Source organism: Sander vitreus, chromosome 12 (assembly GCF_031162955.1).
Source record: "Sander vitreus isolate 19-12246 chromosome 12, sanVit1, whole genome shotgun sequence".
NCBI lineage: Eukaryota > Metazoa > Chordata > Actinopteri > Perciformes > Percidae > Sander > Sander vitreus.
In genome coordinates this window covers 20,382,583-20,454,671 of record NC_135866.1, presented here as the reverse complement: position 1 = coordinate 20,454,671, position 72,089 = coordinate 20,382,583, and the positions used below count along the sequence as shown (strand labels likewise).

Here is a 72,089-nt window from a genome sequence, read left to right as displayed (position 1 = left end):
CTCCTCCCCGAGCAAGTCATTCACCAGTCAAACCATCATGTCAGACAAAAAACGCAAATCAACATCTTCAGCTGCTGCTGCTGGTAAAGGGCCCAGTGCTAAACAGCAGAAGTTGGCCCCCATGAAGGAGGAGAAGAAGGAGACAGCGGAGGGCTGGCTGCAGGACCTTGTGAAGCAACAGAGGACAGAGAAGAAGGAAATGAAATTCAACAAAAAGCGCCTCCGCTTTATGTCTGATACTGAGCAGGCAAAGCAGGGCTCAGAGGGTGTGCTGTACTGGATGTTAAGAGACCACAGAGTACAAGGTAAACAGATAGTAACCATTACCAGTAATGCATCAAAAGACCATTATTGGCTTGTATTTTCTCCATGTTCTCATGACATGTTTTGTGTTTTTCCCTCTGTGTTTTAGATAATTGGGCGCTGGTCCAGGCCCAGCGGCTTGCTTTGGAGGAGAACCTTCCTCTGCACATCTGTGTCTGCCTGGTTGTCCCAAAATCAGAACTGTCTACTCTGAGACATTACGGCTTTATGCTAAAAGGTCTGAAAGAAGTTGCAAAGGTATTGACTTTATGATTCTTTGAATGCACAACCATGAGGACAGCCATACATTCCAATAATGCATTAATCAGTTTGTCTATATTCAGAAAAAAATCATACGTTATATTGCATGTATTCTATTGGACCAGCAACCAGATCAAGCAATACAACACGTGCAGGCTCTACAAACATGCATTACTTTGTTTTTTAATTATAAAATAAACAGTTGGTTTGAATCAGGTAACTTCCAGAAAACTGACCTAGTAACTTGAGTTTGGCATTTTTGACATTCAATTTGTTAAATGTAGAGCTGAAATGATTAGTCGATTATTTGATTGACAGCAAATTAATCACAATCTTCATGTATTAATCACTAAAGTGAAAACACAAGAAAAATTCCAACCTTCTCTGGTGTACTCCTCAAATGTGAGAATTTGCTGCTTTACATTTCACTATATCAAACAGGTGGTTGGCCAAAACGAGCAATCTGGAGATATACGCTCTGGGTAATTGAGACAGGTATTTTGGACTATTGCATAAGGTTTTAAAGACCAAAATGATAATGGTTAAATAACAAAAAAAATCATAGAATCATCAATGAGTCCCTCACTCCCTCACATTTTTCCTTATTCAGTATAGCTGTAGTTACAGATAACATTAGATGTGTAATGGGTGAAGGTTGGGGGGTGGGTGGTGGTGGTGCATTGGGTGAAGACACAAGTCAAATAAATTGTACACATCCAGTTTCTTAAAACTTTTTTCAGGATTTGTGATTCAGGTACTTGAACCCACAACCAAGTCTTTGAGGCTTAACTTTGTTTTTCTGCTTCCACCAAACAGGAATGCAAAACCTTAGACATCCAGTTCCACTTGCTGCATGGTTCGGCGGGGGACGTTCTCCCTGGCTTTGTGTCTGACCGCGGCCTGGGGGCAGTGGTGACAGACTTCTCCCCCCTCAGAGAGCCACTGCAGTGGTTGGAGGATGTTAAAAAGACACTTCCAAAGGACATTCCCCTCATACAGGTAAAAACTTGCACTTTGAGAGGGAGAGAGTGTTAAAGCGTAACTTTCGCCAAAATGCAACCTAGGGTCTTTTTGTGAATGTACCCGAGTCAAACTTTCGTTTAAAAGCATATTTAGGACGGAAGCGCCACTTTTAAGATGGACCGTATTTTAGATTTTTCGGTCAAATGGCCTTTTGAATGGGAGTAATAGGGGCACTTTTATGCTAGCCTCAAAATAGCTGTTTTTAAAACACTGAGAAGGCTCGACGCAACATTAAACTTTGCTTGAAGTATCACGGGGGGGCTCTACACCTTAACGAAAGCATTGACAACATTGTTTGTGTACCCAGAGTTTACTAAAAAAGGTTTTGAACAACTCACCGTAGCTCTTGTTGTTTGCGGCCGCTACCACCTCGGCAGTCAAAACGAGTCTATATCAAAACAAGTAACCACAGATTTAGTATATCCCTTGTGCAGCGGTGTAGTTAAGGTGTAGAGCCCCCCGTGATACGTTGAGCAAAGTTTCATATTGTGTCGAGCCTTCTCAGTGTTTTAAAAACAGCTATTTTGAGGCTAGCATAAAAGTGCCCCTATTACTCCCATTCAAAAGGCCATTTGACCGAAAAACTAAAATACGGTACATCTTAAAAGTGGCGCTTCCGTCCTAAATATGCTTTTAAACGAAAGTTTGACTCGGGTACATTACAAAAAGACCCTAGGTTGCATTTTGGCGAGAGTTACGCTTTAATAGATGCTCTGCATTCTGGTTATTTGCCGTTACGTATTTTAGTTTGATTTGAACAATGTAATTGATCTCCCTCTCATTTTATGTGTATTGCTTTCTATTTGTGCCCATGTGTGCTGTCGGTATTCATTTAGTATCTGTTATGTGAGTGAAAGACCTCATTTTCCTTTTTATAGGTTGATGCCCACAATATTGTTCCGTGCTGGGTAGCATCACCTAAACTTGAGTATGCCGCCAGGACGATCAGAGGAAAAATCACTAAGCTTTTGCCAGAGTTCCTCACAGAGTTTCCTCTGGTAGAGAAACACCCATACACCGCTACTAGAACAGCCAAAGTAAGTGCTGCAGTAACGGTGAAGGGCACATTCATATTGTTGTGAATAAAAGTTAATATGCTTTTGTAAAGGGGGAAAAAAAAGAAGTCATGCATTTATGTTTTTGTCACATTGAAGAACATTTTGGCTCGGTTAAGACGACACAAACATAATTTGTCTTTTCGTAAAAATATGTGTTGCTTTTGGAAGTGTTTTCATATATCTGTACGAGGAAAAGTAAGTTGTCGGTGAGCTCATTGATGGGGAGTTTGGAAGTCAGATTGCTGCAATAAAGCATGTTCTTTCAACCTTCAGAGGCTCCACACATTATTTATTGACGACGAGTGATGTAAAAAGTAGCCAAAAGTATAAATTTCCTTCCCAGCACTAGATATTAAAGCTGCAGGGGGGTGTGCTTTCACTGCAGTGCTGCGATTGATATGCCATTCACTAGTTTGAGCCTCCTGATAACATTAGCAAGGTGAAAGGCTCACAACTTCACCTCCTTTTGAAGTTTGCAGTTCTCTGCAAAACCAGAGTGTATATTTTAGCTCATCACTGTCAGCGCTGACCTCGGTTGATGGTTTTTGTTTTCTTCTCTTTTCTCCCACCTTCACATTACAGCCAGTAGACTGGGACAAAATCCTGGCCTCCCTGCAGATTGACCGAGCAGTTGGAGAGCCGGAGTGGGCAAAGCCAGGCACCAATGGAGGGATGGCCATGTTGGAGTCCTTCATTGATGTACGCCTTAAACTGTTTGACACCCAACGCAATGACCCAAACGCTGCTGCCCTCAGCCAGTTGTCCCCCTGGATCCGCTTTGGTCAGTAGTACATAAAAAAAACAAAATAAACAATGGGTGTGAATTAAAGGGAAAAGATGGCTTGTAAAAAATCTGCCGCAACTTTATATTAGCTCTAATTTACTGTTTTATCACCTTTTCTCATATTTCCTTCCACGCTTGTGACCTATCAAGCTTTAGGCCTGGTCATAGTACAATAACTACTTCAACTTTCTTTTGTTGTTGTCAATAGCTTAAAATCAGGTCCCCAAATGATTGATAAGTGCCCCACAAGGATCAATATTCAGAAATCTGTTATCAATTTAAAGCTTGCTCTTAACTCCAAATGGACTAAATCTACACATTATGCGACAGCTTTGATGTTCCTACTCCGATCTGTACTCCTAACAGATATACAACAGATACAGTACAGGCAGCCTATTTAATTGGTGGGCCACATCCAACCCAGAAGCAACCTCTGAGTGGCCCAGCATAATCAGATAATTTATATCCTATATAATATAGGCTATCCTTTATTGTTTATAATAGATTACCATTGTGTTGTCTTGCCAGATTTGCTCGTGGCACGCAGAGAAAACAAAACCAGCCATTTGATTAATTACTTAAGAACGCTATCAAACTCACCACTATGAGTTGTATGAAAAGTTGGATGGTTATCACTGACATACAGAAGGCATCAGCACATTTATAAGTGCTTGCTATTTAAGCTGCCGAGATGTTTAACGTCCTTAGTTGAGTTCAAAGTGAACGGCCATGACACCAGATCACAGAATAGATTGGCTTTAAAAGTTACTCACACCAACTCTGACCATTTTACCATTGCCTCCTCATTCTGTCCATCTTTATCGGTCTCTTATCCTCTTTGACCATTTCTGCATCCTCCCATCAGGCCACCTGTCAGCCCAGCGTGTGGCACTGCAGGTTCAGCACAGTGGGAAGTCTGCAGGTCATTCTGTCTCCTCCTTCATTGAGGAGCTGGTGGTGCGCAGGGAGCTGACCGACAACTTCTGCTTCTACAACAAGAAATACGACCGCGTGGAGGGTCAGTTTAGATCTCATTATATCACATCCTGTTCACTCTGTTGTGATGAGGGTCCTATTAGTGACAGTAAATGGAATTGTCTAAATTGATAGCCTTTAGAGCATGTTTGAAATGATTCAGCTCCTGAAGTTATCTTCTTTTTTTTTGTTTTTTTTAAAATGTTTTATTATATATATGTGTGTGTGTGTGTGTGTGTTACTCAGGTGCGTATGAGTGGGCTCAGAAGACCTTGAAAGATCATGCCAAAGACAAGAGGCCGTATCTCTACACGCGTGAACAGCTGGAGAAAGCAAAGACGCATGACAAGCTCTGGAACGGTGCTCAGGTACCTTCTTATTCAAATGTTTTTGATGTAACATTTACTCGTCAGTCTGTGTTGTTCTTTACTGCTGTTTATTTCATGTTATCTCCATTAGTACCAGATGGTCACTGAGGGGAAGATGCATGGTTTCTTGAGGATGTACTGGGCCAAAAAGATTCTGGAGTGGACTTCTTCACCTGAGGAGGCGCTCTCAATCGCTCTATACCTAAATGATCGCTATGAGCTGGATGGCCAGGACCCCAATGGCTTTGTTGGTGAGTACATAGATTAACCTTATGCCCCCTATCGCTCGGGAAAAAAACTGCTAAAATAACAGACCCAAAATTAACCAGGGAAACTCCTCAATCATAAGACCTATATGCATACAACTGGTCTCATTTGAAGTAGAAGTAGGTAAGAATTTAAGGAATATGAATGTATTGTAACTAAACCTATTTCTATTACCATTCCAGAGTAAATGGAGATGCGATGAAGAAAAAAATTTAAAAAAAATGTATCCACCCCTAGTATAAAATCTAGTGTCATTTTAAACCACGTTTTAAATTTCTAGTTTCTAGCAATACCAAGCATGTCGTATGAGACTGACAAGAAACTAATCCCGGATCTTTTGATCACAACTTTCTCTTATAATTACGAAGTTTATATTTGTACAACTTTATTGTTAAAACAGTTCGAAAACATTAGATCTTCAGCTTTCAGAATCTGTAACCCACCTGCATGTTGTCCAAATAGTATAGCATTTATATCGTATATAAATAGACCATTATTAAAAAGCTATTTTTCTTGATTCTTTGGTTCAAGAGGCGATTTACTGAATTTCCCTTTCTCACATATTCATGTCCTCCCCACTGTGTCCCTCATGTAGGTTGTATGTGGTCTATTTGTGGCATCCATGATCAGGGCTGGGGAGAGAGAGCCGTTTTCGGGAAGATCCGCTACATGAACTACAAAGGCTGCCTGCGGAAGTTTGACGTAGCCCGGTTTGAGAGAAAGTACTGTCCCAAAAACCTTTGAAGCATAACATATTTTGAAGGATGGGAATAAAATGCCTGGCAGCTTATATCTCCTACATCTTCACCTCAGGGGGCATTTATAAGCCTTTCTTGCAGAGGATGTTGCACGGACTGTTTTTTTTTTTCCAAAACACTGGGCCGTTTCTTTAACTGAATATTCAGACATTCATAATTTAACATTAGATTACCACAGTGCCTACTTAGTAAGCATAAACATTTTTATGCTACTTTTTTATTAGTTTTTTTGGGGGGTTGTTTTTTTAATGTTAATTAAATTGTATTTTCCACAAAAGATGCCTTGTTTATCATAAATGTTTCAACAACTGATTCCACAACATCTGCTGTTCTTTTAGAGGAACTCTGAGGACTTCTTTCTAAAAAGCACTTCTTTTCATACCAAACCGTTTTCTGTTCTGTTACTTGTATCAGTTTCTTTACCCATTTACAGTTCCTCCAGCTGTAATTTTATCTGTAACACCTGAATACCACATATGTTGCCTAAACAGACATGTTTGATTATTCTTTACTCAAAAGTAAACCTCCGCTCACAATCCCTCGCTTTAATGATCGCATTCAAATGTAATTCATAATTAAGTATAGCCACACTTTGAACTATTATTTACTGTCCCAGCTACTGTGATAGATCAGTGACTAAATAGAAAATAATGTAATCAAATCTGCACATGAATGAGCTGTCAACATATTGATGACAAGAAAATCATTTGATTAAAGAAACTTAACTTGCTCTTCAAACCAAAATGGGAAACAAAAAAGACATATGTACAGTTTTACATGCTTATATTTGCAGGGACTGGGATAAATCACAGTTGCAAATGTGGTTTTACTGAGCACTGATGTAGTTTAAGCATTGAAACAAACACTTCTACCCAACCTAATTAACTGCACCCTCACTAGTGGATAAAAACAACCCCTTCAGGTAACAACGCACATAACACCATTTCACAAATTACAATATAAAACCTCTATGCTATGGGCCCTTTTGTTGTGTTAGTTCATTACAAGGGAAAGATGTATATGTCTCCCAAGGTTTTGCTTTTATTGTTCTAATTAGTTAAAACCAACTGGTTTAAGGTCCTTGGCACTTAGAACAATTTTAAGTTCCTATCATATTGGCTATTTGTCAACATGCTGTTGAAGATGAAGAGTAAAACTGTTAACACTTATAAGATTGATGGGAAAAAAACGAGAAATGTATTTTGCATTTTTGCACTGTTTTACTCTTCATCTTCAACAGCATGTGAAGGCAGAACAGTTCTTATAAGACTGAGGGGGGGGGGAAAACGAGAAACGCAACCTTTCTTAACATAAACTGATCTTATAGTGATGTGTGGTTATATTGAATTCTATTGTTGACATATATGCATCTTACTCCATGTGCATGAGCCAGAGATTGGGACTCTGACTCGAGTCGCACTTAAGTCGCACAAACAGACAAACATGTTTTCATGCAATTATTGATTTTTAAATCTAAATTTATTCATGTATTTTTATTTTCTTTTATTGGCGCATCTACGTTGGCGAAACGTATGACTAGCCTCATGTCCTCTGCCCTTTGCCATAATGTGCAACGTAACGCATGCGTTATGGCTTATGTGCTCGCACTCGCATAAAAAAATAAAACTAAATATAAACTCATGTGATGCGTAATTGATGATTGATGATTTGTAGGCTATTAAGTGAACAAGGTGTACCCGGTCCACCAAACACTGGGCCGTCTTTACTGTCTTAATTCTGCACATAATTCTGTTGCTGTAGTGACTACGTGGATAAAATAATGAAATAGTAGATAGGACTACAGTATAGTAAAAGTTATAAAGTTATTAAGTTATGAATCAGAAGTGACGTTTGGCGTGATATGACCTATATGCTCGACCTCAGAAGGGGTAAAAGGGCCCAAACTGGTCTAAGTTGAGTATAGCACCCCCTAATGGCCAATCTTTACCAAATTTGGTACAGAGCCTCAGAGCGGCATGCCGAACAAGCATCACAAGTTTCGTGTTGATAGCATTTACTCTGGCAGAGATATTGCAATTGCAAATTTCCCATTTAAATCATAGTTATTGGCCAAAACAAATAAACGTTGATTATAGCGCCCCCTAATGGCTGATCTTTGGCAGATTTGGTACCGAACATTGTAGTGGGAACAATGATCTCAAGTTCTTTGCTGATAACCTTTAATTTGGCCGAGATATGATATGTGTGTGGTAGCTAGCTAGGAAAATTTGTTTGGTCGTCAAATGCGCATACTTTAATGTAGCAATAATCTTTTGATAACTTTAGGTCAGGTCCATCTGGACATGCTATTTACCAGGTTTCGTGCAGATCGGTCGCATGGCCTAGGACCAGTTCGAAAAAGTTGGTTTTGCCCATTGCGCGATGTTGCGAAAAAACTTAGCGGAAATGGCAAACAAGAATATTAAGTTTTGCGTTGATAGCATTTATTTTGGTCGAGATATGGCAAAGTTGGTGTTTTGCTACACAAATTTTTATCCTATAAAAATTCTTTGGATAACTTTTTGTCAGGTCGGTCTGGAGATGCTACCTGCCAAGTTTCGTGCAGATCGGTCGCACGGTCTAGAAGGAGTTCGGCAAAGTAGGTTTTCGATAAATTGCGATTTTTCATGCATAAAAGTCCAGGCAGAAATGGGCGTGGCCTATATCAGGAGATTCAGCTGGATCCAGGGAACGCGAAGATATATGGTTTTTGAATGTGCGCTGTACGGTTTGGGAGTTATAGGGCCAAACGCAGTTTTTCTGCAATAGCGCCACCTAGTAGTGGATATGAGTAATTTTTTTGAATCTTTGCAATTTTCACCAGTTGTGACATTGTGTGCAAATTTTTGTGAGTTTTCGTGTATTCTAACCCCCTCAAAAATGCGAAGAAGGACTCGGAAAAATAATAATCTGACCAAAAACAATAGGGTCCTTGCAGTTTCACTGCTCGGGCCCGCCCACAACGGGTTCCGAAAGTAAAAATACAATGCAATTTCTTCATTGACAAATTGGAGTATAAGCCATAAAATCGTAACCGTCGATGGTAGACTTAAAACCAGCATGCCGACATGACTCAGCGATTGTATATGCTCATATAGACACCACAAATCATGGGGCACTACCCTTGTTTTGAGATAAATGTCTTTTATTCACGATGTCTTGGATAAGTACTTCATTACCCACAATCCTGAACAATCCCACAATCCCACAGTGATGCCTCTGATTGGTGGAACTCATGCTGGTGAGGAGGGGGGGTGTCAGTACCTGATCTGTGCTGCCTGCACGATCTGTCACGAGGATTTACGACACTGCACGAATCAAGATCTGTTCCACGCTTCTGATGTTAGCCTCTGCCGGGAAGCTAACGTTAGTTTAGCTAACAGCTAATTCGGCTTGACAGCTTGATTCAGTCTAAAATAACGTTAACTCAAACTTAACACTGGGTAAAGCCGTCTACAGCTGACGTAACAGCCGTTTTATATGTTAACGGTTATTTTCAGGTTTTATTTTGAGGGTCTTTTAAAGTTATTACATGCTGTCTCAGCTAGCGGTTAGCCGAATTAGCTGTTAGCTAAACTAACGTTAGCTTCCTTTGTTCAGTGGTGCGCGGTGGTTTATGGGAGGAGTAGTTCCTTTGCTCTGAGATGACGATATGTACACAGTCTTGTACCTTTTTGACTTTTTGGGGATTTTCTGTTCGTTTTTTACTCAAAATGATACGTTGTATGCTGATGAGTCATGTACCACCTGGTTAGCCTAAGGCATGGTCTAAAACTCTTTTATATACAGATTTTTCCAGACGTCAATGGGAGAAATGAATGGGAAATTTACTTCCGGAACCCAAGGTCTCTCAGAGGAGGGGCGGGACTGCTCTATGCTGCAATATATATAGTATTGATTTTGGCTTTTTGAATTGACAGACATTTTGAATTGAGACATTTTGAATATAGTGCTCACTGCTCATATGCCTACATGTATGTAGTTGGATAAGTTAGTAAATTACATTTGAGAAATCCCCTTGATTATGTCTATTTTTGGCAGGCGGAAAGCAAGTTTGGTTTCTCTTTGCATAATGCAAATGCTTTGTTTTTTGTTAGTTTTTTTTTTTTGGGCTTGTCTGCTGGTCTGATGTACTGATGTGTATTGATTTTTACATTTTGAATTGAATACTGTGCTTTTTGAAATTGACATTTTGAATTGAGACATTTGATTATGTCTATTTTTGCCCGGAGGACAGTACGGGTAAAGGGGGTGGTGGACAGGGGGCACTTTGAGGTATAGTGCCCAGGGGCACCACATTGTCTTAATACGGGCCTGCTTGTGAGCATTATTATGCCATGTACCCAGCTGAATATTGTTGTGGCCGAACCTTGACACTCAAATATGGTTCTGTACAAGCAATTTACAGCAAAGAGGGAGAGGAAATTGTTTTTTAAATTTGGTCTTTACATTTTCATTCTCTGGTCAGGGTTCTTATAAGAATTCCTCACAGGGCCACATTTGCCCTAGAATATGTGGTCATGCATTAGTATTCAGGCTTTTTCCCCTATGAAAATTGTCCATCCATTTTATTCTTCATCATCCGTTCTGTTCAGGATGACAGGACGTGAAGGTGCATGCACCAAACACTGGGAAAATGCATGGTACACCCTATTGTGTTTTGTAATTAAGCTAATTTGCATGTCTATAGACTGTGAGATGACAACATCAAGGGTCACCAGACAGAGTACATTGACTGTATGGTAACGTCATACAGAAAGTCGTAGTATGTACACACACACACACACACACACACACACACACACAGTAAGTGCTAGAATGACTTATACATTAGATTTCTAAATAAAATCTAGATTAAAAATAAAAGTTTACATTTAGTTGAGTTAGGACTTAAGGTGTTGCTGCTTCACTGCTGACATGCTGCTTTTGCTACGCAGCTAGTGTAGGCAGGGTGTCAGTGTCACTCCAATCCTGTAAATCATATACAGTACATGGACAAGTCATCATTTTCAAGAAAAAAATACCATCAATGTACAAAAGTCTTTAAATGGGCCAACCCGCTGCCAGTGTAACATCATAAAGCCATTATCTATCTGTGGTGGAAATATGTGCTTGCCATAATAGAAACCCGAATCTGAGTCTCTGTAATCTTGAAAATCCATCCAAATTGTAGCCAAATAACGTAACGCTGTACGAGTTGATTTTTTTTGGTCACTTGGATGAAGCAGAACAAGCAGGAAACATGGGATTACCAAAGTCATTAGTCAACATCGACTAGGAACAATGACTATCTTTCCAAAATGTCATGGCAAGAGTTCTTGACATATTTCAGTCTAGCCCAAAGTCATCCCTATAGAGCTAAAAGTTTACATACTATATATTATTCGATGGTATGCATGCAACCACATATATACCTGTTTTACCACACGCTGGTCTTTGATTAACACAGGTGAAGGTCAGTCTCACTTCTTCTCAACTGCTATTCTTTTTAGAATGACTTTGAGCTCCAGTCAGACCGTTAGTGTCAGTGCTCCATTCTCACTTACACTCATCTCATTATAAAAACACCTCACATCATCCTCTCTGCAGTGAATCATATCTCATCCATATCCATCTTGTCTCTGTTATACTTTTGTGCATCTACATTACCTCCTGCCCTTGCGCTGGTCATCATTTAGGTGTCATAAGAATATTGTAAGAGTGCTGTAGCTCTAGCTTTCCATCCCTTTTCAATCACCTGCTGCTGTAATAGAGGTGGTCTACATTGTTGGGTTTTTAATTTAATTTTCTACTCTCTCTACAAAACATGTCAGGCTGATAACATTACAAACTAGGGTAGTGTTTGAGTTAGAGTTGAGTTTGAACAGATGAAAACCAGTTATGTGAAGTCAAAAACTTTGCAATTCATCTCCCATACAACTCCTACTGAGCATCACATTGACTTTTTTATTGTTTCCTATTCTGTGATTTTATGCTTTTGTGCCATGTCGTGTGTGAGTGAAAGTCAAAATGAATTTCTCATTTGGGTTGATTTGTGCTTTAATTTCACAGCGCCCACACTCTGCTCACATAGTTCTAAGTGAAATGATACTGTCTGCTTCATATTGTCATCTCAAAGCGCCACAGGTGATAATAATAACCTCAGCACTCTTAAATGAATGTCATTACTTGAGCGCTACTGGATGTGGCCTTTTAAAGTCGTCAATTTGCGGAGCCGATGGGTAAACAGTGTATTCTGTTATGGTGATGGGAGTTGAGGCTAGATTGCTGTTCATTAGCGTTGGTGTGGCACACTGATAACATTACAGTCATTACAACGCGATTGGTCCGTCTTCTGTCCTCCTGCTTTGTGTCGGTCATCATTTCCATATTACTGACCAAGTGACATATTCTTTCCCCTCTACCCTTCATAATTATCTCCAGTTGTAGAAATTAGTTTTTCCCCTGCACTATGTGTCACCCAAAGTTGAGATAAGACAGCCGAGTGGAAAGGTTCCTGTGGCTCTTGGCAGACTCCGTTACTCATAAATAAGTTGTGTTGTTGCCTAGCAGCACTTTAACCACAATACTTATACAGAAGTCCTGGAGCTGGTTGCCCTATAGCAGAACATGAAAACAAGACTCATTATATACATATTTGCTTCCAAGATAAACCAACAATAAGAACCGTGAATCTTACCAGCAGCACTGATGTTCAAAATTTCATAAATTTGTCATTTAATCATATGTACTATTCCAAGGGTACACGCTAAGAAAAACACATGCTTTTATTAAATAGTAGAGAATACTGCATCAGGTCCTGTACATTAATAAAAAAAATGTATACATATTTACGTGCCATGCATAGAGGTACAGTTTTCAATATAATTTGCAAAAACATTAAAGCAATAATTCAACACATGAAACCTGGCAGTAGGCTAACCATTTTTAAAGGGATATACTTCTGTTAATTAAGCTTTAAACAACATGTAGAATTACTAACATTGTACATTGTATAAGTAAGTACACAACACAGTTATCAAATAAATATGTGAGGAAATACTTGCAAGGCACATGAGTAATCAGCTTTGCCAAAGACAAACCATTACCTTATGTTTATTCCCCTTCTTCACTTAATAGTCTTTCATTTCATTCCTAGACAGGAGCCATTGTACATTCATTCTTTGCTGTGAAAGCGTGTTAAATATGATAATTTCATTGTTCATCCAAACATTGATGTCGGTGAGGTGGATGTTGCTCCATCCCATCATTTTTTCGCTTAATTCAGTCTCATTGGTCCTCTCTCTAAATGGGATTTCAGTTACTGTAGATATGTCTGCAGTCTGAAGGACTTACAGTAAAAGAGTGCAGCAAAAAGAATGCTTTTTTTTCTTAAGTGCGTCTCTTAAGGCTTGACACATAGCCTTTGGTCACATGGTTCTAACCATTCAGTGTAACGCCAGGTCATCTTGTCTTCGTGTGACATTCCCTACCACAAAGAGGATAATACCATTCCATTTGGGGACCTTTCTTATATGAAGGTCTATGGGCTACTGATATGTATGGATGGGTGACAAATGAAAGGAAAAACCTACATAGGGTGTTGGAGCAGCACAAGCATCCAGAACAACTTCAATGCTCCTTGGCATAGAGAAGCCATTGAGCTCTACTGGAGGAATAATCAACATTGTTCAAAAGAAAATTCCCTCATTGGGTGTGTCGATGATGGTGTTGGAATGAAATCTGGCAACTGTGTAGGCCATAGGATACAATCCACACCATTTTCAGGCTCATCAACTGGTTACATTCTCCACTCATGTTTTTACTTTAATTTGTCACCCGTCCGTGTACAATGTTCTTGGACTTCCTTTGGCCCCGACTAAATACTGTTGGGCATTTTCTCGCTCAAGGTGCTGCGTTGGGTCATCTGTAAGCTGGAGCGCGCCGGCCAGCTGTTAGAATAACAAGCAAAGTGACTGAACATTTCTCTGAACCTGGTGGACATGAGGTTGTAGAGGACAGGGTTGACGGCAGAGCTTAGGTAGAAGAAGACGCCAGAGATGATGTGGACGTGCTTGAAGACCTGATGATGCTCCTCGGAAATGTAGCTCCACATCAAGCGGTCCACGTGGAAGGGAGCCCAGCAAAGGCCAAACACAACCACCAGCACACCTGGACAGGCCAGATGGACAGTTAGTCAACTGGACAGCTAGTAACCACATATTGTAGCAACATATTGTATACGCCCATGATATTCCTGGACATGCTGACAATCATAACGTAAATCAAATCACCAGCATGTGATAGATGGCAAGACAAAGCTGAGACATACAGGCAAGGCAAACTGATAACAAATGCATGTGGGAACAATGGGTGTGAAAACACACACACACACACACACAATTTAAATTCAGTTTTCTGCTCCTTAGCAACTTGGAGAAAACATGACTGAAATTCAACCCACACAGCATTTTGGTGACTTGCAGGTTGCGTTTGCTCCGCTTCTGCTCGTGGGACCTAGACAAACTTTCCGGTCCAAAGCTACACCCGGTCTCCACCACAGTCATCCTCTCCCTGTGCAGCCGCAAGCCAATGAGCAGGTAGAGAATGCTAATTATCAGCATGGGGAGCAGGAAGAAGGCCAGTGTGGAAATTAGGATGACCAGGTTGTACATCCAGGGAGGCTTAATCACATCTGAGGATGGAGATATAACAAATGGGTTTGTCAGTCAGATCATGATCCCAGGTAAACCTATTAGCCCTTTTAAGCTAATGCTAGCAGCATGGCTCTAGGGATGGCAGTTGGTCCACCACTTTGGTCCAGACGGTAATATCTTAACTATCAGTTAAAAATGTCCATTATTAATTAGAGATGCACCAATTACAACTTTCTAGGCCGATTCCGATTTTCTTTGAGTTAGGCCAGCCAATACCAATTTTAGCCGATTCCGATTAAATTTTTTCTAACCACTTCACAGCACACACAAATATTTATTTTCTATCTTTTCTTTAATAGAACATTTTACACAGAACATAGAACATTTTTTGAACAGGTAATGGATTTTGGTTTTTGGTGTCGTCCCTCCACGCTCTACTTTTTCCTTGCAGGTGTTGCATATTGCAAACTTGTTATCTTCTGCACACACGCTGAAGAATTTCCAAACAGCTGACATGTTGCAGGTTAATTCACGAGGTTCCCTACATGTGCGAGAATAGCACGGACACGTGCTTCACACCACGAGCAGTTACGCGTGACACACAGCGGAAAAGTTGAGAGAAAGGAAAAAGAGACTGTGCTGTTGCGTCCGTGTGTGCGTGCGTGCTTGAGAACTGTAACTCGTATAACTTATGTTGTCAGTTAATTGTAGCATTGACCGGCATGAAATCGGCATATGTCAGACTGACCTGCCGGTCGCCGGTCATGGCCGAGCACGTGAAAACCGGCCAATTCCGGTCACCTGCCGGTCTATCGGTGCATCTCTATTATTAACAAATACTTGCAAAACTAATGATATTCACATCAGCCTCAGCTGTACTTTGTGCTTAGTAAAATAAGCAAATGTTAGCATGCTAAACTAAGATGGTAAACATACACGTAGTAGTCATTTTGCTTAAGATCAGCATGTTAGCATTGTCATTGTGACCATTTTAGCATGCTGACGTAGCCTTTAGCCTTACAAAGCTGCTAAGATGGCTGTAGACCCTTATAAATAGCAAAAATCAAATCTAAATTAATAAATCTATACGTACGGCACATAGCAGATCGTGGAAACTGTCGTCCAAACTTTGGAGGCAGCACCAAAATCCCATGCAGACTAGTGTTTGGCAGAGCACACAGCATGGACACCACCCACAGCATTAAGATGACCCTCTTGACGTGAGCACGTGTGGTCATGTCTTTGACTTTGAGGGGGTGCACAACTGCAACGTAGCGCTCCACACTGAGCGCCGTGACATTGAGGATGGAAGCGAAGCAGACAGTTTCAAACAGGAATGTTCTGAAGTAGCAACCCCCCTCCCCCAGCAGGTAAGGGTAGTTCTGCCACATCTCGTAGAGCTCTAATGGCATGCCCAGCAGCAGCACCAGTAGGTCAGACGCCGCCAGGCTCAGCAGGTAATAGTTGGTGCGCGTCTGCATCACCCTGTGGCGCAAAATGACAATGCAGGTCAGAGAATTGCCCAGTACGCCCAACATAAAGATGGTGAGGTAGGTGACACAGACAGGAAGGAACTCAGGGGACCTCGGAAGCCCCAGGTTCTTGGCCAGGTACTCCTCCTCGCTCAAGCACATGTCATCTAGATCTTGTGCAGTACCGTTAGCCAACACCCAGGAGATATTCATTCCACACACCACAGCAGCCTCGGGGCAGCCCACCTCACTGAAAACTGTGGCATTTGTTGTGAAAAGAGCAGTGTGGGAGCAGTTTATCCCCAGCATGTTGCTGATTGGCAGGAAGGTTACTTGGATTCTAAACCTAATGGAAAGAAGAGAAAATGTGAATCACCAATTTTATACTTGACGTGCAGCTTACTCATCACAAGGAGTACTACTCAGCCTGTGGAAACAATTGTTTAAAGCAACACTTGAGAACTGTTCCCGCTTCGGTCCCCCTACAGGTTGGAAGCAGAATTGTCCATTACATTATATTATGCAAGATTGCCAGATCGGGTAGCGGATCTGTAGTTCGAATCAACTGGACAATGTAATGTAATGGACAATTTCACTTCCAACCTGTAGGGGGACCGAAGCGGGAAAAGTTATCTAGTGTTGCTTTAATGTTTTCTGTCTTCTGTGGCTCTGGATGGAGCTTTTGTAAAGTTTGGGGGGGGTGAACTGATGATGTCATAGTGATGTCATCAGGGTTATTTTTGCTTCAGACTAAAATTTATAACAGAAAACCTCAGTGACAAAATGGTGTAGAGTTTTAAAGATGCATGTGTTCATTTACCAGGCAAAGAGGGTCTAATGAAAGGTGCAAGCCAATTGCATCATGGGAATTGTAGGATCCAGCTGTATACATATGTATATACTAGTGACTAAAAGGTAGAATATATAGCCCTTGATTTTGATCATTCTTTTTTAAAATCTGTCTTGTGAGTCCCTCAACTTTATGGAGGTGCAACGCTAAATTACCAGAATACCCCTTTAAGCTATGAAGGTACAGATACGTATTAGTTACTGAAAATGAGACACAGATTGAAACCTAGTAATAGGGCAATAGGATTTTTTATTTCCCACTCTTACGTTTTTCCTTCAAATGCTAAATTATCTGGTTTGTTGGAATATGAAAGGGTCGCTTATCACTACTGGGCCTATTATTTGCAACATTAGGGTCAGAAAATGTATTGTAAAAGCCATTTGTTGCTACCCAGAAATCTCCTAATTTTAATATCCTAATTTTAACTGACCAAAGACTGTTGTTAGCTGTAACTTAGCTCTTGTTGAAAGCAGCTAGCAGAGAAACTATTCCTTTAAGTTGAAGCAACATTCGGACAAAAAGCATTCTAATCAGTTTAATAAAAAAAAATATATATAAAAAAAAAAAATGGAATGAATTATCACCATTGCAACAAAAATTCAGATGTTTGACACAACTTGTTATGTTCTCATAGCTTTAGACATGTAATTATGTGGGAAAAAAGGCCTTCTATAATTTTCTGAAATATGTATCTAATATATATTTGATAGCTCTCAAAATGTAGTCCAAGATTAACAATGCTATCAATGTCTTATTTGGAATTTATGTTCAGCAGAATACAGACTCAAGGTAGACTCTGTTTGGATTCCCACACTGGATTTGTATAGCCATTCAACATGCAACAGAGATATTAAGATAACTTGTCATCAACAAAAAAAACTCACCTGCAGTTTGTGGGCTCCTTGACGGCTTGAGATGAATATGATTTGAAGAACTGTGATCATCACATTTCTCTGCATCCTGGACTTAGTTTTTCTGGCACTTTATCTTGACTGCTTTGGTGCTTCTGTGCGTCACAGCTGCCTCAACTCTATTTGAGCGCTGGCGTTCACCCCACCCCTCTCTCTCGCCCTCTCTCTCTCTCTCTCTCTCTCTCTCTCTCATCATCTTGTTTATAACAGACTCCACCATTAGCCGCCTTCTTTATGTCTCTCTTCTCAAATACAACTTCTTTAACCTTTTTTACTCTTTCACTCTTTCTCACACACACACACACACACACACACACACACACACACACAAGGAAATGTGGAATTATTGGTTATGACCAAACATCACACACAAGACACCATCAGATAAAAGTGACTGAGCGTGTGACTTCTTCGTAGGCCTCCCACTGCTTTGACCCTGCATCCCCCAGCTGCCATCTCTGCTCCTGTCAAGGTGGAACAGGTGGAGAAGAAAATACCAAAAGGAGTGCCTCTGCAATTTGACGTGTGTGTGTGTGTGTGTGTGTGTGTGTATATGTATGTCTTGACATACTTTTATATTTCAGTAAGTAAACAACTACAATGACGGACCTCAAACAAAAGGTCAATGAGTTGTTGAATCTGTTAGTGGGATACAGACCGATATCAGCCGTGTTAAAACAGCATGGGGGGCTGCGTTGTGAAAAGTTATCACGGCAGCAACTTTTTTTTTAAACACGGTGTTCATGTTACACAGTAATTCACCAGGAATGTTTGCTTGCATGTATTATTTGATTGGCCAATGCAGCACCTTGTAGGATGATGTTGTGCTGCAGCAAAAGTTTAGCCAGGTCTAACTTTTTTGCCGGACAACATTGCGTTAGTGCCATCTCTGCGCTGACGGACTAAATTCATATGAATAAGAGGGCTGTGTTTTTTTATGCACTGTCAGTCTGAATGCGGCTGTCTGAACTGATAAAAGTTAGCAAAGTTGGTATATATGCTGCAAATAGTGACCAGGAATCAAACCAGCAACCCTACATCCCCTCGGCAACCTCCTTTTCTCCTTCTCCTAAACTGGTGATAAAATAACTCGGACTACAGTTATTATCTACCAAGGTATATTATGTTTGAACATTAGGAATCAGATGAGTATTTTCCCTATACTGAAAACCAAAAGCCCAATTAATAAGAAAGAACCTTTTTATATGCATGTGTACAGAGGAGAGCTGAGGAAATATTGAAGATTGCTCAGCTAATAGATGAGCCCAATGAGAAACATCCTACGCAGACAAGCATGGACGGGAACAGGGAATTGTGTGTGCAATAAATCATCAACGGAGTTTCTGTCAGAGGGCAGAAAATTCACAGTTTTGCTTGGCTGCACACGCTTGTATGACTGTGTCTTGCACCCCCCACCTCCCCATTTTTCTGCCTCCCTCTGCAGTGGTGTCTACTGCAATCACCACTTTTAATCCCATTGCCGAGGCTCCAATAGTCCAGCATTAATTGGGCTTCTGCATCAGATTGACTGAGAGAAAAAGCTTTGATTGTGACAAGCACATTTTCAACATTTTCCAGAGTTCATATGTGATAACGGCTTAATTTGGAAAAAAAGAAGAAAACATATTTCAGCAACACTGAATATGGTTCATTTGTTTCTGAGAACATCACTCATTGGTTTAACAGTTAATTGACATGCAACCTGTGAAGAAGGGTCATGATCAGGCATAGCTTGTCTATAGGGTCACGAGCCAAACAAATTGACAACCAGATGTGCGTTAGAAGCAAGTGAGAAAATGTGCTTTTTGGGGGTTTTGTGAAGCAAAATAGGAATGATTACAGCAAAACATGTTTCAATGTATATGCGGACATGTAAGTATTGTTTTAAGACAGACTTTTAAAAATGTGAACTTATCCTTTAAGGATGTCATGAAAGCTCAGCTATGCGGTGATAGGTCCTCCTAGCCCCGTTTCATTTTTTTTATTATTCTATTTAAAGAGAACTGAGAATTTCAGTGTATTAGGAGTATGACTGTTTTTGTGGCGGTTGGTTGAGGAGAGGGAAGGGACTGGAAATATAACTGAAAAAAAGGAGTATTACACTTTAGCTTTTTGTAACAGTGGGAATATGGAAACATGGTGTGTTAACTTTGTATTTCTTTAAAAAATGTATCTATGTAAAGACAAATAAGTAGCATTAAGAATTACTTATTCATACGTATTCTGCCTCAGCCTAATAGCCTCTGGTCAGGTCAGTTTTTATTTACATCACAAGCAGTGTTGGCCATGTCCAGGAAACACATGTGCAGTCTGGAAGGAGTTTTCTGCTCATGTTACATTCTGTCATATACCTTCCACTTCCCAGAAATCCCTTCACTGCGTGCTTGCTCCTGTTGAAACATATTATCCTGAAGAGCATCAAGGCAAACCATCATACGTGAGGTGACAGGGTGACAGGGGAGGCGACATAGGCTCACAGTGTGACGTTTCCTCAATGCCAGCACTGTTTTGTTTGCAGCGTCATATAAGAACATATATCAGGAGGATTTATGTCAGGAGGATTTATTTTAATTGTTTACAGCTTTTCTCAGGCGCCTGCTGAGGCTGCATGAAGGAATCATATCCCAGTCTGCACTCAGTATATGTGTGTATCTGATCTATGTTATATTCTCATGGGAACACAGATTCTGATAACTTGCAGATTTAATTATCTAAATGTGGAGTCTTAAAACTGTGAAATCTGTCCAAAATGAACGAAGCATGCTGCGTGGGTCATGAACAAACAGCTCCTGCAGGCTTTCTCTACTGTTCTCCTTGTGCATTTTCATGCTATGCAATTACAGTCTCTTAAAAGCTCCACAGCTCTTCTCCAAGCACCACACTTTAGAGCTTTAAACCAAACCCCAGCTAATCCGTTAATCTATAATATTTTCATGGTTTATAGGTGTCACTGAATTCCATTATAGGAGTAAGTAATTGTGTGCCCATTGTGATAATTTCCTCCTTGTCATATTACCTAAACCCTTCTAATAAAATGAAAAGAATAAAATAGCAACTGTAGTATTAAAACTGCTATGTTGGAAACACATATGAACACATCACAGGGTTCACTAAAAGAAGAATATTTTTTCATTTAGTTACTGATGTATTTTAACTATATTTATACATGGTAGCAGGATACATCAAGCAAAACAGCTTTCTGATTTTTTTTTACTGGTTTTTCAGGGCTGCTTTTGCAAACTTTAGACTGTTTCACATTGATTTTAGATAGAATGGATGTGTAAAGGAACATGAATGTGAAAACATTTCTTGTAAGTTAATACATTACTTAAGGATTTCATTACAGCTGGTTTTTTAGCTGGTAAGTCATTTATCAAGTAAACAAACATTCTCTAGTTCCAGCTTCTTCAAGAACCAACCTAAATATGTCACCTTGGATTTTGGGAAATTGTGACAAGCATTTAAAAAAAACTATTTTCTGATGTTTTAGAGGCAAGGCAGCTTCATTTATTTAGCACATCTCTAACTCAGAGACAATTCCAAGTGCTGTACATAGACACAACTAAGAGAAGATTTATAGAATAGTAACTGAAAGCTAACAGGAGTAATGTGCTCAGCTCTCTTGGTTCTTGTTAGAACTCTGGCAGCAGTGTTCTGCATGAGCTGAAGTTGTCTGATGGTCTTTATAGACTAAACTAGCAGTTTAAAATATAATTAGTAGATTCATTGAAATGAAATGAAATTAATTGAAATTAATGAAAACAAATAATGTATTCTTTGTACAACATAGTGGAGTGAGAAGCATGTCTGCAGAGCCCAGTGTGTTGTGGCAGCATAAAACAGGCTGCATAAACTGTCATAAACCATTTTCAAGTGTTACATCAGTTAATATGGACGTCATCAGAAGAAGCTAAAAAGAACCCATACAGCACATAGCTAATGGGGATTGTATGTTACACTCTGTGTATTTCCTTTAAATATGGCTCCCTTTCTTATTTTCTGAGGGTTTTTATTCTAGAGAGGACATCAGAAGAACATATGAACATTTGAAAGGTGCTGTTGAGATGGCTGTTAGTAACAGCGGCAAAGGCCCTATTGAAACTGAAGGAATTATTATTCTTTCTTTCTTTCTTTCTTTCTTTCTTTCTTTCTTTCTTTCTTTCTTTCTTCCAGCAAATGAATCACCTTTTTGAGGGGCTTAATATACTCAAAAACTCATTGCATCAATCCTGCCATCGAAACAGGAAGTGGGTGTAACTTGAGTGTACATTGTCCAATTGGTTAGAAACCTTTAAGGATTCATAAGACTCTAACCCTGACGACATCTATAGGCTGATATTGGCTCAAAGTCACAGCGCCCCCTAGTGGCAGCAGGAAGTAGAACTAAAAGTCAAGGTGCTATACTTGAACAAACTCCTCCTAGAGATTTCATCCGATGGACTACAAATTTGGTCTGTACCATCTCAACACCTTAAAGATGAAAAGTTATTAAAAGCAAAACTTTTCGTCCAACGGTGTGGCCGTGGCGTGGCAGCCATTTTGGGTGTTCAGCGATGAACGAAGAAGTTGTTGTAACTTGAGTGTACATTGTCATATCTGCCCGAAATTTCTCACGTTTGACAAGGGTCCAGGTCTGAGGACATCTAGAGGCCAATATTGACTTTTGGTCATAGCGCCCCCCTGCTGGCAACAGGAAATCCGCCTTATATGACAAACATCATCCGATTTACATGAAACTTATAATGTGTGGTCTACATGTGGTACTGAGCCGCCCCCTATACATTACCCACGCCCACTTACTCAGGCCACGCCCCCTTTCATAACATTTTAACCGTTTAAAGTAGAGTCTTGTGTGAGGTATCACTGAACTCAGCAGAGAGTTCCTTCTTCATTGGTGATGGTTTGGCCCTCACACTATGATTAAGCAACGCCCCTGTCATAACTGGTGACCTGTTTAAGGTATAGTCTTGTGTGAGGTATCATTGAACTCAGCAGAGAGTTTCCTTTTGATTGGTGATGGTTTGACCCGCTCCTTATGCTATTGCCACGCCCCTTTTTTATAACTTACGACCCATTTGATGTAGACCCTTGTGTGAGGTATCATTGAACTCAGCAGAGAGTTCCTTATTCATTGGTGATGGTTTGGCCCGCCCCCCTATGCTTAAGACACGCCCCCTTTCATAACTGGTGACCTGTTTAAAGATGAACTGAACTGGAATTTCAGTAAAGGTGATATAACAGATGTATTTTATTTCTTCTCATTGGTACAATGATTAAAATGGCTGAATTTGTTAAAAGGGATAAAATGGTACATTGAAGGTGTTGTTGTTGTTACACGGGCGCCGCCATGTTGGAATTCCATAATCGGCTACGTCACTGGCATGATAAGCAGCCATAGAATGTAAACAGTCTGAGGCTAACGGACATGGCTGAGAAAACGGACATGGCTGAGGAAACGGAAACCAACAGGTCTAGGGGGGGTTCATACTGCATTGCCCCTGGCTGCAGTAATGACTTGTATAGGGCTAAGGCAGCTGGGGTTACGATACATTTCCACAGGCTACCTTTGACAAGGAAACCAGTCCTCAACTCATGGCTAGCTGCCTTAAAACTGGCCAGCCCTCCAACAGCCCCTGGATTTCGAGTCTGTAGCGACCATTTTTTAGCGACAGACTATTTAGAGAGCTGTACTTTTGATACAACAGGGTCACTGGTGAGGGTTAAGTCCAACAGTCTGAAACCTGAGGCCATTCCGTCAATGATCGATTTTTGAGGCTACAGTACAGGGCAGACCGATAGACCAACGGCAAGTACCAACACCGCCGATGCTATCTGCCGCAGAGACAGGGCGCTGAAACGCTCACATCAGGCAGAGGACAGAGAGGTATGTTTAGCTGTTATCCAGCATGCTAGCAATCTGTATAAATAAACCATGACTCCGATGATATCACAGATCAATAATAATGCGTTACTAGCTGCTAACTAAACCACAGCGGGTCTGTAAACAGAATCCAATGTCCCTTCCTACTCACCCTGAAGCTAGCTGATGTCTCAGGGCACATTGTTGATGCAGAGGGAGTTCAACTCGCAGAAAAAGCTGCTAGTTCCATAATAAGAGGTATCTGTGCAGTATCCATTTGTGCAATATCCATCAACGACCACAAGGAAAAAATCTGTCAACTCTGCACTAGCCTAAAGTAAACGGAAAAACTCGAGAATCCTCCGTGCATCTATGGTCAACCTGGGGTAACTCTCCTATGTGCAGCTAACTTATTTTTTTTTTCAAACTTCATTTATTTTGGTTTTAACATTTTGCGTGCAGCTAACTTAACAAGCGATCCCATTGGATGAATTCGTCCAATCACATTTTCCATTTATCTGCATCGATTTTCTAAAACACACAGGACCTTTTCTATTTTCTCTTAATGCACACGATATATAAGCAATCTCTATTTCCTAAAATACATAATGTGCTTGGATACAATAAATGACTGAAACTGATCGTCCTCCATGTAGTGGTAGTCAGACACTACAGGCCTGTCCCTCACAAGCTCAAATGCATAACCCATGCCATTAAAATTACTAATTTTCACGTGTATTTAATATGCTGCACTGTAGCCTATATACCTTCGCAGGTCCTACCATGCCAGTGACGTCATCGAAATTGTCAGCGTTCTAGTACTAACAAACGTAATTTTTGTGTTGCTTAAAAAAAGCTATATTGATTTATTTTTTTTATTAAGTTTTTTAGTGTAATTCATTTTTATTTGTCATAACCAACACGTTATCAACGTTGATTCTTTCAGTTCAGTTCATCTTTAAGGTAGAGTCTTATGTGAGGTATCAGTGAACTCAGCAGAGAGTTCCTTTTTGATTGGTGATGGTTTGACCCACCCCCTATGCTTTAACCACGCCCCTTTTATAACTAATGACCCATTTAATGTACACTATTGTGTGAGGTATCATTGAACTTTGAAGTCTGCCTCTTCTGGACAGACGGCGCCTCTCCATTGCTCCCGTAAGTGATAGGAAAACTACGGAGCCCCTAAGGGGACATGAGCCAAAAAAAAAATCTAAAGTTTAGTTTCATGTGCTCACATGAAACTTTCATGTGCTCACGTGAAACTTTCATGTGCGCACGGAAAACCTTTCCATGTGCGCACATGAAAGTTTCACGTGAGCACATGAAAGTTTCACGTGAGCACATGAAAGTTTCATGTGCTCACATGAAACTAAACTTTAGATTTGTTTTCATGCTTTGAAACCCATTTCGCGCTGTTATGAACAGTGCCAGTGCCGCAGTCAGCAGTTTATATAGATGCCAAAAGGCTTCAATTTGTCATAAGACTCTAAGTGCCAAATATAATTCGGCCCTTTAGCAAAGTAATTTCGGCGACGGAAACTACAGAAACACTTAATATCAGATAACACGTCCCTAATGATTGGACTTTGGGTTAGATTTTTTGACCGTTTTCAGTGGTTATGAGGAGCAATATGAGAGAGAAATGTGGGGATCGTTGATCGTTGTTTAGATACATTAAACCACGTTAAGCTTTTTCCTTACAATAGGCTCTAATGAAACAGAAACGCTTAATGACAGATAACGTCCGTAATAATTGGACTTTTGGTTCGATTCTTTGACAGTTTTCAGTGGTTATGAGGAGCAATATGAGAGAGAAATTTGGTAATCATTGATTTTGATTTGATTTCACGTTAAGCATTTTAGAATGTCCCGTTCAACACCCCTTGGAGTTCTCGAATTAATCGAACTTCCTCTTTCCTTATGTTTAATCCACTCTCTTTGCATTTTGTGTACATCCACCTATATTCGTGGAGTTGGCCAGATGTTTGTAACTGTTCATAAATTAAAGTAATTGTCCAAATCGCTGTATCCCTTGCTTCGGAACAGATTACAAGACTTTAAAATCCATTTTAAATGTTGTATCGAAACAATATAATGGTGACGACTTGCAAGCAAAGCAGCAATGTCCTTATAATGAAGACCTAGATTAAAATATAGTGCAACTAACTCCCGTACTATAGTCATTTCTCTAGCTGTCACTGTCTCCAGTATGGCCCAGGCTACATCAATATACGGCTTTCATGCGCTCACACAAAACTTTTGTGTGCTCACACGTTTATTCAAAAATCTATTCAAAGTTTCATGTGAGCACATGAAACTAAACTTTAGGTTTTGCATGCGCACATGAAAGTTTCACGCGAGCACATGAAAGTTTCATGTGAGCACATGAAACTAAACTTTAGATTTTTTTTTTGCTCATGTCCCCTTCGGGGCTCCGTAGAAAACAATAAAACTAGGTAAAAAAAAGTTTGAGCTGAAAGAAATATTAGCTGTCAGAGACTGGGAGACAAATAAAAATCAATCACGAAAAGTTTTTTCATGCACTCAGTTGTAGCATGCAGTCCACGATGATCCCAGAGCATGAGCTGGAGCTTTTTGATCAAATAAATGTGTTGTCACCTGACACTTGGCCCTCTCCAGTGCCACTGCTGTATGGAGAACAAGAATTGAGGCAGCTGTGGATAGTCTGGCAATGAACTACTGTAGTGTCAAACAAGGTTTCAGGGACTACAAGGAAAACCCAAACATAGCAATTAAAGAGGGTCTTCTGAAATTAAAAATCATAGTAGATACACTGTATGAATGTGAAAGGGGATTTTCATCGATGAATACTATTGTTTTACCACTGATAAATCAGCTGAAGATTGTCAATGTGTCCTCTTTGATGTTCGTAAAGTTAGTGGGTCCACCATTAGAGTTGTGTAACTCAACTAAGTTTGTTAGGAAGTGGGTGATACAAGGAGGTCAGCAGACCATGCTGCCTGTAGGCAGCATAAACCAGTGGAGCCTGCATTTACTCCTATTTGGATCTGATGAATCCATGAATTGTAGCATGTGAATAAGTCAATGTGATGCATTTAAAATGTAAACTGTTATGTCTGCACAAAAGTGTCGTTCGGGTTGTTTCAGAATGCATTGAGTTGAGTAATTACCTCCCGTGTCGGTGTGATTAAATCAAACATAAAATAAACTGCCAAAGAAATTGGCCCTGATTCTCTTTAATTAACATCATTTTCTTGTTTAAAAAGATGTTTACATATTTGCCAACCAATATTTTCAAACATGTTCAATTTCATACATTTTCTGAGGGTGAAATCCGTTGCCTGTCTGTTAACATTAAAGGTAAACAATAATAATAATAAAGTAAGTGAATTGTAAAGTAGGCCTATTTCTCTTTGTTTGAATAACTACTCAACCCTACCTTACACATTAATACTGGAAAAAGAGCCCCTTTGGTGTAAAAACACATTAAGTCATTTTACGGCACAATTTTGAATGATGACCATTCACCGTAAATAAGGGCTCCCCCTCCCTACAAAAGCCAATTTAACCACTGGCTGTTACTAAGTAATAATAATGATATAATAATAATAAGTAATAATAAGTAAGTTGCTTGAGGCAGTGCTAAGAGTTTTTCTTTTACCCAACAAGAACAACAGGCAGAGTGAGCGGCCATTATCACAAACAATTGTGGTTTATGTTTAACTGCGGATGTGATCTGTATACTTTAACTCCTCTTAAAGGACCACTTCCTTCTGTTTACGTGACAAAATTCAATATCCCTTGTACTTGCATAAACCTCTCAAAACTTAATTTGAACCCATATCACAAACACAACTTATTGTAATCAAGCTAAAAAAAAAAACATGCTGCCATGGTTTCTTTATGAATACAATATTTAAATTTTAAAAGATTACATTTTTTAGATTACAAACATTTATATTTTGGTTTATGAGTTCTACTGTATATTTTGTGTCATGCTGATAACCTGCTAGTCTGACACTGTGCAACACTGCTGGAGTTGGTTGGCAGAAAGACTTAAATGAAGAAACAGAAAACCCTGCATGACAGTAAACAGGAAGATTCCAGGATGACCTCAGAGCCATCCTGTAGGTGCAGTGCGGCATAGTGGTGGTGCAGTTCAGCTATCTGTCCTCCTCAACAGCTCAAAAACGGTGTAATCCATAATTATGTTTATCCCCTATTTTGCAGAGGTTGTTAGACTTCCTGTCACTGACTTTAAGGAAAGGGCAGCTGTTACACTCTGGCGTACTACTGCCTCTCCAAACTTGGATATAGTCTTTTTTTTATTTTTTTTTAGTTAGCCACAGTTTACAGAAGAGTATGGGTGCCAGTGATATTGGCTCACTACAAACACTGTGAAGGAAAGCACTTAAGGACATTCTTCAGATGTAAACAGGCGAATAATTAATCACTGTGTGGGAAATAATCAAGAAATGTGGATGTATATAAACAGAGGGAAACCAAATCAAGTGAACAATGGACAGACGGTAGAGTGAACTCAGTGAAGCCAGCATGCTCATGTTTAAAATGTGAGCATGGAGGCTTTTACAGTAAGGAGATGTGACCGGTGCTATAAGCCTGCTTATCGCATGACTCAGAGTACTTCATCAGAACAGATCTATTAGTTAACCTTAGACTTTTCAGAAAAACAATTTATTCTGTGAAATTCTTACACAAACGTCTTCATAGTTTTGGCCTATATTGTTTTATTTACCTTACTTGCAGTGTCATATAACAAAGGATCAATTTTTAGCCTCTTTTTTCTAATATTCAGTGCACTAACTGTATCCTGCATGTACTATAGAATCACAGTAACATGACAGCTTTGTTTACAAGCCCACTTCTCATGGGACAAGGCACTGGAGGCTCTATTTTGAGCTTGTGGCTGACTTTAGCTGTAAAAAGAGGAACAAAATCCCACATTTTAACTCTTTCACTAAGTGTCTTTTCATTATTATGCTAAGCTAAGCTAACAGTCTCCTGTATCTTCATACCATACAGATATAAAGAGTGGCAACAAACTTCTCATCCAACTCTCAGCAAGAAAGCAAATACATGTTTCTTCTCAAAAATGTCAAACTAATCCTTTAATTGTTAATTCATTTTTATTTATTACTTCTACTAAGCAGCATGGTGGCCCAATGGTTGGCCTCACAGCAAGAAAACATCTTTCCCCTCCCTCTCTAACAAGCTGATGTGTGGTGAATGTCTGGTGTCGTAAGACTGCCGTGCCAGATGGGTGCTACATATGAAGCACTTTGAGTGTCTATGATAAAGAGCTATATAAATGTAATGAATTATTATTATTAATATATTCTTATAGTTATGTACTGTATATTTGTAATCCCTTTTTATGTCATCAAAAAAACCTTTATATCTTAAATGGTAGCTATAACCCTGTTTGGAACTATGAATGATGTTTGTATGCACAATAATGCCATGCAAAATGTATGGCGCTGATAAATTAAAAACCAAACCTGTTTTACAACAAGGTCATACTTTTATGTTTTCTGAGATTTTCCTACAATCACAATCATCATCTTCACCATCACCATCCACAGTTTATTTTTTTATTGTTTTGCAGCTGTGAATTGCTCCTCTATTTCTTCTATTGTATTATGTGCATTGCATTGTGGGGCAAACGTTTACATTAACAGCAAACGTTTGAAAATCAAGTGGATTGACTATGCAAACTCGCTTTTTTGAGTACACTTATTTGTCATTTAATTGTAATTTTTCCAGTCTGAATGGCCTTCATTCTCAACAGCTGCTTAGAATAAGAATGCAGTGAATTTAGTTATTGCACTTCGCCTTTCTTACACTAGAAGGCGCTCACGGACCACGCATGAATGATCCTCCACTGAAAGCATGAGGAATATACCTACTGAAGCATACAGCAGGTTGCATCATTATGTAATATTCCCTGTGCCCTCATGCCAGATAAAATCCCCAACCCAAATTTCAGTTTGTTTTGCAACCATGCTTCTCCCCATCCTCACTCTGTGTCACCACCCGTCGCAGGGCACAGGAGGAGAGGAGGGCTCAGAGGGGGCAGACAGTCACAAGCGCTCATCATCATCACAGCTACCTTTAAATTTGGCTGTGGAGTCATTTCTGATACATACAAGTTGTAGCAGCCTGCAATCCCCCCAGAGGTTTGGTCCGGCTAATCCGCTCAAACATGAAGAAAAAAATCCTTTCTCAAGGCATGACACACACACACACACACACACACACACACACACACACACACACACACACACACACACACACACACACACACACACACACACAGCATCTTCACAACCTCATTATGAATAGGTTTCACAGAGCCATCGACCCACAGATCGACTCCTCGGCTCTTTTCTCCAGGCTGAGGCCCATGAGGTCATGCTCAGTGAGTCTCCAGGTGAAAGTGATGTCTGTTTGATGCACAGCTCCTACTGTTGGTGGAGGAAGTAAGAAGTCTTACAGTAAAGGGGCAAACAAAACTTGCTAAATGCTAGAATATGTGACAACACTTTATTATAACCATCACTGATAAATGGTAAATTTAATTAACGTTAAATTGTGATGTTAATAGTTATTTTACTACAAACAATGAAATGATAATTAATAATGTTTACTTATTATAAGTGATGCTATAAGCATTTTCACAGTGTCGTATCGTTTAAAAAAATAAGTAATATATAAATAAATGAATAATATAAATACTTTTATCACCGAGGATAATCACCCTGTGGCCTGTGTTGACCAATACAAAAATATGGGCACCATTATGAAAACTTAAAATACATCATATTTCAGGGTAATTGGTGGTTAAACTGGTTGTATTTAGCCCCAGGGGAACACATGAGCGGCCTGTGCAGCAATCTGCTCAGCCAGCTTGATCATTACTGTGCTTGAGTAAGACCTGAAGTGGCGGATGCTGCTGCCTGACTCGCATCATTTTTGCAGATTGTGCAGGGTGAGGAAACACTTTGTTAAAGTGTAGACCTTTAGCTGGAATGACCGCCAAACTAAGCCGGAATAGACCGGAGCGCCAAAGTAAGAAGCCAAACAGTCCAACACCAATAACCTCACCTGTGGGGGGAAGTGGAGAAGCTGTTGGATAGTGCAGCAGACACTGGCCTTCCCTGGCCACTTGTCGAGGAATGTCACATATGATGAAGAGGTCAAAAGCCCTCAGGTTTCTAGATACTGAACAATAGCATGTGTTAATAATGGATGTAAAAAAAAGCTCTGGATGTTTCTCAACACCTGTATGCAAAGATGCAGCATGAAGGAAATGAATGGAACACATGAACACATTTGCATTCAGTGAGAAAACAGAGTGATCTAACACACCTTCAATGACCACAGTGTAGGCTAGGTCACTCTGCCCTGCTGTGGCTGCAAAGAGTGAAACTGTCTCCACTTAAAGCTCAAGGGGGCAGCCATTTATAGGCTGGCCCCCACTGTTGCTCATTAACCAGCAGTGAGCTTATAGTTAAAACCACAGATATGTTTACAAGACATAAGCAGCGGCAGAAACAGCCGGTGCGCTGTCTCTCACTCTCCGTCCTCTGTTATCTAATTTGTCCTGTTTGATCGTGTCCCTGCTCCATCTCAGCTGATGAAAAACAATTGTCTGTATTCATTTTCTGCCTCCACTATCCCTTCTTCCTCTCCTCTGCCTTCCTGTGGGAGCCCGGTTGGTTGCGCTGTAGGCTGGTGAGGGATGTGAACATAGAGAATTAGCAAAGGCGCAAAAGTCAGTAATTGTTCAATTGCAGAAAATAGACCCCATGTGACCCAGCCGAACAAACTCAGGAATCAACAAACCCCACCCAGACCCAGTTTATCTAAATTCCAATAGTATGCTCAGTAATGGAAAAACACTGTAGAAATGCCATTTCAAATAGACCCCGATGTAATCCCCAGCCCACTGGGGTCCATTTAATCAATGCTACAGACACAGAGGAGGAACAGTCTGCAAATGGAAGTGGAGTTCTGAGTCAGCTCACAGGAGATTAAAAACTAGAGGTGGATGAATAATGGAGGAGGAGAATGGTGGGAAAATTGCCGAATGTGGCGAATCATCAATAACGCCTCCTGTGAATAATTCTGAAAGAAAAAGACTTCTGCTGAAACTGTCTGTGACCACTAAAATGGAATTGTTCTTAATTAGTTTTTGCTGTGTATTACCTCACTCTGCAGATGAACACTCATTATTTCACAAGCAAGCTTCCACTCATTTCACCTTAGATTAGGCCTACCTGAAATCTCCAGTTCCTGAAATCCTGCATTATGCAAACTACGATGAGATAAGTGACAGCTTTCCACTGATTAGCTGTGAAGTTTGGGAGTCAGAGGAAGTGTAGCCGGTGTTTGGTGGAGCTCTGCGACCCAACACTGAGCCGTGGCTGACGCTGACAGCATCGTGGGAAGAGGAGCGGTTTTCAGTGAGACAAACACGACAGCTTGCCAAACCAACACCAATGCATATTCAATCAATCAGCGGTGCACAGAACCACACGTTGACAGCAGTTTGTGTGAAAAGCCCAGCAGTGTTCGTGCCCTTAAGCAGCAGCTAACAGCCAGCTCCCTGTCTGAACATAATCATGTATCATTACTTCTCCAATTAATGTAGCAAAGCGCCACTCCTGCACTATTTCATGTTGTGTTTCAACGGTGCTCTTAAGGACAGAGAGCTCTTTTTTTTGGCCGCATTAGCAAACGAGCTCAGACAGACAATGACAGATATTCAAATATATGCAGATATATGTGGAAAGTCTTCTCCCTATTGTTTTTCCCTCATTATCTTATTGTGTTGTCCCCCATTAACTTTGTCTCCCAGTGTTTGTTGACATATTTTCTGGTTTTCTCACATCAGCAGCCCTAAAGAAGACAGATTATCTATCTTTGTTGTTGTGAACAGAGTGAATTGTGCCAATTTAATGGCCAGTTTTGTTTTAGTAGCTTTGCCATACTTGTGCTAATGTTTTCGCTGTGACCTCTAGACTTAAGCTTAGAAATTAAATGTATTCATAGGAACAGTGTAACATTTTGGGGAATATTCTTTTTTTTATGAGGGTTAGATGAGAAGATTGATACCACTCTTGATATAAAGAGCGATATCAATCTACTCTATTCTGCAAGAAAGCAAATAAGCAAACTATATTTCCCAAAATGTCAAACTGTTCTTTGAAATTGTAGGTAATGTTTAATTCGCTTGCTGCAAGCGTATTATATCTTATTTTCAACTCAGGTTCAGAGTTCATTCTCGGATTGTTAAAACATTCTCACCACAAGGTCCATTTAGCAGCTGTTCTGGAGCTTCCGGTCATATGACATGAGCTTCATCGGGAGATGGAGTTGTCATGGAATTGTAGATTACTGTAAGAAGAAGAAGACAAGAAGTCCTTAAAGGAGACATTATGCTCATTTTCAGGTTCATAAATTTTGTGTTTCTGCTAGAACATGCAACACTAGAACATGCTTTAATGTTGAAAAAAAACTTTATTTTTCTCAAACTGCAGTATATCTGTCTAAATATACCTGTATGGCTGTATTCACTCTGTCTGAAATGCACCGTTTTTAGCACCTGTCACTTTAAGCCCCCCTCCCGAAAAAGCCCAGTCTGCTCTGATTGGCTTGCAAGAAAATAATGGCTCACCTTTGCAAAGTTAGTTCTGAAATCAGGGGGGGAGCCAAATCTGTTTTCAGATCTAATCAGCCAACTAAAAGCGGGTTTTTACGGGTTATCATAGGCCCTGTTTACACGAATACGCTCGCGGGTGAAGACGACAAAATATTTTATCAGATGTGCCTTTCGTTTAGACGGTGACGGCATTTTGGGGGCATAAAAACGCAAAAAAAGTTAAACCACCCTCCAGAGTGGAAATCTTAAAAACGCTCCACCGTTGCGTTCCCGTCTAAAGGGTAAAAAAGCACTGTGCGTGTGTGTGTGTGTGTGTGTGTGTGTGTGTGCCGTGTGTGTGTGTGTGTGTGTGTGTGTGTCTGTGTGTGTCTGTGTGTGCCTGTGTGTGCATTGTTTGGAGCAATAACGCCACTTCCTCGTCCGTCCAGACAAAATTGTCAGCTTTTGTTGTTCGCTTCGTGCTACTAAGGAGAGGAGAGGGAGAGAGGAGGAGGAGAGGGAGACAAGAAGGAAGGTTCTACGCAGGCACGTGGACTTGGTGGATCGCATTTCACACACTTTTGCGTCACCATATGCACGCAGATTCCCCCCCCATAACGCTCATCTAAACGCGGAATAAAAAGTGAGAACGTAACGCCACTTTTGTGTTTTCTCTTCAGATTGTTTCCGTCTAAACATAGCCTTAGTTCACAGTTTGTGGGTTGTAGGCACTCCAGATATCCAATTGTATGTGCACAAGCACCAAAGGTGGGCTTTTCATATGTCCCCTTTAAAGCACTCAGATCTTTTTTTGGACTGAAGTTCCACGAGATCTTCGCAAGCTCTGCTGATGAAGATCACGTGATATGAGAGAAGAGCTACTTAATGGTGGTGATCATATTATCAATTGTATGTTCAAGTTCAGTTTAAAATTGTGAACTGCAGATTTAAGTTGGAATAGATTGCTATTTCACATGACAAATAACCAGAATCCATTGATATTGTTTGATGGATTAAAATAATTTATTGGAAAGACTTTTGTCAATATCTTACATAAGCCATATTATTTGTTCCCTGATCTATATTATTATAAATTATGCATATAGGAAGAATATGAACCATAAGTATGAATTCTGGTTTCTAGTTTTTTATGTTTAGAGCATAAGCCTAAAACATCAGGGAAGAACTTGTTCATAGAAAAATGACTGCATGTGTCCAACATAAATCCATGTTTATTATACGCACACAGTGCAGTGAACTGGACAGACTCCATAACTCACAAGTACTTAGCAGGAGACAGTCTGGCTTTGCGGAGATGTTCTGTCTTCCCCTCATGTCAGCTTAACACTGCTGTGCCACAGAGCTAGTTTTCATTCCCTCCACCTCATCCTTGGCTCCTCAGCGATCCTCTCCATACACTGTAAAATATGTATTTTTCCCCCTGAGCCCGAGAACTGATTTCTCATCTGCAGCAGGATGGGAAGACTCTCCAGACAACAATTCTTTATTCCACCTGTCGCGGCAACAACTGAAGCAAACACAATCCCCGGTCCAGTCAGCAACTGTAGAGTTTGAGATTTAACTGCCAGTTCATCACGTCTGAGGAGGTGAAAGATCACACTGGAACAAACACCTGACTGCATGGGGCCCTTTTCAGTCAAAGTGATACAATCTGTTCTTTTTTCTTCACATAAGGAACGCATATATAATGGACTGGTGGTATTGGTGGAAGTGATTTTTTTGTATCCATTAATACTTCTTCTCTGTTTGTGTGTGTTTTAACACACACACACACACACACACACACACACACACACACACACACACACACACACACACACACACACACACACACAATTCAAGGACTGTTGAAAAGCTGAATTAACAAGCAGATTTGTAAATTCAATCCAAAACACTCTCTTGCTCTCTTAGGAGCATCTTCAAAAGACATACAAACAAGCGAGCTATGAGGGATTTTTAACAAATAAGAATCACACAGTAGCAGCAGCACTGTCACATATTATTCACATGACCCATTCACAATGACTGTACCAATGCTGCCACGAAGGACACTGTCTGTCTTGTTTATGTCTAATGCCTCATTTCCATTGCATGGTTTGGCTCGACTCAACTCGACTAAACTCACTTTTAGGTGTTTTTCTCTATTTCGTTTTCCAATGTGGATAGTACTCCCTCAGTGTAGGCAGGATTCTCAGCTGATCGCCATAGGTACGCTGCATGAAACTGCCGTGACATCATCTTCAGTGCAACACTCACTGGATCCTTTCATCGGCAACAATCTGTGCACTTCGTCAATTGTACGCCGTAGTTTTGTGGGCTGCCATTTAAAAAAAAAATCTGGGGCGAGTGATTAAAAGATTTCCGAACGCTATTGACGGTAGCTTGGTTATTTAAAAATGTTGGGTTTGTGCAGGATGTCCTGTGTTGCATTAGTGACGGTTCTCTCTGGCCAATCAATGGTCTGCAGCGTTTAACACCTTTAAGTATCGGCTCAGCTCACTTGGAACCTCGACCGAGGTGGTACCATAAAAGTAGCAGGTACTATCCACAACTATTGATAATGGAAAACCAAAAAAGAGCCAGGTGAGCTGTGTAGAGCCGTGCAGGTTAAAGAGAGCTGTCTATCACTGGTTTCAGTAGTGGATGCTGACCCAAGCATACTGGGAATTGAACTGTAGTTAATTAGTGCACAAAGCCTAGGGGCCAAAAGAAACTTTAGGGAGGAGGTGATGGGGGAGCTGCTTGGAAGTGGGGGGTGAAGATTTGGGAGAGGGGGGTAAAGCAGGGGATCTTGTTTGTAGCACAGGGGGACTTTTGGGGGGAAACTTTGTATGTGTGAGTTCTGGTGTCAGGGTGCAGCAGGAGGGGGGTTGAAGCAGTGGGAGTGGGAACATACAGAGGGATGAATTAGCAGTGTGAAGGGGAGTCTTGTCCCTGAGCTGAGAGCTACTACCAGCCAGCACACACACACACTCTCCCTCCAGTGGAACCCTTAAGAGACAAAAGACAGGGTGGGTGTGGTGGAAAGGGACCTAAAAGGAGAGACTGCAAGGCAGAGACTGCAAAGGTCCAAGTACCCTATGGCATGAACTAATGAGGCCAGGCAGTCTGTCAAGACAATGCTTGCACTGAAGATGTTGCTTTGCTGAGTAGTAAAACTGTATTTTCTTTCATAAACTCCACAAGGGAAACCTACTATATGTACCAGCAGTAGCCTATCCCATGGGGCCTCAGTGTGTCGGTAGGTCTCTTCAATGTAGACTTTTATTGTGAAATTGATCGAATTATGCTAAAATATTTGTATGATATCCTTAGCATAATTCAAATGATTAGACAAAGTAAAATCTGTGGATTTGCTTTTGATAAATCACACAGTGTAACTCGAATCACTGATGGTTAAAGGCCACTCAATAACCCGCGGAAGACGCTGTCTAGCCTTTGTTGCCAAAGCTCATATTGATGGTATTTAACGGTGGTGAGCAGAGCGTTCAGGCCGGTGTTACCTGCCACCAGGGCGGACAAACACTGCGGGCTGGTGGCCGCTTGCTGGCCAACCAACCAGCCTCCTCCTCCCACCTTATCTTCCTCCGCGCCCCCTGGCAGCATCAAGCAACACGAGATTCAGTAGGAAGCCGGAAGTGTATCACTTTTGACTTCAAAATAAAAGCGTTGGAAATCATTTTTACGAATATCTATAAATTGAAGGAACGTCTGTCTGTCTGTGTGTCTGTCTGTCTGTGTGTGTGTTATGCGCATATCTCTCGAACCGTTAGTCCGATGGATTTCAAACTTGACAGGTGTCTTGCTACGGGCATGAGTAAGTGCAGGGCCAAGTGTTAGGTTGTTTGGATTAAAAATGCAAAAGATATTGTTAAATATATATCGATAAAAGAAGCACACATTGGCTTTTGCCGCTCTAGCCGCTGGCCACTCCCCCTCTCACACTGCACACTGAGTGAGCAGAGCGCAGGACCAGAGACAGAGAGGTCGAACAAAGCAGCGGAGCTTTGGCAGCTAAAATGTGAAATACACCTCATCGCGACTGTTGTGTGGAATAAAGTTGGCGAAAAAAAGGCGCTTCAGATTATTAACTATTATAACATAATTAATAACATTAATTATTATTAACTAATAATATTACCGTCGCCAAAATACCCCCGCGAATCAAATCCCCTACTTCTACTACTAACTGTCAAGCCACTAAACTTGTATGGTAATTAACACCTCTGCTGAAATGTTAAATTTGTTAACGATCATATGACACGAGACAACACCGTCTCTCTCTCTCTCTCTTTCTCACTTTCTCACACTTTTTTTTTTTTTGATGAATTCTACAAGCAGCAATACCACAGGTCAAGCAATTGGCCCATTCCAAACAGGCACATTTTCAACAGGCACTGTACTAGTATTAGCAATTGATTACGTATAGAGCTCATCACCTCAGTCAGTGATGTCAGAGCAGGGTAGTTTGACAGGTTAATAAAAACAGCTGCTATGACATCACTAGGATGAGGTCATCTTATGTCCACAGACAGCACAACAACTGTGGTTTTCAACCTGGTGTGAGTCACCTTTGAATGGCATTAATTAATTAATATTGATTTGAGGTGTAAAAATAAACAATGTTCAACTAGGGATAATATAAACATTAATATATATATATGGTTATATAGGCCTATGGTATTTCGACCACAGACTGTGAAATTGTGTTGTGAAAAAGTGCCTTATGGATGAATAGGCCTAAATATTTGCTCATCTAAACTAAAATAGCCTTAAAATAAATAAAATGTCAAATGTATTAGTTTATATATGACTATCTCTCTCTCTCTCTCTCTCTCTCTCTCTCTCTCTCTCGCTCTCTCTCTCCCAATTGCAGAGCCTACTGAATAATAATAAAATAGATAAATAAAAAACATTAACAATGATAATAATAATAATAATAATAATAATAATAATAATAATAATATTAATAATAATAATACATTATGAAAATGTGGCTTTGGCTTTCTTTGGCTAAATCTGTCACATTAAATCATATTGTTGCTAAGTAAAGAGTGAATAAATGAACACATGAGTAGCCTATTACTTTGAAAGTCTTGACCTGAAGCATGACGTTCATTGTGTCTGCCTTGACGTTGCCAGAGCCCCCAGCCCCCTCTGTGTGTCTCTGTCCCAGTGTTGCCATTCCGACGCACATCCCTCGCAGAGGAGCAACAGCTATACGGAGTTGGCCAAAGTGGACTACACAGATTATTCTGCGGACAGAGACGACTTCATACCCGGGTTTCTAGCCTCTGCTCGGGGAGGGCAGCAGCCGTGAAATGCGCCCCTGGACAGAGGTTCGGTGTCGTTAAAGTCAGAAAAGAGAATGAGACTGAGAAAGGGCGCAGTGTAGGGCTCCTGTAGCATCGCATTCACAACTCCGGAGGAATAACGATACCTGATTGAATGCAAAATAAAGAAGCGCTCGGTTGTTGTTTTTTTAATGTTTTTTTTGTTAGAATGGGGCGGTGAGAGCCCTCATCACAACTGAAGACATGCGAATTGGGAGAGGAACAAAAAGCTCGGCTGCGGTGCTCTGTGTTTGAGTCTCACACCATCCAAAGGGTCCAGTCTACACACCTTTCTTCATGTTGCAAAAGCCTGTTTTATGACAATGGATTACTTGCTGTGTGTGTGCAGCCTCATTGTCCCTGTGGTGCTGGCTGTAGAAGGTAGGCTATGTGGTTTGATATTTTTATGACTACTTCTCTCGTGAATGAACAATGGACTGTTTGGATGCATTAGAATTTGGCAATAAAACCCCTAATTGACACCGAGAAAAAAATGACCATTAGCCTAACACAAGGAAAAACATGTAGGCCTGGCAAAAGTAAATAGTGGGTATTTTATCTGACAATTTAAATCATACTGGGGTCAGTCCCTTCTGCCAGTTTAAATGCCAGATCAGTCATTTATGCTGTTTCTTTTATATATAGGCCTAGGTGAAATTAGATCTGTAAGCAAGACTCCGTTCATGTTTTGGATAATTAAAGCTGTTAATAATGCGGACCCGCTCTGTTAAATAGACAATTCCGCTGAGTGATTGTAATCCATGTTTACATGTATCAGCACGCCCCGTTCCCTTTGTGTGGTGTGTGTGTGTGTATGTGTGTGTGTGTGTGTGTGTGTGTGTGTGTGTGTGTGTGTGTGTGTGTGTGTGTGTGTGTGTGTGTGTGCGTGTGTGTGTGTGTTTGTGTGTGTAATGACATCCCAGTGTTCCCATTGCGGCTGAAGGACTGCCCTGTTGCAATTGTCCCTGTTGTTGTCACATCCACAAGCTGAGTGCGGATGCCCACCTGCTCCACATTTTCTCCCCACAGCACCAGAGAGGTTAGATTCACACCACTGAGACAGTAGGTTACAGAGGAGCGTCCCTCTACTGTCACTGTAAAATAGGAGTAACACTCCTCATATGCTGCAGAAGGGGGTTAAACCTGCTGTTGGGTTCGACCACCAATCAGTGCTAAAGACGCAGACCAGAACAGATCAATCCCGGCCCCTGAATCGCCACAGGGACACACATGTGAGACACATTAGATGACGAGTGTGAATTAAAGGTCAATGGCTTAACAAGTATGCTGCAGCCCCTGAAGCTCTCTCCATCACCGAGGGAGTGTTGCTCCAGGGAGAAGCCCACCCTCGCTACTGCTGCTACCCACCCTGCGACTCCTCTTTGTGCTGTAGCTACATTTCTCTGCCTTGCCTCCTCCATTCCCTCCCTGTCCAATCTGCCTCCCCTGGACCGTGGCCAGACTGATCCCTCATCAATTCTGGTGTCAGCAAGTAAATCAATGCAGCAGCAGCAGCCGTCCAAGTCCCAGTGGGCTCTCTCACGTCGTGATGATCAGCCCCGTTTCCCCAACTGGACCACTAACTGTTACTCAAAGCTCAGGGGTTAACTTATGTTTGTCCTCTGAGGATAAACATGAAGGGCAGATCATCGGATGGGTTTAAACGAGGGGGGAAAGGGAGGCCTTTTTTCAGAGAGTTGCATGTCGTTTATTTAGCTGCTTACTCAGTGGATTTCAACACATGGCTTAAATCTGGATTTTTTTTTTTCAGACTGGCAAGTGTTTGCACATGGATAATGCAAGCTGGACTGCAACTTGAAGTGTGTGTGCTTATTTACAAAAGCTAGTGATGACTTATCTCCAATTCTCACAACAGACTGCAGTAAAAGCCTCAGCAACTGTGACATTTTTATGTTGTATTTCTCTAATTTACAGTCAGCGTTTACTGTACTCTTATTTTAAAAGCTCATAAACTAGATGGATGACCACTCAGAAAGCATTTTATAAAGTAATCAGACAGTATGTGTGTGTGTGTGATAGTAAGATATCATATAGTAAGCATCATGTTTTCAGACAATTTTCACATTAATAGAGAGCTTCATTGGCATTTCCCTGTTTTCCATACATCAGCATATTAACAAGAATAATTGTTTGTTGACCTTTAAAAGCAGATGCAAGCAGCCCTGACAAGGGATTGAATTATGTCAGCTTGATTTGTTCAGAAAGTGCTCATCAAGCGCCAAACTAAGTATCACACTCAATTGTTATCACTGAGATTCTATACAGAGAAACATGCACTCAAATACAGATGAACCGTGGTTTAGAATGAGCCCAGAAGTCACATTTTGGAACGCCCGATTTTATTTACACCCATTTATAGACACCCATTTGATCTGATCTCTGATGATGATGTTAATATTTCATATGTTTGCTTGTTGGCAGTGAGTGTCAGTGTAGTACAAGGCGAGGCCTCCCTTTCATGACCCGCTCTCACAAAGTGAATAAAACATTAGCATGTGCGAGCTCCCAAAGCGCACTGGGAATGCAGAGTTGTGTGGCATTTTGGCTCCGGCGGGTGATTAAAAAAAAAAAACAGTAAATGCCACGGGTAGTGATGCTCTAAAGTTCCCACTGCAGCATTGTTTTCTTACCCCAGAGGCAGAATGACTCCACTGCTGCTGTAGTTTTATGGGAGATGGGGGAGATTTCTGGATGTGAGTTATAGCAGCGTGGCGATCTCAAAGGCACTGTAAATTGAACAGGGTGGGGGAGAACTGTGGAACAAATGGGATCTTTTTCAATCTTAACCGGTTTTTAGGATTTAGTGAGTTGACGATAACACACTTTGGTGAATAGAGTTGTTCGCGAACAATAACGTTATTCACACTTAAACTTGAGTGTTAGAGCAACACATGAGCCTAGACTCAGATGTTAAGCTTGAGGATATACAGTGTCATCCGCTTCAGCTGGCTAATAATAGTTTTTGTAAAAGTGCTATGATTCTTTGTCGAGAAATTCTGTCTTCTCTTGCTACATGGGGAGGTCAAAGGTCATGTTCAGAGAAAAGAGCACCTCTCAAGCTGCCAGGGATTCAGTATCTTGCTCAAGAATGCTTCAGCAGAGTGAAATTACAGGGGCTTGAATCTGGCTTTTTCCAGATGTAGGATGGTCATCCTGCTGCCCCTGCATTGTGAGAGGTGAAGCTTGTTGAAAGGAGCATCAGCTCAGGCCTGCGGTTAGTTGAGGCTGAGTAAACCTGTCTCTGTTGCCTCTGGGCAACAGGGAGAGAAGAGGGAAAAGGCGACACACCGGATCAGACACCCAAGGGACAGGCAGAATCAGCAGCCTGTAGTCCGGGAGCATTCACTCAGCTGTGAGTCACAGAGGGCCGAGTGTAGCCAAGCAGACAACTGCCGCTGATTAGTTCCTCCTCTCTGGCTCTAATCGTGCTTATCAGTAAAACAACCTTGTTCACAATCATATATTTGGGCTCGACAACCGAAGTCATTAACTGCTGTCGCTCATGTCCTCACACACACAAGTATAGAAGTTGCTTTTGTATTTAAAGCTTTATCAGTAAATATACATTTTCGGGGTAGAAAAATAAATGTTATTTTTTATAATTATATGCAGAGATAAACGTGATCTCCATTGTCAAGGCAACCACTTATTCCTCTCTGAATGTAATTATTTTTATATTATGCATCACTACTCATGTTTATTTATATACTTTTAATTTATTCTGCACATAGAAGTATTCTGGTTACAGATCACATGCTTAACTAATGTCACCATTAAGAAATTATCAAGTGACTATGAGTTCTGTGTGATTAGTTCATTCTTAATGGATCCTCACTTAATGATCGTTCATTGAAATGTACTTCATTCTCTAATTTATGTGCCACCAAATTAGCTGGAATCCAGTTACATAGGAAGGCACTTTTCAGAGCCACACATTTAAGCAGCTTGAAAACAGAACTGTACCTGTTCTCATTGAAATATGAAGATGTTTGTATCAAACTGGAAGTCATATGCAAACATCCATATGTTGCTGCGTGCTGGTAATAGACGATCCATTAATAATTAACTAATAATCACATAAACTCATAGTTGCATCATTTCTTAATGGTAATGCACCGGAATTCATGGCGCAACCTCTAGCTCACCCTATAGGGCGTGCGCCCTATGTTGGCTGAGTCCTTGGCAGCGGTCCGGGTTGCGAATTTGCAATTCCTAGGATGACGAATGAATGTGCCGCATACTCTGCCTCTGAGTAGCTAGTACTCTACTTGTTTCCTTTGTTGGTTGGTTTGGTTAGGTATAGGCATGAGGGGTGAGATTGGTTAGGGTAAGGGTAATAATACCAGGGTAAGCTAATCAGAGGCAGAGTAAGGCAGGCATTCCTTCGCCATCCTAGGAAAAGCAAATTTGTGCCTGGATTTGCATCCTACTAGTCTGGATTAACAACAGTACGTCTAGGATAATTGCCTCATATCCAGCGCTGCCGGACGTTCTGCCGGACGTTCTGCCGGATGTCCCTCACCTTCCGCTCTCTGTGTGTTGCTGTTCTCAGGCTACATTTACATTGCTACGTTTTGGTTTTTAAGCAGAGTTTTGAGCCAAAAGTGCACACAAGTGTTGTTTAGCTCCAGAAGAAGAAATTTAAACTTTAAACGTTTAAACTAACACGCCTAAACCGCATATCTCATGAACATTCTCGGACACTGGGCATGCGCGTGCCGGGGTAAACAGGAGGCAGCATGTATACTCCGCCCGTTGCTGGTAGCTTAGTCCAAAGATCCTCTATACAGAGAACGAGACGTCATGACCGATAAGACCCAATTAGGTGGCGAAACGTTGGCGTATGGTACTATCTAACTGGGACGTTTTGGGACCGATTGGCGGGATTGCTGTGTATGAAATACACACGGCGATACAATGGTAAGAGGAAAGTACGTTTAACCATGTATACAGCTAATTTAAATTCATATATAAACATAAAACAATAGCATATTGTGTCAACAGTTAACTTAATTTAATATTCTATGTGGTGTTTTCTTTTGTGGGGTGCAAATGTTCCACCAAAACATGCTGCTTCTCGAGACCATTTTGCAGAGGCACCGTCACTGCGTCCGGAGCATAGCGCTGCCCAAGCCGATTGTTATTGGTTTAAGAAATGCAATGTATCGTAGAATATATGTGTGGTCGAGCCAGACATTACTCTGCAGCGCTGTGGAGATAGGTCTGGCAATGCAAGACTAGTTTCAAACCTGTGGCCCTTTGCTGTGTGTCATCCCCCCTCTCCATCACCCCCCTTTTCTGTACTATCTAATAAAAAAGCACCCAAAAAACATAATAAATAAAAATAGAAATGTAAAATACATAGTGCATTAATTCATGCTTTAAATCATCTTGAATTATGCTTAAGGAAAAGTTCAACATTTTGGGAAATATGATTATTTCGCTTTCTTGTCGAGCGTTTGATATCTGTCAGCTAAATATGAAGCTAGAGCCAGCAACTGGTTAACTTAGCTTAGCACAAAGACTGGAAGCATGGGGAAAAAGCTAGCCTAGCTCTGTCCAAAGGTAACAAAATCTGCCTGCAGTTGGACATAAACCCCCATAAAACAGTGATTTGTTGTTTTTACTGTTGTTTGTTAGCTAGCTGACCAGGCTAGCTATTACCCCCTGTTTCTAGTCTTTATCCTGAGATAAGTTAGTAAGCTCCCAGCGGTAGCTTTATATTTAGCAGACATGAGAGTGGTATTAATCATCTCATCTAACTCTCTGCAAGAAAACGTTTTCCCAAAATTTTAAACTATTCCTTCCAGCATGTGTTTTGTACCCATAGTATAAAGTATTACTGCTTTTTATTCAGCTTCTAGCCAAGGTGGACCTTGACTTGTCAGACTTAACATAATTTTAAAGGGGAACAAAATGCTCTGACAACATTCCGTATGTAGTTTGGCACTGTACATCAAATACCAGTCATCATCTCTTGTCAACTTGTTTCCTTTAACATACAGCTAAGTTAATTTGCATTGAAACATGGAACTAGGAAGTCTTACTACTTGCTTTTGATCTTGTCTGTAACTGCAGTGTGAACGTCAGCACCATTTGAACACAGATGTAATCTATCCTGTTGGATGTACAGATCACTGTTCTCTGTCCTCTAAAAAGAAGAAAAGCCATTGTGGTTTCTCTAATGAACAAGCAGCGCAGACTGCAAACACTGCACTTATCTCTAGCTCAGCAGCTAGAGATGGACTAGTGATCTATCCACTTAATCAAACTTCTATTATTGACACACACAAGCCAAGGGCAACACTGTACTGTACCTGTATTTAAAGCAGAACCTCTACCAACAGAACAAAGCCGTGTCTCTGCTGTTGTTCTACACAGGTCACGCTATTTGTTTAACCTCTCAAACCCTACTTCAGCACCGCTATCAACGACTTGTGAGCAAATGGCGCACAGCAGGCGTCATGTCATTGAGTCTCCAATAAAGAAAGCGTCATTGTTTCAGTAATTATGTGCTAACAACAACAGAACAATGGGAGTCGTGACCACAGCTGAATATTTAGAGCCCAGAGAGAGGGGTTGAGTCTTCTGAGGTGTAATGAACTCGCTGGACCACCAATCAGCTGACGACTGATTGACAGCCTGACAACAATGCTCATTGATCCTGCTGTTTATTCTCTGCATCTCCTCTGATTGTCTGCAGCTCTCATCTCCTCGCAAACTCGTTAACAACTAGGTAAAGAAAACAACTGCTTAGATCAACTGTTAACTCAGATTTGTCAAATCTGAGTCAAGAGGTGTCACGCTTATGGTGTTTCTGGTGAACCCCCCCACCCCCCTCTCCAAATGTGATCTATTAAATTTCTCTGTGCTTATATGACCTCTCTCAACCAGTGCTAGTTAATGGAATATTTCCCATCCCAAGGCATCTTGGAGGATTCTTTGTTCTTAGTTCCACAAATGAATATTGAAGGGAGTGCATTTGCGGGTGCCAAACACAGAGAGAGAGAGAGAGAGAGAGAGAGAGAGCGAGAGAGAGAGAGAGAGAGAGAGAGAGAGAGAGAGAGAGAGAGAGAAAGCCTTAATTAGGCGGCATCACAGATATGCCATGATTGTCAGTGCTTTCAAAAACTGAGTGCATGTGAGTGGAGGATATTAAAGAATGGGAGAGGAAGTTTTACTTGCAATCTTTGTCAAACAGAAGGAACTTGTGTGTGCTCCTTAATGCTATGCAAAATTTGGTTTTACCCCCTCATGCCATTTAATTCAGGTCTCTCAACCTTTCTCTTACTTTTAATTTGCAGAAACTCTTATGGACAGTCGGTGGGCAACCACAGAGCTGGCATGGACCACGTTCCCAGAGAGTGGGGTGAGTTTGTGTGTGTGCATGTTTTGTTTTGTGTTCCCTTTTTTTCTTTCATTTAACAACATTGGTTCCATTTGCTTGTTAAGAGGGCCCAGTCTGCCTTGAACAGCACACCTCCTACTGTTTTATATCTTTGTTTTTGCAGTGTATGTTTGCTTTCCTGGATACTAAAACGCAAATGAGACACACACTGTGTGACATTGCATGGAAAAAGTCAAAGATTTTCAGTATTTAGAACATGTAAAAAGCTTGTCGAAGGAATATCATACTTTAAACAAACAAATGAGCAGACACACAGAGCAAGTCCCCACAGTGTGCAAGGACTATAAGGTAGGTTCTACCTTGCATGTCTCCCCAGGATAGAGAACCTAATAATTGAAAGCATGTGTCTGTGTCTTTTATAGTATGGGCCCAGGAGCGCATTACAGGGAGAAATTAAGGTTTTCAGTTGATACCCCCTATAGGAATGGTGAGAAAATAAAACAACATGAATCTGACCCCAGGGCTAACAGCCTGACAGACCTCCCCCACTCCTGGCCAGTGTAATTTGTCTTCGCTATGTGAGCGCAAAGTGAGTCAATGGAAATGGCAGGTTTCCATGGAAACGATCTTCGGCAGCCCTCCTCCTCCCTTTCCCTACAAGGGCCAGCTCTGAATGTCCTAGCATCCATGAAGTCATATGTCACGACTGGCGAGGCAGCCCCTCTCCTCACGCATGACAATCCCATACGTTTGGGAGCCGGCAATTATCATATTTGTCAGGTAGTGCATCAACGTGTTGCTGGTGATTTACGACATCTAATGCTGACTCTTGGGCTCATCGTTTGGGAATAAATTGCACAGGAGCTCAGAGACGTGAGATGAGTTATGCATTATTTTCTTCCAGTTGAAATAATGAATTTCTGGGAAGCTCATTTGTTATGGAAACGAAGCATTCTGTCCAAGAGGGAATTAGGAAAAAAATCTAAAAAGATTGACTTCTCACAAGGTTATTTCCTAATGGACTAAATTTATTGACCAATGAAGCCATTTATTATAGCCTATAATGTTAGTTACCACATATAAAGATCAGTTCCAACAACATATAAAGCTATACATTGACATGGTTCAGATGCTTGACACACATGACAGAAGTCACGTTAGTCCTTAAATGATTATTTTCAAAGCTACATTATGTAGAAAGACATCAGTCTACCTGGTTTATTAACCCCAACATATGCAAACATCTTCTCTCAGGCTTTATGTGTAGGCATTGGAAAATATATATACGATATATATTGCATAACCTGAAGGGCTCAGGAGTGCTGCCACAGTGCAATCACACTGACAGCATTGCATTTAAATGGCCATTTTAATAAGTAACTCACTGTTTGCATTATAGATATATGGGGGGAAGTTTCCATTTAAAGTGTACAGTTTTATGCTCTCATCTCTCTCAGCACACATAACACATTTATATGATATAGAAACCAAATCTCCTCTTGAGGCTGTTTCGATTGCACTGAAGCAGTATGAGCACTGCCTAGCATAGGTGTGTGCATATCTATTGATAAAGATCTAACCTAGGGCTGGGCAATATATCGATATTATATTGATATCGTGATATGAGACTAGATATCGTCTTAGATTTTGGAAATCGTAATATCGTAAATGGCTTTTTCTGGTTTTAAAGGCTGCATTACAGTAAAGTTATGTCATTTTCTGTTACCAGACTGTTCTAGCTCTTCTATTATTTTTATATTTACCCACTTAGTCATTATATCTACATTACTGAAGATTATTTATCTTAAATCTCATTGTGAAGATATTTTGTTAAAGCACTAACTGTCAACCCTATAATATCGCCACAATATCGACATCGAGGTATTAGGACAAGAATATCGTGATATCTGATTTTCTCCATATCACCGAGCCCTAGTCTAACCAATACATCTGTGCAAAACATCCTTCTAATTCCAAGCCTCCAACACGTAATCAGCACCAGGACTGTTAGTCAAACAGGCATAATGCGTGAAATGTATTTTAATGGGAAAATGTTTTCTATTAATAGCCTGTAATGATTGGAATTTTCTGAATGATTCATGTAATTAGAAGCATTTTAGCTGCAAATTATTCCTCACAGGCCACATGTACACAACCACACTGTGGGAATGTGTGTGTGCATGTGTTGCATTTTTATATTTTGTTTATAGCAGACATCACTTTGCTGCTTTGGATGCCCTCTATGCTTGAATGGTTTGCATTAGGATGCACCGCATTTAACATTACTCTATTTTAATTAACAACATATTGGATGAGCGAGTTTGTGCTGTAGCTAAGTTGTCTGAATGACAAATAGAACTGTTGTCGCGTGAATAAAAAGCATTAGATAATCAATTTAATTTAGCCACATTGTACTCTTATATCTACTCTTTTCTCTGCTTTGTCTTTATCAGTTGTCCACAGTGTTTACAGTACGTAGTTGTTCCAGTTTCACTGCTGTCATCTCTTCCTTTGTCACAGTGTCTCTCTGTTGTTTCCACAGTGGGAGGAGGTTAGCGGCTACGACGACTCCATGAGCCCAATCAGAACCTACCAGGTGTGTAATGTCCGACAGCCCAACCAGAACAACTGGCTCAGGACGGACTTTATCCCCCGCAAGGGCGTGTTGCGCGTCTACGTGGAGCTCAAGTTCTCTGTCCGTGACTGTGCCAGCATTCCCAACATCCCTGGCTCCTGCAAAGAGACCTTTAATCTGTTTTACTATGAGTCAGAGGGGGACACAGCTACAGATACCAGCCCTCTGTGGAGGGAGAACCCCTATGTGAAGGTGGATACTATTGCCCCAGATGAGAGTTTCTCTTTGCTGGAGGCGGGCAGGATCAACACTAAAGTGCGCAGCTTTGGCCCTCTCTCCAAGGCCGGCTTCTACCTGGCGTTCCAGGATCTGGGCGCCTGCATGTCTCTCATCTCAGTCAGGGTTTTCTTCAAGAAGTGCTCCACCACTATTGCAAATTTCGCTGTCTTCCCTGAGACTGCTACAGGGGCAGAAGCCACTTCCTTAGTGATCGCTCCTGGGGCATGTGTGACCAACGCTATGGAGGTGTCCGTCCCTCTGAAGCTGTACTGTAACGGGGACGGCGAGTGGATGGTTCCCGTGGGCTCGTGCACCTGCGTTGCTGGCTTTGAACCTTCTGCGGACGGCACCCAGTGCCAGGGTAGGTGTTTTTTATCATTTGGACTTTTATTTAAACAAACCTCCTTTATATGCTCAGTGCAAGTCACCTCAGTGTGTGCCCTCTTCTCTGCATTTATTGTGTGGCTCCTGAAAGGGGGTGAAGGAGGGTGGAGGAGAGTATGAATTAATGAGGTGTTGCAGAGAGGAGCAGCATACAAATATTGCGAGAGCAGGACGGGAGAGAAAGATAGCGGGAAGGCACAGAATAGAGAGCCAATAGATTTGTGCAAGGAAAATGCAGATAGTAGAAGGGAAAGCCGTCTGGAGTCCAGAGAAAAGAGATATTAAAAGAGAAAGAGAGATAGTGTGCATTAAAAAGGTGTGAATTGCCAACGATGGGATAGTAACAGCAGCCAAAAGGAGAAGAAAGAAAAGGGAGGGGGTCTGCAGGAAGTCAAAGGCAGACAATGGCGGGCGTGAGAAATAGTGTCTAACATGCGCTGGAGAGCTCATTCGTTGCCATTTGGCGGCTCAAGGTTAAAAGCTTGCCGCCAATGCTTGATGAAAAGTTCTCCAGGGCTTCAGCCAGTGGTTGTGATGAGGAAGTGTAATTTCCTCCGCAGCCTTCCGTTAGTTAATCTACAGGCGGCCACACTCATTAACACCATTCAGACCAACGTGAGCCAACACTGCCATGCTAACATTAATCACTCACATTTCATTTCTTACCTCAGTCTGGCCGCACGCTCGCAGCCAAACACTGCAGATGGAGAGAAGGCAAAAAAAAAAAGAGATTCAAAGAAGAGGAGAGACAATAGATGGGGAGCGGAAAACATTATTGTATCGAAAACAGGAGAATCATCGTGCCCTCCAAAGAGGTTAATGGATTGAAGCAAGACAGTGGGGTGATTCAGCGCCCTCTCGAAAAGAGGCGAGGAAAACAAACAAATAAAAGAAAATGATGATGCACTGTGTAATAGAAGAAAAATAAATCAGAGAGTGTAGAGCCTAAAGGTCTCTGTGAATTATGAGAGAAAAAAAGTACATTTTCATCTTATCGTCTTTGGCTTTTTATTGCACAGTGTTATGGCTACAATGCGGGGCCATTAGCTGTGCTGATTTTCCTAAAAGTGCCATTGTTGGGAATTAGGGTGGAACTTGAGTTCAAACTGAAAGACTACTTAGCCTAACTAGTTAATCACACTCTCTATCTCACTGGCTGGATTTTATGAGCCCTCACGCTGACAGGACAGATGTTTGCCAGAGACCCAACTTTTATACCACCAGTTAGGAATGTGGCAAACAATAAAATGTGGGGCTCTGGAGGCTGATATATCCAGACCTTTTGCTGCTAATCCCCTTTATCTGAATCCTTCTTTAGTGTGGGCTTATGCTGGTTTATCCTTAAGACTCGATATCAGCCAACCTTTAGCGTGACACCTTGGAATTCAAATTAATCGCTTGGACACATCGTCTAAGATTACCGCACTTTGTATATTTTTCTGATAACCCTCCTTAGCTAATTTACGTCTGATTTGATGTCATTTGAATTGATGTATTGGCTTACAATGAAGCTGTTTTGCATGCATGTGGAGGCCTTGTTTGTATTAACCGTGTGGTTTGGAGATCTGAGGATGCAGCTGACACTGATTGATGGGTTTAGGGTGTATCCCTTTTCTCAGAAGCATTCTCCATCCCTGTTTGTTTGACAACAGCTATCTACTGTCAGCAGTCTATCTTCATCCTCCTTTTCCTCCTCTTCAACATGAAACTTAGCTTTCATCCCGACTCTCTCTTAATGTCACCTGCGGAGAGAGTGAAAATGAAAGAGCACATGCAAATATATAGATAAGACCTTATGCTTAAATGTTTGCCATATCTCACGTACCTATCAACATTTTCCGCATACATCTTGAGCTTTGCAGATACTTCAGAGGAACAGTTATTGTTCTGTGACAGATGTGTCGGCCGCTTGTCTTTTAGATAAGTGACAAGCACATAGAGTGGTTTTGTTTCGTTCTTATTGTCCTTTTTGTTTTCTCTCCCGCCCATCCAGCTTGCATCCCTGGGACCTTTAAATCCAAATTTGGGGAGGGATCCTGTGTTCCCTGCCCAGCCAACAGTCGCACCAGTGCACGAGGAGCCAATATTTGTCCCTGCCAGAATGGTTTCTACCGCGCTGACAGCGACCCTCCTGACACTGCCTGCACCAGTAAGTCATCCTCCACTGCACAGGCTAAAATCCTCAAATGTTATTATGCTGAGAAAAATCTGAGGAGTAGAAGTAACATTCGGTGAATCATCAGTGCCAGGTGGCATCTATCATTGTGTTTAAAGTCCAACTAAAATCTAAATTTATTTCTTTGCTAAAAAAATCAGCATACATATCCTCTGTGTTTGTTTGTCAAATGAATCACGTTTATTTGTCACATACACAATCATACACAGTACAATGTGTAGTGATATTATTTTCTGCTAGCTCCTTAAATAAATGGACATAATATTAAATAAATAACCAGTAATAGAATAGAATACTGTATTTAGTTGGTTGAAATTGTCATTAACAAAAATAATATAATAGTTTTCAATGAAAAAAAGCCCTAAAAACTTACTACCTTACTAAAACTACCTGCTCAGCACTAAACAGAAGACAGACAAAGTTAGCGACTAGCTGGTGCACGTAGTGGAGTAGTTAGTAGCTAAAGAGACAGACATTTCTCTCAGGTGTTAGTCCATATTTCAAATGGAAATTGTCTGTTTGGTGATAACCAGTCTGGTCTGGCTGTGTTCTGCATGGACAGGCCTCTGAGAGAAGTTTCCCAGCAGGGGTACTGATGGAGAACCTTGACCATGCAAAATCACCCCCCAGGGGCCTTTCGCCATGTTAAATGACACACTGGCCTCGCAACTCTCGTCACAGGAACACTGTGGACTCTGACATTGACCAGTGCGCACAGACAGGCAGGCAGGGACTCAAGCACCACCTCCAACTAAACACGCAAACACACACACACACACACATACAGGCCTGACAGTTCTGTCCTTGCGGGCTGTCAGAGCTTGTGCCAAGCAGCCTGTGCTTCGTGTTGGAAGAGAGGCTCAGCCAGTCAATGGCCGGCAGCTTGGACTCAACGTGTGTTTTAGAGGGGTGTCCAATTAGAAGAGCCTCCACTCTGAACTGTGTGTGCCTAATTAGAAAGGATCGGGTGAGTGAAACACGGCTCAGGGCAAGCCGGCTGAGGAGCTGAACTCAGAGGAGAGGCAGTCTTAGCTGACAAGAGAGCTGATGGCCTGAGAGCCTCCCCTCCTCTCTCTCGCTGCTTTGAGACAGCTTAGACTTTCTCCCGCTGGAAGCTAAGAGGGAGAGCCTCTCTCTTCCTTCACTGTAAAAAGATGAAAACTATGTTTGCTAAACCAATCCTTTTTGCCTCCCTTTGCGGGTTATCATGCTTCATCCAGGTTTCAAACACTCTTCACTCAAAACGCAGCACTTCTTATTGAACCGTGGTGGCCTTGGGTTATACTGATACAAGAACATGAATTTCTGTCAAGAGTGGATTAGCCAAGTTTCATGAGCACCAAGAGGGTTTATGCATAGGAGCTACAGTGTAGAGCAGAATAGGATTGTGCTTTTCATAAAGGAGCATTACTTAGTGATGAACAGTGGTGTTCTGCTTGTGCATGGCAAGTTGTATTTATCCTCCTGTTTCTGAATATGTTGATTTATTCATTTACACCAGGAAGGATTTTTCCTTGGTGTTATGTTTTTACATGTTTCCCATGTCCTTTGCTCCATCCTGAGGATTTGGTTGGGGCATGTAAAGCAATTTTATGAAAAGAATAGGATTACACTCATTTCCTATTTCTGTACATGAAATACTTCATGTTGTTGCTTTCTTATATAGATATTAAAACATTTATTTCATCATTGGGAGGATAATGTAAGCACTGCATAGGGAATATGACTAAAGCCTCAGTTGTGTGTTTTTCCATTCTGCCTGCCCACCTTTTTAAACACCTACGTTTGTGTTTGTGCAGCGATCCCCTCGGCGCCTCGCAACGTTATATCCAGCGTGAACGAGACCTCGCTGTCCTTGGAGTGGGAGGAACCCGAGGACACGGGCGGGAGGAGCGACCTCGTCTATAACGTGGTGTGTAAGAAATGCCTGCGGGACCGGAGCCCCTGCACACGCTGCGACGACAACGTGGACATCGCTCCTCGCAGGCTGGGGCTGAGGCAGAGGAAGGTGGTGGTGAGGAATCTGCAGGCTCACACCCGCTACAGCTTCGAGGTGCAGGCTGTCAACGGGGTTTCTGGGAAAAACCCCACCACACCCAGCTACTCCACAGTCAACATCACCACCAACCAAGCCGGTTAGTAGAAGAAGATCTGTCAATGTCATTGGATGTGTCCATAAACCAAGTTAATTCATAGAGCTGCTCCGATCAATACCACTTAACATCATGATGAAACAGGCTGGTTAGTGGATCCCAGACATGGATTGGCTATCGGGAGTACCGGGAGATTTCCTGGTATTTGTGTGGGCTGCATGGCCATTCAATTCAATTCAATTCAATTCAGTTTTATTTATAGTATCAAATCATAACAAGAGTTATCTCAAGACACTTTACAGATAGAGTAGGTCTAGACCACACTCTATAATTTAAAAAGACACAACAATTCCAGTAATTCCCCCAAGAGCAAGCATTTAGTGCAACAGTGGTGAGGAAAAACTCTCTTTTAGGCAGAAACCTTGAGTGGTGAGGAAAACGTCCTTTAAGGGAGAAACCTCGGACAGACCCAGGCTCTTGGTGGGCTGTGTCTGAAGGTGCCGGTTGGGGGGTGTGATGAACAGTGGCAATTATAGTCACAATAAAGATAATGGAACTATGACTAGAAATAGTAGTTGTAGTAGTTCATGGCGTAGCAGGGTACTGCAGGGCGTTACAGGGTGTAGCAGGGCATAGCAGGGCATAGCAGGACGTAGCAGGGCACTGTAGGGCGTTACAGGGTGTAGCAGGGCATAGCAGGGCATAGCAGGGTGTATTCACATCCTTGGTCTTTGGCTGACCAGCTCACAGAAAGGAGAGAGATCACATGATTAGCCCACTGGTTTGTCTCTCATCTAAACACTGTCCAGTCACATCCTACTATGGCTGACCTCCATCCTACCATAGAGACAGAGCGCATTTAAGTCCCGCCCTCAACCAGTGGGAAAAAACAACTCCACAAAGTGCCTGAAAAAACATGAGATTTAAGCATGTCAAATGATTATTTTAGCACCCTTTGTCTATCATAGAGGACAATTTAGCTGTTAGTAAGCTAATATTAGTTATGCAAACATAATATTATAGCTTTCTGATTTATCCACATTCCACTAACACAAGTTGCATACTGTGTACAAATGCAGCTTTAGCTTAACTTACAGACTTATCACTTGTTTACTATACAAGACATCTTTAGCCATCAGGAGCCAGGCAGCCTTTTTGCATCAGTGAGTACACTATCATACTATCTTACTTACCACTCAGCTAAGTGGCAGTATAATGGCGTTTTTCCACTACATGGTACCTGCTCAACTCAACTCGACTCTACTCGCCTTTTTTAGTTTTCCATTATGAAAAAAAGTCCCTGGTACCTGCCAACAGGTACTTTTTTTTAGTATCACCTCCGTCGAGGTTCCAAGCGAGCTGAGGCGATACCAAAAGGTGACGTGAAAACCTGCAGACTACTGATTGGTCGGAGAGAATCGTCACTAATCACTGCGTCGTCATTGCTAGCGACAGACGGGGGTGTCCTGAACAAACCTGTAATTTTTAAATAGTTTAGCCAGCGGTGTTTTTTTTTTTTGCTGCCTCCAGCTACTTTTGAAACAAAATTTGTCTTCTGGCTGTGGCAACAGCCACATGCCGAGAATCAAAAACAACACACATTCGACGTTCTGTGTGTCGCGGCAGTTTCCTGCAGCGTCGCTATGGCGACCAGCCACGCTCGCCTCATGAATGAGGCGGTACTAAATCTGCAATGGGAAAAGGAGGACAGGGCACCGCGGCCGAGCTGAGCCAAGTCGAGCAGGTACCATGTAGTGGAAAAACGCCATAAGGGTCTGGTATCAGTACGTACATGTGTTGAAGGGGAGTGCAAGGACGAGTGGGGTCCGGCTGATTGGGATGGGCTGGTCTGGGTCTCAAAAATCCAGGGCAGATATTTTACCCCAGTCCAGCCCTGGTGGATCCTAAGTTCATTCATTGAGTGTCTTAATGAGCTCTTAGTATCCAGAGTAGTAACGCCAACAATAAACATTGTTTAACATGCTCAGTGAGAGTGACACATGAAAAACTCTCAGGTGGCGCTCTGCTTTGTTGAGTTACAGGAAATGCAGATAAAATGTTAAGTATAGTTTATATCTCCACTGTCAGCATTCAGCACTCTGTCAACCAGGCCTCTCACATTACATCACTGACAATGTCACCTTTTCACAGACTGTAATTACTCTCCCAGGTAACCTGCACTTAATCCACCTTACTGAAGTTTATGGTCCCAGAACAATAACTGTTCACTTTCAGGCCTCACAAATCAATCAACTGCCAAACAGTGAAGGTGACACATGTACCGTTTTTCTTTAACCGTTCAGGTTGAAGTATTTCAAATAATAATTATCTTACTGCGATGGTTTGTGACTTTGAAAGATAAAATCTTGGCAACTTAAAGTGGCTCACAAGTGAAGTAACTGTCCGGGACCTTAAAGTGTAATGTAACCTGTGTCCTCTCTGATGTCCAACCGCAGCACCTTCAGCAGTGCCCACCGTCCATCTGATGCGCTCCACCTCAGACACTCTGAGTCTGTCGTGGCTGCCCCCTGAGAAACCCAATGGGGTCATCCTCGACTACGAGATTAAATACCATGAGAGGGTAAGCTCTAAGTTTTTAGCCGTTGCCTTAATGTAGGTCATAGTGCTCGCCTTATTGACTCTAAAAATCTGCTTTTCCAGCCCTTGGCAGAGACAAGCATTTGTATGGATGCTGAAAAATGTAATATTGAAATATGATGTGTGTGTGGGGATTGGACTATTGAAAAATGTCTATTGTTGGAGAGTCGGCCTATGAGCAGGTCAGACTCAGCAACTGGTGATGTAAATGCTGCAACATTGGTTTGATTAAATTCCCTAGTAAAGCCTGCAGATATAATATGGCCATTTTATAACCTTTGATGGTAAAATCCTTAGACACTGACAGGGTATTCAAACTGAAAACAGCACTACATTAAAATAATTTCACGGTCTGTGTTGGTTCCAGTTAGGGCAGTTTCAGTAATAGGTCCATTTGTTTGAAGGCTTTGAAGCCCAGTAAGATGGATTTACATGTATTTAATTAGCCAGTTCATCACTTTGCTGGATGCCTTCACATTGAATTGTGGCAAAAGTTGAGCCAGTTCTACTTTTTTGCTGGAGAACCATGCGTTTTTAAATTGAGGTTCATATGTTCAATACTCGTACAAATAAATCTTCTAAATCACAAAACCCCCAAGTTGAACTGACTGTTGACTGGATAGTAACTTGTTGCATTGAAGCTCTAGTCACTGTTAACTGAAAGAACCATTCAACTGTGATATACATTATGTTGTATGTTCATGCAGTTGCATGAAACGCGCTGCATTTGAAAAAATGCTGTCAAAAAGCTGGCCGATGCCCATCTTTATACAAATGAATCCATTGAACTGTTAAATACATTCCTAAAATGGTAGTATATTTGTGAGAAACACTTAACACAAGTTAAAACGAACTATGAGCTGCAAACTGACATTTTAAATGAAACGCCCACACACTGAACGAGGGGAGGCATCGCGACACCACGCTTCAGTCGTGTCGCAAAAGTGGATCCGCAGCGTAAGAAAAGCAGTAGCAGCAAACCTCCAAGTCTGTTGAAGTGACTTGTAATGTGTAAAATGTATATTGTGTTATTTCTTCTTTAAGTTACACAATATTACAAGCCGCCTGCAAACCATCAGGAAACACTTGACTCTGCTGCTTTAATAGTCCTTTGTTTAACTTCAGGGCCAGGCCATGTCCCACACCGTAACATCCCAGCACAGTTCAGCCAAGGTGGAGGGGCTAAAGGCCGCTACGCCCTACGTGGTGCAGGTCAGAGCTCGCACTGTTGCTGGATACGGGCGCTACAGCAACCCCATGGACTTCAGCACCAGCCTCCACAGTAAGTACAACCTCTCTCCTGCTTTATAGTCTGTTGTTGATGATCTGCTGCTACAGTTTTCTTAATAAGGGTTCAAGCTTACTAGTTTTTTAGGGCCGCATTAATTGGTAGCCATTACATTTGCAGTACAGGCCACCCTTTAATATCTTAAGAAGTGTTCCTGCTGTTATTTACTCATATGTGTCTGTGTGTGGTATTTGCTCCAGGTGACCCTCAGAAGTCGGTGCAGGACCAGCTGCCTCTCATCATCGGCTCGGCCTCCGCAGGTCTGGTGGTCATTGTTGCCTTGGTGGTTATCGCTGTTGTTTGCCTTAAGTAAGTGTTTGATTTTTATTACTGACAGCCTGAACTACATGTTTCATTTTGTTAGTTAGACAAAGAGGCTCATTACATTTTAACATGCTTTCAAAGGGTGTGTACTTACTCTTTAGCTTCAAAAAGGAGCTTTGCAAGATAGAAAAAATAGACCTGCCCTGTGAGTTTCATCCTTGGCAGTCTTTGGTTTTTATCTGATTGCAAGTTAGATATTAGTTTAGTTTCGCTGAACCTGGAAAAGGTCAAGACTGATAATGTGAATGTGACTCTGTTTATGTGCTGCTTGTTTACAGGAAGCAGCGCGGCGGCTCAGAGCTGGAGTACACTGAGAAACTGCAGCAATACAGTGAGTTCATGTGTTCAGCTTGATAACTGTCTCCTCTATGATCCTTTGGTCATGCCAGTACAGTTAACCAACTGAATCAATCAATTATCCAATCACCTGATTGAGTCAGGGAACTAATTTCCCTATTTGCTCACAGGAAGTCCTGACCATGTTGTCTGCCTGATGTTTGTTACAACAATACTCCTTTTTATATGTGAACTTTATAATATATATGATATGTTGTTTTATTATATTTTGATGGTGTATTTTCACATTTGACACAGGACAAAAATCTCAAACTATTTATTTAATGATAATAATGAAATTGAACATCAATTTGATTATTTTACATCATATATATTTGTTTTATACATTTGCCATTTTGTGTTGGATATCGATATAATTACATTTATTATTAACATTGTGGCATTAATGTCAGCTGGATTACCCAGGCAGATATGACGAGATGACAATTCTGTCACTTTTCCCTCTCAGTTTCTCCAGGAGTCAAAGTGTACATCGACCCTTTCACCTACGAGGATCCCAATGACGCCATCCACGAGTTTGCCAAAGAGATAGACATCTCCTGCGTGAAAATAGAAGAAGTCATTGGTGCAGGTAAACAACGCCGTCGTTTTTGTCCAAGAGGACATTCAGGTTTATTAATCATTTATTTGAGCTGGAGTGTGGCATCAAGCCCGGAGGTCTGTTCTGTAAGAAGTCCTCCTTGGGAGAAAAGGTTTAGGATTCACAGAGTGTGTATGAGAGCTGCTGGTGGGAAGGATTGAAGTAAAAAATCTTCTCTGTAGCTCTTCCCTCTCTAGTCTTTTTTTCTTCTTCTCTCCAGCGGCATGTTGTGTCCTAACTTCACCTAAAATGACAGTCTGCTCCTGCTCGTTCAACCTTCCTCCCTTCTGTCTTTCTTTCTTTCTTTCTCTTTGTTTCCTCCTTGTAAACACTCGTTCTCAGGCACCAAATGCAAAACCCCCAAGCTCCTTGCCCGTCCTCTGTCTCCCTCCACTGCTCCCAGGTTGCACACTCGATCGATTTGGGTCACTCCCTCTCTCCCCAACATCTTTGACCCTTGACCTCCCGTTCTTTCCTCTTCTCTTTTCTAATCCTCTCCCACAGTTGAAGTCGACCCTCAACTCTTTCAAATCAGCTCCTACACTCCTGAGTCCCACCAGTTAACGTTCCCTCTCCCTGCACTTTCCCCAACTTCCTCTTCCCCTCCACTCCTCCTCTTCTTTCCTCTGCTCAATCAACCCATCTCCCCCATCACCCTCACCCCCTTCCTCTCCTTACCCCCACCTTCTTCTCTCAATCCAGGTGAATTTGGCGAGGTGTGCCGTGGACGTCTCAAGCAACACGGTCGCAGGGAGATGGTTGTGGCGATTAAGACACTGAAAGCCGGCTACACTGAGTGCCAGAGGCGGGATTTCCTTGCCGAGGCCTCGATCATGGGCCAGTTCGACCACCCCAACGTGATCCGGCTGGAGGGCGTCCTGACGCGGAGTTGCCCCGTCCTCATCATCACAGAATTCATGGAGAACGGGGCGCTCGATTCCTTCCTCAGGGTAAGCTTGGCGGCAGGTTTCATGCCGCAACACCTCTGACCGAAAAGATTACTTTCTGTTTGTATCAAAGCTGAGAGAAACACACACACAGGGAGTCATTCATGACACCTCTGGGTTATCAGAAGGTTTTACTCTCTGTGAAACACCCTGAGGCGCTCACTTGCAGAGTGATAGAGATTAAATGTGCAATATAACGCCTGGAGACAGGCATAGTGTCTCTGCTTGACGTGACTGACTGATGCTGACAGGGTTTCCAACGCACAAACTCCTGGTGGAAAACTGTCACACAGCAGACCTTTGGATATGTTTGCTTCAGTGCATTAGAGAGTCTTTGTACGACTACAGAATATTTTACTGATCAGAGTTTTCGGTTCAGACCACCGCCACCTACACAAAATGCTGAACAAAGGCAGGATGAGAAATGAGGTGTCACACAGTACATTTCCAGCTGCGTAGGGCCTATTACATGTCATTTACATTCAATGAAATATGTTTTCCCGCATGGCTGCACTGTGAAGAAGTCTACTTAGGCTGGATGATGCTACTTAATGCTTCTGGTGAATCGATGCCAAGCTGCTGGTCTTAAAATCAGTTTATCTTTAAGTGATATACAGCTGCTTGTTTGCATAGATGATGGATCAATGATATTGATGAGTCTTGACATTGACCAGCTTGTTTTGATATTTCTTAACTTAAGTGGGCTTAATTCCATATAACCGTGCATCTGTGGTTCAATACTGGCTAAGGACCTTGTATATATCGTACCTGTTTCCTGTCTGTATGGACACAAAAAGGCAATATGCCAAAAAACAAAACAAATCAAACAATACCAAGGCTGGGTATTGTTTGAAATGTTTCAATACTAGTGCCTATACAAGAGTTTTATGATTAAAAGTTGTCTTGTTGCCTAAATAAAATACTAAAATTGGCAAAATAATGATTTAAATCTGTGAATATATAATAAGTAGGTATAAGCAGAAAAGTTCGCAAATCCAAGCTAGATTGGAACTCTCAGTTTATTTTCAATTTTTCAAAAAGAAACATGTGACGTGGCACGGAGCAACAGACAAATGTAAATACACTAAAGTGATGAGCATCAAAATGTCTGAACGAGTGTTGCCATCAGAATTTTTAAATACTTCAGCAGAAAGTTCCACAAATGCCTCAGCGTCACTCCACATTAAGCTAGGTTTATGTTGCTGTAATGTCCTCGGGACGGAGGTACGCAAGCCAAAAATGATGTCATCATGTATTTTGTGTAAAGCATGAAGGCTGCCCCATATTAGATCAACGGTTGTGATTGGCCTGGCCAGTATCTCGTTGACTGGAAATCTATTTGAACGAGACGGGTACCAGACATATCTGCCCGAGCAAATAAAACAGCTAGCTTTTGCTGCTACCAACTTCCAAAATGTGTGAATTTGCTCTTTTGTATCGTTGCCCAGACAAAGCAAGCAATTTGAAATCTTGAAAGCTGCAACCATTATTTTCATTATCAATTAATTTCGATTCAATTTAGTTTGCTTTCATATCTGTCAAAGAAAAGCAGTAAATCCTCACATTTGATAAGCTGAAGCAAATGTTTGGCTTTTTTTCTTGAAAAGCCTCTTCCCTTCTTCTCACCCATTCCTCTCGATCAGCTGTCCCACAAATAACACAAGAAACTCCACGGCCTGTGCTGTCCCCGCTCCCGCCAGTGTCACACTGCCTGTGACTCAGAGGAACTCTGAGTTCTGCTCCAACAAGGAGACTATAGAGTTAACTCTCTCTCTCTCTCACACACACACCTGCACAAACTGTCCATATGGGTCACACACATGAGACTTCGTACTGCAGCTCCCTGGAGACATGAACACACTTACACACACACGACATATGCACATGAGGAAGCATTACAGATATACAGAAATAACACACACACACACACACACATATGTACACACCACCGTGGCTTTGAATGCCTGCTATGAATCATGGTTGTTTACACATCTATCCATTCTGGCTTGTTTTGCTGTCAGACTTCATTGGAGTGTGCCGACTACAAAGCAGAATGTTTATGGTTTTGTCATGTCACATCTTGTGTTCTGTGCTTTCTCATTATGGAGTCAAAGCAGGGATTGATTATATGTTTTTTTTCTACTTATATTAAATTAAATATGCAGGTCATAAAAAGAAACCTCACAGCATAGTTTCAGCTTCACCCAGGTTTGCAGAACCTCTCATTTTTTACATCACATAAGTGGGTGTTACATTCGATTGATCAGTTTCAATTCACACACATCAGGTTTCATGAGCTTTCACGGGTTGGACTGCTGATGTATTTCGATGAGGAGTTTATCCCTCTGTGTCACGCTTCATACATGTGGAGAATTGTAAATTAAACCCTGAAAGCCCTAATCTCAGATTTGTTTCAAGCCTCCCAAATGTTAACATAAAAATTCTGCAACTCAGGGAATTTCAAATGAGGGAAATAAGCTTTGAGCAACATGCCATTCTAATTCAGTCAATGGGACGATTTGCAAGCGAAAAAAAAGCAAACAAAGCTTTGTGTTAAAAACGTGCACTGCCTCTACCGACAACTAGTTTGTCAGTCAGCTGCAGAATAAAAAAATACCTGCAGTTGTCTGGTTTTGATTTCAGCTTTGCAGCTCCCATTTTGTTTTTGTGTGGAGTCAATATAGAGCCTTAATGGTTTTAGTACAACAGTAAAGAGTCTAATTAATCAGCTAATTGGACAGCATGCGTGAAAAGGTCAGCTGTCACTGACTGTCAGGAGCAGCCGTGAAGCATTATGACAGATGTCATGTTTATGTGGCCTCAGTGACTGATTTGCTCTCTCTGGTGCTTTCTCCTCCTCCTTATCTCCTATACTACCCTATCGTCTGTTTCTCCCCATTTCAACACACCCTTGTTTCTCGTTCTCATTTTTCATTCCTTCGCTTTCCTCCTTGTTCATTAACTGCCTCTCTTGCTCTTCCTCTCCCTCCCCCACCTTTGCTCTATCCCCGGCTGTGTTTTTGTAGCTGAATGACGGGCGCTTCACGATGACACAGCTGGTCGGGATGCTGCGTGGCATCGCTGCAGGGATGAAGTACCTGTCAGACATGAACTATGTTCACCGAGACCTCGCCGCCCGGAATATCCTGGTCAACAGCAACTTGGTCTGCAAGGTCTCTGACTTTGGCCTGTCGCGCTTTCTGGACGACACTTCCGCTGACCCCACTTACACAAGCTCGCTGGTCAGTATTATGTGTGCTCACTCTGTTTGCACACTCCGTGCATGTTTAATTGAGCTTGTTAATTGGAACCTCTTCACTTGTTTCACGTGTGCATACGGACGCATGTGTGACTGTTCATGTGTGCCAATATTTGCGTTAGCCTGCGAGACCGTCTGTGAAATGTGCATTCACTTCACCATGTGTGTGTTGTTATAAACGGTAGTGTCTCCCAGAGTTTTGATACCAGCCCCTCTGTGTGTGTGTGTGTGTGTGTGTGTGTCTGTGTGTGTGTGTCTGTGTGTGCGCATGCGCACGCAGGGAGGGAAGATTCCCATCCGGTGGACGGCGCCGGAGGCCATTGCCTTTAGGAAGTTCACCTCTGCCAGTGATGTGTGGAGTTACGGCATCGTCATGTGGGAGGTGGTGTCCTATGGAGAGAGGCCATACTGGGACATGAGCAACCAGGATGTGAGTTAGCCTGAAAGTCTCATGGTACAAACATATCTGTAGACCAAATGCACATTCAGGGAGTTTTATGTTTAAGTTTAGGGCTGGCTGAGAGTTTCACTGAGCTGTTGCAGCTTTGATTTCCAGCGTGGCATGTTGGACCTGGGCCTGTTCAGCTGTCTTTATCTCCTCATTGCAGATGTTAGTGCAGCTGTGTGTCTGTATGTGTTTTTACCACCTTATTTACAGCCCTAGGCTGCCCAGCCTCTACAAATCCATACTGCAAAGCCTCCCTCACACACACACACACACACACACACACACACACACACACACACACACACACACACACAAAGGAAAACTCAGGAAAAGGCTTTTTTTTTTTTTTTATGGGCGTTGTTACCTGTAGGCTATCTGCACTACACAGACATCGTAACTACAGCAGTGAGCTTGCAGGAAAGAAAAAGAAATCTCTTGGTTCTCCTCCCTGAACCTATCACTGTGTACACCTCCACTTTATTCTCTGAGGAATATCACACTATATTGTGCTTCAAAAAGAGAGTTGATAGCAATAAAGCACAAAGAAAAAGGAGCCAAAATGAAAAATGCCAGTAATGTATGTATAACTTCCATAACAAAACCCACATGCAGTAATGAAAGCATCAAAGTGGAGGTCCTCTATTGTTCCCAATAGCATTTTTGCCATAGTCATCGCTCAATAAGCAACAGAGTCAACAAATGCAAGATATAAACAGAGGTACTCGCCAGCTAGAAGCACGACATAAAAATCAAAGGACAAGCAGCAGGAGAAGAGGGTTGCAGCAGAAATGTTTTATTGTTCCCAAATGGCAATTTTTTATTGTTGTGGGGAGTTAAAACCCATACAGAGCTTATGGAGGGAAATTCCGTTGCTAGGCGAAAATCAAATCAATGAGCCAACGTTTTCATCCCCCACTTATTATCTCTCCTATCAATCATGGCAGTTTTGAAGTGACAACTTTGAGACTACTTGAGAATATTGTTTTTAGAGTTTTATAAAGATGATGAAAAGAAGGTTGGAATGTGTGACAGCATGAGCCGACTAATGTAGGACATAATACAGTAACTTGGGATTATTCTTCCACCACTCAAACAAAGACCAAACAGAGTGAGCATAACACAAGTGAGTCAGAGCCAAATGTTAACACTTTTTAGAAGCACCACATGAAATGTCCTTAAATCCTTCCATGGAAGATATTCTGAGTCGATATTTTGCACTTCAAATGTGAAATGTAATGTTCATTCGAACGTGTTGACACTTTTACCCATTCTAGCGGCTCTATGGATGGAAATGAAGGTCGGCCACTTTGGTTCAAAGTGAACTATCTTCACAATTATTGGATAGATTGTTGTGAAAAATTATACTGATATTCATTTTCCCCCAACTACTGTTGACAACTATTGGATGGATGCTGTGAAATTAGGTACAGATATTCAAGGTCCCCAGATGATAAATTGTAACAATGTTGGTAATTCCTTAAATTTAAATTTGTCCAATACTTTGGATTGTAACCACATACCTGCAAAACTCATGACATTCCCATCTACCTCAGCTGTACTTTGTGTACAGTACAGTGCTAATTGGCAAATGTTAGCATGCTAACAGGCTATATTAAGATGATGAACACAGTAAACATCAGAGTGTTAACGTTGTCATTGTGAGCATGTTAGCACCGCTGTGATTCAGTACAGCCTCGTAGAGACTTTTTAAAGAATGACTTCCTGTCCCTCAGGTGATGACGGCAGTAGAGCAGGACTACCGGCTGCCCCCGCCCATGGATTGTCCCATGGTGCTGCACCAGCTGATGCTCGAGTGCTGGATGAAGGAGAGGAACCTGAGGCCCAAGTTCTCCCGCATCGTCAGCACCTTGGACAAGCTGCTCCGTAACGCCGCCAGCCTCAAGGTGGTGACCAGCACCTACTCAGGGTGAGTCCAGCTGCAGGAACAGAGGAAGACTGAAGTAGCTTTTTAACAAGCTTTTCTTCAATAAAGAAAGATTCATGTCATAGTTTATGCCTTAGCATTGTTCTCATACTGCCTTTTTGAAGGGAGAGAAGTTTTAAGGCAGATGGAAAGTGTTTGCTTTTAGAAATGTGTTTTCTGTTTTTAGGAAGAGCAAAGCACTTCACTGTTGCAACCTTGGCAAGTTTGCTGTGAGATTTAGTAACTTTTCAGACAAACTTGCTGAATTTACTTTCTAAATAGCTGCAGCAAAAAGTCTCACTGGGTTTATATACTATGTATAGAGGGTTGGACCAAATGAATGCTCAGCTGCAACGTAATTTTGCAACTTCGGACCATTCTGAAGAATCTCAGTTCACAACAGCCACCAGACTTCACAGTATGTGCAGAAGCTTGAGTAGAAATGTTGTAATATTTGATAGCACATTTGCAAAAACTTTCATCATCAAGTCTGTAATGTTGGCTGTGTAGTTTGTTGTGCTGTTGGCTGACGTGGCAGCTACTCTAGCAGACCTTTGTTGAAAATATATGCATTATTCTGCTGGGATTTCCATATAAGCACGTTATGCTTTTCAGGTTTTTCCACACTAACAGCTGAATAGTGCAAACACAAAAAGGGGTGATGCAATTCTCTCTCTTTCACCTTGTGTGAAATTCTGCCCTGTATTGTGTATGACGGCGAAGTGCAGGATGAAGATTCCTCCCTTGTTGCAATAAGTTGTTAAAGTAAAAGAAAAAATGGCTGGCCTAAAGAGAGGCACACCAAGGTTCATGCTTGTTGGGTGTGGTTTGTTTTATGCTTTCTGTTGATTTGGGAGGATATTTCTTTGAGCTGAAGGCTTTTACTGCCAGACAGATGTCTGCCTTCTTTTCTCTGACACTTCCCTTGGAAGTGTAGAAGTTGACTTATTCATAGGTAGCCGTCTTCACGTTGACGAGTTGTTTTTCATGAGTTTTTCGAGTTTGTTTTCAGCGCAGTGGCTCCAAATGTTCCAGCCATTTTTACTGACGTGTTTGTTTTGAAATGCGTTAGCCTGGCATGTAGTCAACAGTATGATTAGTGCTGCTTTAGATGCTAGATCCTCAGCTCTGAGTGATGTATAATGAATCAAGCGCACATCCTCAACTCTGTGCCTCTGACTATGCAATAGTTTCTTGTTACCCACAAAAAAGGCAGAATTCATACATATAGTATCCAGGTCTTGTGCAGCTCCTTGGCTCACAGTTTCACTCTAACACAGAGCCCCAAGGGCGATTCCTAGGCCAGGATTTTGGCTCAGTGAAGCTAATTGTGTGTGGAAATGTAATGGCTGACCTCGGTTTAATTCCCCCTATACTTGGCTGGGTGCTGGAATCTAGGTGATAGGACAGACAGCAGCCAGAGCTGCTGATGTGGAAAAGCAGGAGGTGATGAAGTGTGAGTAATAAGGGAGATTGAGGAGAAGCTAAAAGAGAGGAATGTGTTTAATTAGGTTGCTAATGAGCTTTTTAATGCATCAGGGGAGGGCGCGCCCAATGCTGTGATGGGTAAATAGTAAAGGGATATGCGTGTGTAAGTTGCGTGTGTGTGCGATGCTTGTGCGTGTGTGCATGTTATGCTACGTGCCACTGTGTGCAGATGACATGCCAATGATTAATTTATGGCCTCATCTGTATGCAACAGCAAGAGAGATAGAGGGGGGAGCGGGAGGAAGAGGAGGAGGGAGAAAGGATCATGTTGTCAGAGCATGATTTAGAGAGCGTCTCCGTTGGGTGCGTCTGTACGCTCGCTTTTGCTCACCTGCCATTGGCTGCTCAATGATGTTGGGGCAGATAACGGAGGGAGAGAGAGGATATGAGATGCAGCGCTATCTGTAGAGTATCTTCAACCACGAGGGCCTTAAAGGACACTGCTCGAGCAACAAAGGACACACGGAGGCTGCATCGCTTTTTCCAAGATAGCAAAGGAATATGTTGAACTTATATTAAAACTGGAAATGTGATGAGTAGATTTGGCGTGGCATTTGAGTTGGACTTTGTTTATAGCAGATGAAGCTTGAGATCAGCAGATTTGAGTGTATCCTCAGGATGCTGTATTTTTATAGGTTTATAACCATTAGGTCTTAGGTGAATATATACTATGCAGAATTTAGCTACACCGACTCTAAGATGGATTAGACCTTTATCTACCTTCAATGAGAGCACTTAGCGGAGTAATAATGAGATGTACCTTTTGTTTAAAGTGGCTGTGAACCTGCTGCTGACCTGTGCGGCTTTGTGTTGGCAGGGACCTGCTGCGGCTCGGAGGGACACTGCCGGGGCACAACAGGAAGAGTCCGGACAGCAGTCAGGAAATCGTTCGGCAACAAATGAGCCAAACTCTCCCCATCAGAGTGTGAGCTGCTGCGGCCAAGAGGATACAGAAAGAATAAAAACTACCTAGAAACTCTGACGTGAAGAGCCTAATGTAAAATACAAAGAAGAAGCTACAGAGAGAGAGAAAGAGGACCGTTTTGGAGATTTCTTTCCGACTGGAGATGTCCATTTAAAGAGAACTGTCCATTGCAGTGTGTGTGTGTTCATTACTTGACACTTGTGGATTTGTGACTATTGACATAAAGCCAAACTTCCTGTTGCCCCCTCTCAGGTTGTGTTTGCATGTCTGCATGTGTTCTTGCTGGTTAGGAATCAGTCTTTCCTTCTCTTCCCCCTCAGACTGAGGACTGGAGAGCTCACACAGATAATAGGATTCAGTGTATAGATGATACAACAGTGCCAAAATAAAGCAAACGTTTGCTTAAAACTGACTCTTAAGACAGCTCGACATCTGTAGACCTTCAATCCAATCAACCCTTTTTTTTCCAAACCCAACCTGTTCCTTTATTTTGCTTTTTTTTGGGGGGAAACAAGAAAAAAAAATATTTCATCCGCTTCCTCTTAAATACTGTCTTCCACATGTACTGGGAGATATACGTGTTACGAATCTGTACAAAGCATCCAAGTCTTCACACCGTCTCTCTGTCTAAGGAGAGAAGTAACTGACACTGTGCGGGACACGTCATGTGCATGCCAAAGTGGAAACTTCTTCATGAGAAAAGTAGAAATAAGTTCCACATTAACTGTTGCTTTGGTGGCATTTTGCTGTATGGACTTTAACGTCCATGTTTTCTTAATCTTGTTTGGTTCATATACGCATTGTTTTGAATGCTAAGTTATTATCTATTATTGCAAAGGTGTTTTTTTGTGTTTTTTTTACAAGCACTGGGGCTTAACTTTTTTATTGCAATGCTTGTTTTTTTCACACATTAACAAACCAGACAGACATGAATGAATGAATTAAGATGTGAAATGTTCTGCTCAGACAGAATAATTATAAATGAAAAGCGCCCGTGGTAGTGCTGTGTTGTACATTCTACTTTGGCGAATGTATTGCAGATCAGTGAGAATTAAAAAGGTCAATATCCAGATGATAGCATTGTGACCTTAATATTGACCAGACCTACAAATACTAATGTAGAACAAATCACTCATTGGTTTATTTCTCCTGACATGTGTTTTCTTCAGCACGCCAGCTGTCAGTGCAGTTCCTATCTAAAACAACTGCCTGTATATAAACTATATTTCTATTAGACCAGTCAGCTCAGCATTTACATCCATCTGAGCTGATTCTGGCCTCTCTATGACCCTCGTTTATATGCTTGTTTGTTTATTGTTGAGGAGCAAACAAATGGAGAAATTGCAGTTTAAATGGTCATTACATATCTGAAACTATATGTTACAATGAAAGAAGAAAATGTGTCTGTTAGGGCAGACTTTTTCCTGTGAAATTAAGGTGTATTAGATTGTAAAAAAAAAAAAACACCAGAAAACTAGAACAAAAATAAGCATTTCTCTTTCAGTATTTTTACGATAATCATATGCAAATAAATTATTAAACGGATCTCTTGTATTCTCTTTGATTTCTCGGCGGGTTCACATGGGCTGAAGTTCCGGGTCTCCTCTTATCTGGCCGAGGGATGAAAAGAGAGAATAGCAAGTTTGTTTTACCTCCTCAGTCGGAATATCACAGCAGCTTTGGATGGACTCATTAAGATGGAAGATTAATCAAAGGCCGGTCCACGCAGCTTGCCTATTAGTGAGAACATAGGACTATTCTGGGGATTTCAGTCTCTGTTGCTGCTGGAGAGGCTTCAAGGAGGCAAAGTTAATCTGGCTTCACACCCAATGTCAGTGTTGTTTGGCTTTAATCTGTCAGCCAGGACACAAACCGGGTCTCTTTCCAACCAGTGCAGATGAGTGAAGCTGTCACCTTCTGTTTTTATTGACTTAAAGGGAGCTCTTCTGTCGGGGGCTCCGGGGGTCCACACTTACCCATTTATGACACATTGCTCAGACACCAGCCGCTGTGATGGTGATGTTGTGTTCTCTACATGTTCTCTAATCCTCTCTGCTGCTCTCACGGGATGTACATACACGCGGTCAACACAAAGGTCTTGTGAAGCACACGGATCGAAATGTGCAATATATGCAGACACTGAGCCACGGCGTGTAATTCCACTGGGCTACCCACGTAGCATGGTATTTATGATGTGTGTCAAAGCTTTGTAGATTGATATGCTTCACAGTGGTATAGCTGCTCTTTCCTTCGATGCAAGACAGAAGATGTGTAGAAAAATGCTTGACCTTAGAGCAGAATATTATGCACACAAGCCTGCTGAGGAGGACGTCTTCCAGTGAAAAGCAGTTTTTTTTTCTATTTTAAAGTGGTCCCAGCTTTTAACGAAGCTCTAAAACACGAGAGATGACGTGCTTGCTTGGTATTTACCATTGCGTCTGAGATCTGACACAATGTCGAAAGTGAGATTTTGCATCCTGTTTACCATTACACATTTGAAGCGTCTTCAGCTTCACAGGCCGTTCTGGCTCGCTGCTCACCAGAGAAAACACTTGTGGGCCTCCATCTCAGTAGAGCTGGATGGAATGTTTTTCACCGCTGCATCTTAAAGATGGTGCAAAATGGCAGTGACCCTAAAGGAAATATCTCATTATCGTATTACAGACAATTAAGTGATGAGAAATCAGCTGCGACAGGATTTCACAGAGGTTTTAATGAGCGCGCTTGGTGGAGGGAAAACTGAGGAAGTGATGGCAGGATTACAGACAGTTTTTATTTGGTGGCTGCTGGTTGCCTGTCAGTGACCAGACAATCTGTGGTTCAACGTCAAATCCCTACATCACCAGAGTGATCCCCACGATTACTGCGAGATTAACAGCGGTTCAGCCGTTATATGTACATAATCACACACGAACCCCAGCCAAGACAGGGCAGAGAAAAAAAAGACACGTAGGCACACTACAAACACACTTTCAAATGCATAACTATACATATTTGCACACCCCCCACTCACACACAAATATGCTGGTTTGGCAGTGATTTGTAAGATTTAGCTGCATCTACTTGTGTAGGCCTTCTGAATACACCAGTCAGTTTTCTTCCAAGCTCAAAGTACTCATTTGCCATCCTGTCCAAAGCAAGTTTAATGCCTCCAATTACAGGGGGTCTGCAAGCAGGCAGATTTGGAGCGGGGAGGCTTGGCAGGAGAGTTTGCTACGCATCAGGGCCTTTTAACAGAGTAGTGATTTGCTGCTGCTGGTGCTGAAGCTGCCTGTGCCGGCTCATCAATGGAAAACTACCCTCTTTATGGTGAAGCACATGCAGCACTAAGCCGAAACTGTGAGGAGAGACACAAAAATATCAAGCTTTTTAACGACTCGGTAGCGGCTCTTCTCCGCACTCAGTGTGGAGGAATTTCTGCATCTCTGCACCGCAAGCACAAATGGAAATCAAAGTCTTTTCAGCAATCATTTTTATGTAAAATGGGATGTATTTTAATTGAATATTCTAAGATCTTACCCTGCAGAGTGTAATGGTGCAAATGAAGGAAACAGAGCACACAGACAAGATAGCAGCAGTAATGCTGAAACATAATGGGATGTGGTGCATTACATATATACGACAGTCAAGGGAAAACTTTCTAATATCTCCAATATGTTCTTTTTTTAGTCAAGTCAGCTTTGATTTGACTTTAATGGTCATGCGTTTTTGAGTTACTTTGCGGTTAACTATATTGTCTCTAAAGATTTGTATACATAAATCCCAAAGTGGCAGATTTTATTAATTCATTTTTATATTGATAATATGCAGCAGAATTAGAGACATATTGTATAGAATAAGTATCTCTATGAAACTGCAGGGCCACTTTCATCACTCCACATGGCTTGGCAATAAATTAACTATTGCTCTTGCACTGTACTCTGACAACTAAAACATTAACTCAAATATGTAATATCTTTCTCACTTACACCCACTTAATTAAATCTGTCCTAATTACAGTCACTCATTAAGAACCTTAAGAAAATGGTGTGTAATTTCCCAGTTTTCCCATGCTTTTACAGTAAATCTATAAATCAGAATAAAGCCACAAGTTATGAGACATTCTTCTTTTTTAATCCAAATTAATGGATTACATTTAGCTACTATTTCTTATTACCAGATTATTGTAATCTTGTTAAAGATAATCCGTTACTCCCTAACCCTGGTCTTTAAGTAATATATCTGGACATTTCAGCGAAGCAGCTGGCACTTTAATGCAACTGTAATCTTTGCTGCAGCATCACGTCTGATGAAAAGTATAAATGGGGGAGCTGCAAAACATCTCATTACAGAAATACTCAATGTACCCTCAAATGATTTGTTCACATTTAATTAAAAAAGCCTCAATACAGAAACACCCGTACACACATACACGTACCCACAGGTTGGGATGGTAAATAATGCCTCCCAATTTCACCTTTACCTCCCAGCACTTTCCTTGTGAAAGCCTTCAGTGTTGCAGGGACTGATAATTAGCATGACAGTGCACTTTGTGTTTAGAGAGGCT

At 41.5% G+C, this 72,089-nt stretch overlaps 3 protein-coding genes across 3 annotated transcripts in view; 2 read left to right on the top strand and 1 right to left on the bottom strand.

Moving 5' to 3' along the window:
* The window catches only part of cpdp (CPD photolyase), a 7,906-nt gene extending 468 nt beyond the window's left edge, over positions 1–7,438 (top strand). The window contains exons 2-10 of the mRNA XM_078264467.1: positions 1–305; positions 413–561; positions 1,381–1,563; positions 2,466–2,624; positions 3,228–3,426; positions 4,295–4,447; positions 4,651–4,772; positions 4,864–5,023; positions 5,635–7,438. The exon at positions 1–305 is cut by the window's left edge and continues 75 nt beyond it. Of these exons, the coding sequence (XP_078120593.1) occupies positions 1–305; positions 413–561; positions 1,381–1,563; positions 2,466–2,624; positions 3,228–3,426; positions 4,295–4,447; positions 4,651–4,772; positions 4,864–5,023; positions 5,635–5,783 (1,579 nt within the window). The 3' untranslated portion in view covers positions 5,784–7,438. The remainder of the gene's footprint in view (positions 306–412; positions 562–1,380; positions 1,564–2,465; positions 2,625–3,227; positions 3,427–4,294; positions 4,448–4,650; positions 4,773–4,863; positions 5,024–5,634) is intronic.
* A 6,217-nt stretch (positions 7,439–13,655) lies between these two features.
* Positions 13,656–16,214, bottom strand: LOC144526735 (neuromedin-U receptor 1-like). The gene is made up of 3 exons (XM_078264363.1): positions 15,527–16,214; positions 14,241–14,471; positions 13,656–13,948 (listed from the first exon to the last, which is right to left on the bottom strand). The coding sequence occupies exons 1-3, from the start codon at positions 16,212–16,214 to the stop codon at positions 13,656–13,658; spliced, it is 1,212 nt and encodes a 403-aa protein (XP_078120489.1).
* Positions 16,215–38,350: 22,136 nt separating this feature from the next.
* Positions 38,351–69,017, top strand: ephb3a (eph receptor B3a). Its single transcript, XM_078264465.1, has 15 exons — positions 38,351–38,910; positions 45,855–45,919; positions 48,441–49,113; positions 51,130–51,285; positions 53,112–53,447; positions 55,862–55,986; positions 57,129–57,285; positions 57,492–57,600; positions 57,894–57,946; positions 58,421–58,543; positions 59,255–59,502; positions 62,526–62,741; positions 63,039–63,188; positions 64,940–65,133; positions 67,436–69,017. The coding sequence occupies exons 1-15, from the start codon at positions 38,847–38,849 to the stop codon at positions 67,545–67,547; spliced, it is 2,781 nt and encodes a 926-aa protein (XP_078120591.1). The 5' UTR covers positions 38,351–38,846; the 3' UTR covers positions 67,548–69,017.
* The last annotated feature ends 3,072 nt before the right edge of the window (positions 69,018–72,089 follow it).

Bases quoted from the DNA above. Each gene is read 5' to 3' on its own strand.
- LOC144526735 (XM_078264363.1), bottom strand. From the start codon at position 16,214: ATGCTGGGGATAAACTGCTCCCACACTGCTCTTTTCACAACAAATGCC. The intron at 14,472-15,526 runs GTACGTATAGAT...CTCCATCCTCAG, and splicing joins TCCACGATCTGCTATGTGCC to ATGTGATTAAGCCTCCCTGG. The intron at 13,949-14,240 runs GTGGGTTGAATT...TGGCCTGTCCAG, and splicing joins GCAAGTCACCAAAATGCTGT to GTGTGCTGGTGGTTGTGTTT.
- ephb3a (XM_078264465.1), top strand. From the start codon at position 38,847: ATGACAATGGATTACTTGCTGTGTGTGTGCAGCCTCATTGTCCCTGTG. The intron at 49,114-51,129 runs GTAGGTGTTTTT...CCGCCCATCCAG, and splicing joins GGACGGCACCCAGTGCCAGG to CTTGCATCCCTGGGACCTTT. The intron at 57,947-58,420 runs GTGAGTTCATGT...TTTCCCTCTCAG, and splicing joins TGAGAAACTGCAGCAATACA to TTTCTCCAGGAGTCAAAGTG.